This window comes from Solanum dulcamara, chromosome 8 (genome assembly GCF_947179165.1).
Source record: "Solanum dulcamara chromosome 8, daSolDulc1.2, whole genome shotgun sequence".
In the NCBI taxonomy this organism is placed as follows: Eukaryota; Viridiplantae; Streptophyta; class Magnoliopsida; order Solanales; family Solanaceae; genus Solanum; species Solanum dulcamara.
In genome coordinates this window covers 57,037,531-57,109,619 of record NC_077244.1, presented here as the reverse complement: position 1 = coordinate 57,109,619, position 72,089 = coordinate 57,037,531, and the positions used below count along the sequence as shown (strand labels likewise).

Here is a 72,089-nt window from a genome sequence, read left to right as displayed (position 1 = left end):
CTATAGAGGTATCAAGCTGCTAAGTCACACTATGAAAGTGTGGGAAAGGGTGATGGAAATGAGGGTGAGGAGAAGTGTGTCTATTTTAGAGAACCAGTTTAGATTCATGCTGGGGCGTTTGACTACAGAAGCCATTCATATTGTAAGGAGATTGGTGGAGCAGTATAGGGAGCGAAAGAGGGACTTACACATGATATTCATTGACCTAGAAAAGGCCTATGACAAAGTGCCAAGAGAGGTCCTATGGAGATGCTTGGAGGCAAAATGTATACCTGTGGCGTACATTAGAGCGATTAAAGACATGTATGATGAAGCTAAGACCAAGGTAAGGATGGTAGGAGGGGATTCGAAGCACTTTCCTATTACGATTGGGTTGCACTAGGGATCGGCTCTTAGCCCGTTTCTATTCGTCCTGGTGATGGATCAATTGACAAGACAAATACAAGGTGAGGTGCCTTGGTGTATGTTGTTCGCGGATGATATAGTCCTGATTGACGAGACTCACAACGGAGTTAACGACAAGCTAGAGGGCTAGAGACAGACGTTGGAGTCTAAAGGATTTAAATTGAGTAGGATCAAGACAGAATACTTGGAGTGCAGGTTCAGTGGCCTGCCGCGTGAGGCTGACGGGGAAGTGAAGCTTGGTACCCAGGCCATTCAAAAGAAAAGAAGCTTCAAGTATCTTGGGTCTATTATACAGGAAGATGGGGATATCGACGACGATGTATCACACCGTATTGGTGCAGGGTGGATGAAATGGAGGCTCGCCTCCGGAGTGCTGTGTGACAAGAAAGTGCCATCAAAACTCAAAGGCAAGTTCTACAAAGTGGTGGTTAGACCGACGCTATTGTACGGGGCGGGGTGTTGGCCAATCAAGAAACTTCATGTTCAGAAGATGAAAGTCGCGGAAATGCGAATGCTAAGGTGGATGTGTGGGCACACTAGGATGGATAGAATTAGGAATGAAGATATCCGAGACAAGGTGGGAGTGACATCGGTGGAGGACAAGATGCGAGAAGCGAGACTGAGATGGTTTGGGCATGTGAAGAGTAGAGACACAGATGCTCCAGTGCGGAGGTGCGAGAGGTTGGCTATGGACGGTTTCAGGAGGGGCAAAGGGAGGCCGAAGAAGTATTGGGAAGAGGTGATTAGACATGATATGGCACAGCTGCAGCTCACCGAGGACATGACCTTAGATAGGAGGCTGTGGAGGACTCAGACTAAGATAGTGGGCTAGGTGACTTATCTTTTCCCCATAGTAGTCGTAGTTTTGTTCATTTGTTTATTAACATTTGATTTCTGCATTTGATTACTGCTTATATTTGTTGGTCCGGTTTAATTTGGGTATCCTATTTATCTATAGTAGTTAATGCTCCTTTCTTTCCGGTCTTTCCTACCCTGACTTTCTCGCTCTCATTATTCATATTTTTATATTATTTTCGATATGCTTGGCTCTACTGACCTATGTCTTGTTTTCCTTGTTTCTCCTCTCTTGTTCTTCTTTCTTAAGCCGAGGGTCTTTCGGAAACAGCCGCCCTACCTCTCAAGGTGGAGGTTAGGTCTGCGTACACTCTACCCTCCCCAGACCCCACATGGTGGGATTATACTGGGCTTGTTGTTGTTGTTGTAGTTGAAACTTTAAGAACTTCGGAGCTCACTTATTCACGCCAAAATGAAAATCTTTATTTGTAGCTTGCAGTTCAACACATAGTCCTTGTTTTACTTGGTACTGTAGTTGAGCTGAGGATATTCTTTGTTCTCATCCCAAAGAAAAGGTTGGGGAATTCATGGTTACATTCGATGTTTTGTCATCTTTTTTCTTTGTCATTGAGCTTTAAAAACCTATTTTTTGCCATAAGTGATTGCTTGTTATGTGCTTCACAATTGGTTTTCCATTCTCCTGATTTAAGAGTCTTCAACTATGTTTCTTGTCCGCATTTTCCATGCTTGATTTTCTTGAATGTCCACATTAGAGTCGAGCCATCTCTTACTGTGGAATGGCATTTCAAGTTGTTTGCAGGATTTTAAGAAGTGCATAGTGAAACTTAAGTTTAAACAGACTTCCTAGTAGTTCTTACAACCTTTGGTGTCTTTAATATCACCACATTTGCATTTTGAGGTAGAGCTTTAGTTGCGTTAGAAAGGTTGTCAACATTAGTCTTGATGGAAGTTGTATTTATAGAAGAATTTTCAGAGGAGATGAGTTCATAATATATCTACTATAAGCTTAAGACATGTAAACATATATCCAGTTGTGCAATGCACACTTAAGTTATCCTCAAACTTTCCTGTAAGAACTATCTTACAATTCTTCATCCCAGGCAAAGAGAAACTGAAAGCTATCCTTCAATGCTCTTTCTGCAACAAGTAATGCATGGCTTCGGAGAATTTGCTTGGTGTCTAGATTGTTATGCAATTAATTTAGCAGTTAGTTTCAGCTCCAAGGCAGACTGTAATAATAGCTGATAGTAGTGCTTTCCTTGGTGATACATGTACTAACGCGGCATATACAAGGGGAGATGCCATGGTGTATGTTATTTACGGATGACATAGTATTGATTGACAAGACCCGCGATGGAGTTAACGATAAGCTGGAGGTTTGGAGATAGACCCTAGAGTCTAAAGGATTCAAGTTGAGTAGGACGAAAATAGAGTATTTGGAGTGCAAGTTCAGTGACGTAACTCTTGAGGTAGATTTGGAAATGAGGATTGATACTCAAGTACTTGAAGTGCAAGTTCAGTGACGCAACTCCCGAGGCAGATGTGGAAGTGAGGATTGATACTCAAGTTATCTCTAAGAAAGGAAGTTGCAAGTATGTTAGTTCTATAATCCAATGAAATGGGGAGATTGTTGATGATGTTATACATCTTATTAGAGCAGGGTGAATGAAATGGAGGCTCACATTCAGTGTCTTGTGTGATAAGTAGGTGTCACCAGTACTTAAAGGTAAGTTTTATAAAGTGTTTGTTAGACCAATTATGTTGATGGGGTAGAGTGTTGGCCGCTCAAAAACTCACACGTCTATAAGATGAATATAGTAGAAATGAAGATGTTAAGATGGATGTGTGGGCATGCGAAGAGAGATGGGATTAGGAACTACTATATTTGGGAGAAGTTAGGAATGACCTCGGTGGTGTACAAGATGAGAGAAGTGAGGCTGAGATGGTTCAGGCATGTGAAAATGAGATGCATAAATGCCCCAGTGAAGAGGGTGAGGAGGTGTGAGAGGTTTGCTATGGTAGGTATGAGGAGAGGTAGAGGTAGGCCGAAGAAATATTGGAGAGAGGTGATTAGACAGGACATGACACGACACTCTTTAGCTTACCGAGGACATGACCGTAGACAGGAGGATTTGAGTAAAATATTAGTACGTAGTCAAGGGTTGTTTAGTTTCTTTACCAGTATTATTATTATTACTCCACTATCTTATTCTTTGTTTTTATCATTACATGTTGTTTTCTTTACTTCAGTTAGCATATTATTTGTTGTCAATACTGTTCATTTCTCATTATGGCTTCTTCACTACTGTATTTCCTTTCCAGACCTGCTTTGATATGTCTTACTTGAGCCGATGACCCCAAACCTCACTTGTGCTTGTGGGATTACACTGGGTTTGTTGTTGTTGTAGTAATGCTTTCATTTAGGACCTTTACTTGGTGTGATTGATTACTTATGGATGTTTATGATTCGTCTCTCAAAACAAATATATAAACCTGTGCAAGATCTGTATATTCTTTTGCAGGTGACAAGAAAGTTCTCTTTGCAGACAAAGTTTTGAAGTTCACAAGTACAGGGAAGATGAAGCGGCGGATTCTCCTTATAACTGATTTTGCTGTTTACATTGTGGACCCAGACATTGATGCACTTAAAAGGCGGATTTCCCTGGCAGCCGTTGAAAAGCTCTGTTTGAGTGAACTAAGTGATAATTTCTTAGCAATTATTATCCCGACTGAATATGATCTACTGATAGCCAGTACTCGGAAGACAGAAATTGTATCTGTCTTAGTAGACGCTACAAGGAGTCAATCTGACTACGAACTTGAGGTACTACTCTCTAATAGGTAAGTGCAGTTGACTTTGAACTCCCAATTGTTCTTTCATCTGGCTTATCAGTATTTTAAAAAGTTTTCGGCTGAAAACGGATGCATCTGCAGATATTGTTGAAGTAGCTTAGTGTGTATTGTTGAAGAACTGTGTATGGGACAATGATCAAGGGGCCAAGACTCCAAGTCAGAAAGTTTTTGGCTTGATTTCAGGCCATGCATATATATTAGTGAATACTATGTCTTGCTTTCATACTAAGGATTTCAATTGTTGTAGAGAAAAACACTGATATAATCCTTTATGTCAAAATGAAAGCAAATTAATCTCCATGCCTAGCTAGAATAATGAGTTTTCGATGGACAAGACCTATGCAAACTGTGCACAACCAGAAAATCTTAATCAATGGGGACATGTATGTAGATGATAAGATGGTTGAAATTGCTCCTACCAGAAACAGAAAAAGAAAGAGGGTGTTTGGGGCATCTCAATAGATTTTGCTCTTTTATTGTTTATTCCTTTAATGTCCTATCTGCCTCTTTTGCTGCCCCTCTACCTCGCAAGGTTTGCCTGTTTTCTTCTTCCGAGAAGATTTTATTCCTGGGAAAAATATCTTTTTCTTATTGTTTATTCATTTATACCATCTTCGTCTTGCAGATTTGAGTACAATGCAACTTCCGAACTAGTAAAAGAAATTGACTTTGAGGAAACTGAAGGTATGTGTTAGTTTAAGCTTATGACGTTCTCTCTGTATTCTTCCTGTACCCTCAACTTTTACTAGGTTTTGTTTTAATCATTATTTCTTATGCCCTCATTTTTTCGTGATTCTAAAGTTTTGAGAAATCTTTTGAATCCCAGAGGGTGCGAGAACAAGAATTGTACGAAAGTGATTCCACCTTTACAGTGGCAGTCTGACAACATTGACTGCTAGCGTGCCTGCAACCTCCACCTTGCCATTCCCAAGGAGGAATCAGCTTGTATCATTTCATGTATAAAGGTGATTATCTTTCTATTAAGAATTGGACCGATTATATTGACTTTTTCATCACGTTCTTTTGATTGCTCTTGTTTATGCCAGCCTATTCATTTACGTGGCTCATTGCCTTCATGTTAATTTTCAAACTCTTCTTTTATTTCTTTTTGTTTAAGTGCAATTTTCCTGATATTGTTAGCATGAGATGCTTGGTGGCATATATCATAAAAAACTTTGGCATCCACAGGCTTAGGAAGTTTCTGCCCTTTTGCCTTCTCATTGTTTTCCAAAATTGACTTCTACTCCTACTCTATCTGTTAGCTTAGAGTTGATTAATTTTTCTTCTCTAGCATTTAGGGATGTCAATGGAGCGGGGCGGGTACGGGGCGGGTTTAGAGCTATGCAAAGCGAGGCGGATTTAAAGGTATGCGGGTGGGGCGGGTTGAAGTAATTGTTTTTAAAATTAATGCGGGGCGAGGCGGGGCGGGTTGCAGGTTTATGTGGGTTGCGGGTTTAAGGTACTAAATAATAACCTAAAGAAAATTAAATCTTCGTAATTACTAAAAATCAAAGATATAAAGTTTTTATAGTAAACTTTGACTTTAGTTTTAATTTTTTAAAAAATAAAATTAAACTAGACGTGTCCAATGAATTGTTAGTTGTTGAAATGTTAATTAGAAACAGTTAATCAGTGATTAAGAAATAATTGTTGAAATGTTAACTAGAAACAGTTAATTATTGTTGATGTTGATTAGCGAAAAATGGGAAAAAATTATGAATGTTATTTTTCATATTAACCTCAATTAAAAAAGAATAAAAAAACTAAAAAATTTATGTGGGGCGAAGCGGTTTAAAATTTTTGCGGGTTGAGCTCAACCCACCCCGCACCCGCCCCATTGCCATCCCTAATAGTATTCAAGCTGTAGAGGTCATTGACACCTATTGTAATGTCGCTACTATCTCTTTCTCTATGCAAGGAAACCTCCAAAAGTTTCACATTGGAAACTTCCGAAGTCCACTCCTCACGAACTATAGAGGACACCCACCTCGCTAAGTAGACAGCCTTATCCGTACCTTTAGCTGTATAGGTGAGTAAACAGTGAGAAGTTGAAGCAATAGCAGTGGATATCAGATGCTTGGGACACTTCCGTTGTATCCCTGCAACCTGCAACCTGCAACTTCTGGGGCTTGATATCCTGTATTCCGGTTGACTGCCTTTTTCCTAGAGGGAATAAGTTGAACATAAACAATAGGACGACTTAGTGTCAAGTTGAGTGAGACAATCAATCCCTTGTAGATAAAAATGTTTGCGGAATTTATCTTTTCATGGACAAGTTTTCGCCAGACTGTCCACGGACGTGGGGAATGTCTCCAGCTATAGCAGTTGCAATACTTAACTCTTCTTTGCCTGAAGTTGATTAGTTTTTCACAACAGACCTCATAACACCAAAATACTGGAGCACTTGAGTGAACACTGAAGATGATGCATCTTAAGGTGCTATTCTCCCTCTTAATAATGCAATCGCAAGTGACATTACTGCTAAAATCAGCCAGCCCGCATATGGAGATACTGAAAGTTAAAAAGGCCTGCATGAAGCACATACTGCTAGAATTGATGTGGCACTAAACTTTAGTATAAGCTTAATGGATTGCAAAAGCAACTTTTAGTAGAGGTTACCTACATTACAACTTCAACGACGAGCTCCCTTGGTTGAAGAAATCACAGACCATGAACGACGACCCTCCTTTTCACCTTCTTTGAATAGCATAATAATCAGCAGTACGATCAATCGCATCAAATGCTAGAACACACCATCCAAAGTTCTGCATTAAACAATCGATTCCTCTTTTTTGTCTTGCCCCTTTTCATTCTATGACAATAGCTTCAAGATCCCTGGCTAGGTCCATACCATTCGAACATTTTTAATTTTTACGGCACAAGTTTTTTGAGCTTAATATTGGACCTGTAAATTAAAATGGTGAACAATAATAACGGTGGAAATGATTTTTCTTTTTCTTGAAAAAAAAGAATATATCATAAAGGAAAAATTAGTTAAATCACAATTTTTTATGTTAACAATAATGAAGTTAAAAAATTATTAATAAGAATAAGATAAGAGAAACGAGCATAAACACAAAGGTAAAAAGTCAAACTTGAGGGGAGGTTTATGTATTATCCCTTCTTTTTTTTTTTTTGCTTATAATGACTTTATTTTTCTATTATGGATGTTATTTTCCAAGTGGGCCCCACTTAAAAGAGGGCAAGTTGCCCACTTGGTTTTTACTCATTTTATGGCTATAAATATAGCCTCTTTCTTGTGCAATGATAGAAAAAAAAACACTGAGATACGTACGTTTCTCTCATCTTACTCTCCTCTCTTTCTCTTATTTTCTCCTTCTTAAATTGCTAAGTTAGTTTATTTTATAACATGTTATCAGCACGAGGCTCCATCACTTTGAGCTATTTTTAGAAGGTAACAAAAAGGGTAATAATTTTATTTTCTTAAAATGCCTAATATTTTTAAACTTGAATTTGTTGCTCTTGACATATCTGGAAAATGTTACTCATCATGGGCACTAGATGTCGAAATACATCTAGAATCGATGGGTCTAACAGACACCATCAAAGATGACAATACGACATCTAGTTAAGACCGTGCCAAAGTCATGATATTTCTCCGCCACCATCTTGACGAGGGATTAAAATTACAGTACCTTACATTAAAGGACCTCCTTAAATTGTTGAAGAATTTAAAAGAAAGATATGACCTCCTGAAGTTGGTCATCCTTCCACAGACACGTCATGATTGGCTAAATTTGAGATTAATGGATTTTAAAAATATAACTGAATATAATTCTGTTTTGTTTAAAATTATAGCTCAATTAAATTTATGCAGAGAAGAAATCACTGAGCAAGATAAACTTGAAAAAACATACTCCACATTTCCACCTGTAAATATGCTCCTGCAATAGCAATATCGCGAAAAGGGTTTTAAAAAATATTCTAAATTACTTTTTCACCTTCTGATTGCTGAACGCCACAACGAACTGCTAATGAAAAATCATGATAGTCGGCCCGTTGATTCTTTGTCACTCCTTGAAGTGAATCAGACAAATTATAACCAACGAGAAAGAGGTCATGGCCCCAGTCGTGGCCGTGGTCGTGGTCAAAGAAGAAATTATAATCATGATGCTCGACTGACACCGAGAAATGATCAGCAGTACAAAAAGAAGAGTGAAAAGCCAGAAGCTTTACCAAAAAAAATTCAGAAAGTATATGTCATAGATGTGGAGGTATGGGGCACTGGTCACGGACATGCCGGTCATCAAAATGCCCGGTTAAGCTATATCAGACATCCTTGAAGAGAGTAGAAAATAATTCAAAAACAAGTTTTATCTCTAAAGATAATATTGAGCTTATGCATTGGATGTAGTTGATTTCTTTAACTTACCAGAAGACAATATGAATATTGATAAGCCTAATAATATTTAAATAATTTTCTTTTTATTTGAGTGTACTAAATGATATATTTAGTCCATGTAAATAAAAAAATTGTGTAATGAGCCACGTATTAATTATAATGTTTATTTTATTTCTTTTTGAAGAAAAATATGGATATGCCTCAAATTTTATTTGGATCAATAAACAATTATGAGGATATTTGTGTAATTGTTAGTGGAACGACTCATGTCATTTTAAAGACGAGAAATATTTTTTCTACTTGCTTAGAAGAAAAGTAAATGTTACTACAATTTCGGATAATTCAAAAATTATTGAAGGCTCCGAAAGAGCTATTATATTTCTGCCTAAGGGGACAAAAATTGTTATAGAGGATGCACTATTCTCTTCTAAATCTCTAAGAAACTTGTTAAGTTTGAAAGATATCCGCAGAAATGAATATCATGTTGAGACACTAAATGAAATAAATACTGAATACCTTGGTATAATCAAGAGTGTCTCAGGTTAGAAATATATTTTGAAAAAATTACCAACTTTGACGTTAGGCCTATATTATGCAAAAATTAGTGCAATTGAAGCACATTTGATCATAAAGTAGAAATTTACTAATCTAAATACATTTGTGCTATGACATGATCGAATAGGTCATCCCGGATCAATAATGACGAGACGAATTTTTGAAATTTCAATTGGACATCCGTTAAAGAACCAGAAAATTCTTATGAATGATGAATTTTCATGTGCTCCTTGTTATCAAGGCAAATTAATTGTCAGACCATCGACCCTGAAGGTTGGCATAGAATATCCTATCTTTTTAGAGCGTATACATGGAGATATATATGGACGTATTCATCCACCTAGTGGATTGTTTTTGATATTTTATGGTCCTAATAGATACATCGTCTAGATGGTCTCAATGTGCTTTTTATCATCTCACAACCTGGCGTTTGCAAAGTTGTTAGCACAAATAATAAGATTAAGGGCGCAATTCTCAGATTCTCCAATTAAGTCCATTCGCCTTGATAATACTGGAGAATTTACATCCCAAGCTTTTGATGATTATTGCTTATCAATTGGGATAAAAATTGAACATCTTGTTGCTCATGTTCATACTCAAAATGGCCTTGCAGAGTCATTTATTAAGCGCCTACAATTGATAGCCAAGCCTCTACTAATGAAAATAAAATTGTCAATTACTGTTTGGGGTCATGTTATCTTACATGCAGCAGCACTTGTACGTCTCAGACCGACACATTATAATAAATATTCTCCGTCACAATTAGTATTTAGTCATGAGCCAAATATAGCCCATCTATGAATTTTTGATTGTGCGGTATACGTGCCTGTAGCACCACCACAACGTACAAAGATGGACCTTCAACAAAGGTTCGGCATATATGTTGAGTTTGATTTACCCTCCATAATTCGCTACTTTGAACCGTTGATAGGAGATTTATTCACTGCTCGATTTGCAGATTATCGGTTTGATGAAACAATTTTCCCGCCATTAGAGGGAGAGAAAAAGGAACCCGCAAGAGAAATTGACTGAAAAGTTTCATCACTATCTCATTTTGATCTAGTTACTCGTACATGTGAGCAGGAGGTCCAGAAGATCATTCACTTACATAAAATAGCAAATCAAATGCCAGATGCATTTACTGATTTGAAACAGATAACTAAGTCACATATCCCTGCAGTGAATGTGCCTATCTGGATTGATGTCCCAAAAGGACCATCTACTAGTATCATAGCTTCTAAATCTTAAACACGCCTGAAGCGTGGTAGACCATTGAGTTCAAAGGATAAAAATCCTAGAAAGAGAAGCGTGACGAATAATAAAGATGATACTACACAAGAACCTCCTGAAGAAGGTCAAGATTTTAGTAATCCTGATATTCTTGAAGAAATCAGTGAACCCGAGATTCAAGTGAATGAAGAACTTTCAATAAGTTCTACCGATAATGAGATAAATTTAGATCGATCGAAAATTACAGTGGATAATGTTTTTGCGTATATTGTTGCAATTAACCTCATGCAAGATAGTGAAAGTCTTGAGCCTAAATCCGTCGAAGAATGTCAACATAGATGTGATTGGCCAGAATAACAAAAAGTAATTCAATTAGAATTAGACTCACTTGCTAAACGCGAGGTTTTTGGACCTGTAGTCCAAGCCCTGAAAGTGTAAAACCAGTTGGATATAAATGGATTTTTGTTCGAAAACAAAATAAGAGAAATGAAATTGTAAGATACAAGACACGCCTTGTTGCACAAGGATTCTCTCAAAGACCCGGGGTCAACTATGAAGAAACATATACACCGATCATGGATGAAATAACTTTTCGATATCTCAACAGTTTAGCTGTACATAAAAATCTTGAAATACATCTAATGGATGTAGTTACAACTTACCTTTACGGTTCACTTGATAATGAAATTTACATGAAAATCTCAAAAGGATTAAAATTGCCTGAAGCATGTAATAATTCTCGGGAGATGTACTCAATGAAATTACAAAAATCATTATATGGTCTGAAACAGTCAGGGCGTATGTGATATAATCGCTTTAGTGAGTACTTAATGAATGAATGTTATATAAATGATGTCCTTTGTCCATGTGTTTTTATTAAGAAAACGGAATCAGAGTTTGTTATACTCGCCGTTTATGTTGATGACATAAATCTCATTGGAACCCCTGAAGAGATCTTAAAGACGATTGAATATCTAAAGAAAGAATTTGAGATGAAAGACATTGGAAAGATAAAACTTTGTCTAGGTCTGCAAATTGAACATTTAGCAGATGGGATCTTTGTCCACCAATCTGCCTACACTGAGAAAATCTTAAAATGATTTTACATGGACAAAGCACATCCATTAAGTATTCCAATGATTGTTCGATCACTTAAATTGGAAAAATATCCATTTCGACCTCTAGAAGAGGATAAAGAATTTCTTGGTCCTAAAGTACCATATCTCAGTGCAATTGGTGCACTTATGTATCTTGCTAACGCAACCAGGCCTGATATAATATTTTCTGTTAATTTGCTGGCAAGGTATAGTTCATCCACAACGCGAAGGCATTGGAATGGTATCAAACATATCTTGCGATACCTAAAAGGTACCATTGATATGAGTTTGTTTTATACTAACAAATATTGTGCAGACCTTATTGGTTATGCAGATGCAGGTTATTTATCAGACCCATATAAAGCTCGATTTCAGACAGGCTATCTATTTACACACGGAGGAACTACGATATCATGGCGATCTACAAAGTAGTCTATTGTTGCTACTTCTTCAAATCATGCTGAAATAATAGCAATTTATGAAGCAAGTAGAGAATGTGTGTGGTTGAGATCGATGATACAGTTCATTAAAGAAAGATGCAGCCTAGAAAATGATGTCAAAGTACCCATAATTATATTCGAAGACAATGTCACGTGCATAGCTCAATTGAAAGGTGACTTCATAAAAGGAGACAGAACGAAACATATTTCATCAAAATTATTCTTTACACATGATCTCCAAAAGAATGATGATATTGATGTACAACAAGTTCGTTCAAGTGATAATCTTGCAGATTTATTCACAAAGGCATTACCAATATTAACTTTTGAGAAACTAAGGTATAAGATGGGAATATGTCGTCTTCAAAATATCAAATGAAGCTTTCATCAGGGGGCGTAAAATACGTGTTGCACTCTTTTTTCCTTAATCAAGGTTTTGTCCCACTGGATTTTCCTGGTAAGGTTTTTAATGAGGAAACACTCAAGACGTATTATCAGATGTATGTACTCTTTTTCCTTCACTAAGTTTTTTCCCACTGGATTTTTTCTAGTAAGGTTTTAACGAGGCACAACATCTATGGATATTGAAAATAACTATATATATATATATATATATATATATATATATATATTCTTTCACTAGAATTTTTCTTTTATATAGACATCCAATGGGGAGTTTTATATTATGGATGTTATTTTCCAAGTTGGCCCCACTTAAAAGTGGGCAAGTTGCCCACTTGGTTTTTACTCATTTTATGGCTATAAATATAGCCTCTTTCTTGTGCATTGATAGAAAAAAAAAACACAGATACATACGTTTCTCTCATCTTCTTCTCTTCTCTCTTTATCTTATTTTCTCCTTCTTAAATTGTTAAGTTAGTTTATTTTATAACATTTATAGATAAATTAGCGAATAGGTTGAGTGGCACTGTTGATACAAAATAAATATACGCAATTTCAGTGAGGAATTTGCTGAAGTTGAATGTCCATTTTAAGTTATTCACTCATACTTACAAACTAGGTGGAAACATAGACTTGATATAACTGAGTCCTCTTGAAGGAATTCAAAATCTTTATAGACATAGTCAAATTAATATTTTTCTACCGTGGGATGGATGGGCTATCTCTAAGCAAGTACTCGGACAACTTTTTAACTAGCTGTTTTATACACCAAACTGAGTATATCCAAAGTTATTTTACTACAAACCGGGATATCAGAACATGGGTCTCTCTCTAACTGCAAGTTTGAATAAGCATTATCAAAACAAAGTATAACAAATTTACAATAGCAGTATTGCTGTGGTTTATAATAGCATCACAACTCCTGGCATTAGTAAGATGGATTGTTTAGCAAATATGGGATTGCCTTGTTTGTGTCATTGTCATTCATTAGCAAGGCATCTGCAGCACTATTTGATGAGAATCCCATTTCTTTCAAGCGAGTATAACCGTCAGCAAATTCTTTGACCTGAAAAAAGTTTATGAACATCATCTTTCCTCATTCGAAAATGGCAATAATGTTTGAAAAAATTGCATAGGTGAATTGTTCTATTTACTAGACAGAGGCACTGTCTTAATGCTATAACACAAATAATAAGTAACAATGTTTGTTACAGCTCCTTCCATCCCAAATAAACTAGATAATGTACTTTTCGAGTATCAAAGTTAAATATAGCTTCAATAAAATAATTTCTACTGAAAGGCTGCAACTTGACTTATTGTTCTTCTTATATAATTTCAATATGTTAGGACAGAATGAGATGAATAGAAATCATCATTCATGATGTAGGAGGGATTTCTTTAGATCAGCTAATTGACGAAGCTCATAGTCCCTCTTAATAGTAGTCCAAAAGCATAGCTCAAAAATAATTGATTACTACAACCCAAACTGAATAACATGCAAAGAATTAAAATACAAGAATCAAGTAACATGAAAAAGAATACCTTGGTTGGATTGTCTCCATAATTTGCAACTGCAAGAGGCACAGCCTCTCTGTTGAGACCCAATGCAATGTATTTGTTCATAACAGGATCTCCAGAGGATGCCTACATTCAAATTAAATAAAACAATAAGCAAATCTCTGCCAAATCAGCATTTGCAAAGAAACTGAAATCACATCAGTTTCTTTATGGCATAACACACTATAATCTGATACCTAGAGGGGAAGTATCAGCAAAAGCAAGTTTCAAAAGAAGCACAAGATGTACCCTTTGACAACAGGCTATTGGCCACGAAAACATATCATTCATGTGTCCTGATCAGCATATCCTAAGCACGTCAAAGGATGGACACATTTTGAAGTACCCTTTTTTTTATTATTCAAAAGCAGTATTAGGATTTGAAAACTTCTAAGGGAGGAATGAGATTGAACATTCTCCCCATGCACGGGTCATAGAAAGGAAGGCGCGAAACTTGAAGTAAGACATGCATTATCTGATCTTCTCTACCTCTATTGAGAGGAGTATAAAATGACCCTATAGGGTATAAAATGATGTTAAATAGATATACTACCTCAATGTTTTGAGCTACTTTAACAGTAAGGTGTTAGCACCTCCATCTGTTTGCTAAACACAAAGTACAAACAGCTCCACTTCATTCAACCATTAAGATGGAAACGAAGAGACCATGTACAAGTGGGATATTCAATTACGACCCAACTATATACTCTTTCTCAGAAGCAGCAAATTAGAGGTCACACGTATACAGGTTCACATGAAAATGCACCTGTTTAACTTAAACTAATAGTAAGATTAACACAATCATCAAATGGAACACTCACCATAGAAGCTTGGTCTGACCTTCTGGATGGAAGATTGTCCAGACCTAGCCTGCTCCAGTTTTGGGTTTCCTTTTCTGCTTCAACTAAAATCTTCTTCTCAAGGTCAAAATCAAAGTGAATTGTGCATCGAGGAATGTCTCCTACTTGTGGGACCAATGGAGGCTATAAGAACCAAAATTGGAAAAAACTATGTAATGTCAGGTCCAAATATGTTCTTTAAATTCTGCATTAATCTAACAATCGAGATCACAAATTACTAATTGCAAGGAAAATACTTTTGCACACTAAAATCAATATGTGCATGACGCGTGTCTTCTACATAATGAAATACTGAAAAGGTCGATCTGTGAGAATAATATACAAGGGAATCGATCACATGTTTCATACCGGAGGCGTAATCCGATATTCTGGTTTTATAGCAACTCTGATGCCGATTCCGGCTGCAAAATTATACATCAACAAGTCAATAATAACATCCCCAGTATGATTAGCCATCGAAACAGAACTTGGCTCTCAAGTACACATATTTTATTTACATATACTTATAGTGAGTGACCCATGTCATCAAAGAGGGAAAAAGACATACAAGTGGACGATGGTGAAGAGGTGGGATGAAAACGCCCGGGGAGGTTTACGACGGAGTGTTGGCCGACCCGAGGGTAAAGGCTGGAAGGTTGACCGTACATCGGATGATGATGGCTGGGAGGAGGAGGAGCAGTGGTTGCCGACCGGCCGTAAGGCGGTTCCGTTCTTTTCCTGAGATCATATGCCATTAAAGACCCAAACAAGAAATTTGGGAAACTGAATTTGAGAGCAGCTTCTTTGAATTACAAGGGGGGACTCCGTCCATTACTTAACACTACTTTTGGAAGGTGGTTTTCAATAGTTTCATAATGAACGGAGTTGTATGATATGATACTATATGTATCGTATAATATTATGTTTGGATATATTGTATGATTTGGTATTGTTTAATAATAATTTTTTTGTTTGATTTGACTGTACGATAGTGTAACGTAACTGATAAATTTATGAAAATGCCCTTAATTATTATACGAAAATTCCTAAAAGCTTCAAAAATTATTGCGGAGGAGAATAAGTAATACATCGGTGAAACCAGTAAATATATTAGGATAACGTTTAATAAAGTATAAATGGTAAATTAGAATTATTTAAAATTAAGGATATAATTGGGGGAAAAAATAGTAAACAATGGGATACCACCAAATTGATGGTTTTAAAAAGCGAGGGTTTTCATGATTATAAAATCATGAAACCAAACCATATCATATCATGTAATTAAAGAAATAATCAAAACAAACGTGGTTTTCTTACTAATCATATTATACCATACCACGGAACACCATCATCCAAACCTGCTGTAAATAGCACGCATGCAATGTTGAGGAAAAATACCTTGACTTTAGATCATAAACCTAAATAACAAAAACTTCAAACATAATTAGTTTCTGTTTGCCTAATTACCTTTTATAGTTATGTCAATTTTTGTTTGTATATCATACAAATTGAATTTTTAAAGAGATTTTATATATAAATATAAATTTGTTTTAGTGATTTGTATATAAGCCCCTAAATTCATTTTGTATACAAATACAAATCTTTAGATATTTAAATATGAGCCTTGAAATATAAAAATACAAAATAAAATACGAATTTGCTTTAGAGTTTTATATATAAGCCCTTAAATTCGCTTTCAAATTTGTATATATGCCCTCAAATTTGTACAATAACAAATTTTATTAAATTGTAGCCGTGATTCGTAATTATGTGAAATTATAGCTATATTAAATAATAAATTAGTAATGTTTATCGATTCGTGTAATTTTTTCAAAATTTATTATCAGTTACATGCGTATCCAATAAGTAGCAATGTTAATTAATATCTAAGTTGTATCCCTCAAATAATCGAATATCTGAACATGTATATATATCTGCCATTAAATTTCAGATACACGATTTGTAACAATACAGTGATATTCGTCATTGTTAAAAGTTCAAAATTATTGGAGAAAAATTTCAGAGAATAAGAAGAGTAAAGTTTGTTGATTCTCTAAGAAAATTGAAAGGATTTTGAATGTTTTAACATTTTTAGGAGTTATGATACCGTGAAATACTCCAAAGTTGATGCATGCGTGATTTACTCCCTAAATCATACCTTTCAGTTACATTTTTTATTTAAATATTTAATTATAGGTATATGACTAATCTATATGTGTCATATACATGTATCCAAAGTCGTAGAATTAAGGGAAAAAAAAACTTTGGTGAATCGTCAAATTTTTAATTGCGATTGTTTTGATTTATTTTAGGAGTTGTGATATGCAATATCCTCAAAGTTGTTAAGCGATTTTATTCTTAATTAATGGCTTTCAATTATAATCCCTTAATTACACACTAAATGATATATATTTGCTTAATATGTATTTCGGATATATGTATTAAGCCGCGATAGATATATGTATTCGAGGTTCAATTTATGATAAGATTCGTAATAATGAAAAATGAAGCGAAGGAAGGTAATTAAAAACTAAATTAGTGGAATTTCTCTTGTTTACCCTATATTTATTACATATGTATATTTTTTATTATTTTTGCGTATTATATAAATTTCAAATACATCTCTGCTTCAGTTACATCTGTTGGATTATAGAACTTCAAAAAAATCAAAGTTATGTTCCTTTCATCTATAAGACGGGGAAATTATATTAAAATTAAATAGAAAAAGAGTATTTGAATGTTGAAACTGTATTTAAACGTAATTTCAGAAGAAAATTGAGCTGTGTGAGTGAAAAAAAATATCATTTCAATATATATATATATATAATAAGATAATTCAATGATAAATGATTACAATGTTAAGGGATGTTTCAATGTCTCAATATTTCAGAAAAATGACAGTCTGATAGTTTATATCTTATTCCCCCCCCCCCCAATTTTTTCTTTTTTTTCTTTCTTTTTTATTTTTTAATTTTATTTTACCTTGTTCATCTCTTCTTCTTTACTTATGTTCTTAACAACTTCATCTTGAACCTCACCCCGGATATAAATCTGGCCATACATTCGTCCTTTGTTTATGCGGACTTTCAAGGCCTCAGATCCTAAGAATTTTTAGGTTAATCCATAGTTATTGTTAAGATATAAAGAAGCTAACTATATACTAGGAGTAAAGCAATTGTTTCAAGAGCATGTATTCCTTTTTGAAAATTATAGAAATCGATTTCTATATTTATTAAGGTAATAGTCCTTTTCTATAACTTCTAAGTATGATTGTTTTAAATACTCTTCATCCTTTTCATGTATGTTTTGTAATGTACAGCTACTTTTAGTGCTGCAGTCTGTACAACAAATGACTGTATCTTCTTTAGGAATTGCCGTTAATTGAGACCTCCCTTTTGAAGGTTTGTTTATAATTTGTACTGGGGTATATGTTGTATTTCTAAATAATATTATTTCATCTCTAGAAAACAAACAGCTTCCATTATTTTGTATAAGGAAGTGCAATCCTATTACCAGATCTGTTTTGATATCTAGGTCTTTTGTTAGAATTTATTATATGTAGGTTTGTAGAATTTATTACATGTATTGATAAAACTTATTTGGGATTTTTCTATGTAATGATTATAAAAATTATAAGTTCCATCCATTTGTAGTGTTGATATAGGTTCTTTAAATGTTTTTAGTATTTTTGCTGGCAGTATCCTTTTATTTATAAGACAACTTGTACATCCTGTATCTACTAATGCTAGAGTTTCTACTTCTATATCTTTAATTTTAATTTTAGCTAAAACTTTTACTGTTCCAAATTGTTTGTCTTCGTTACATATAAACCTAGTATTGTTTTCTTCTATATTCATGAGTTCAGATTCTATATTGTCTAGGTGTATTGTTCCTTGTGCAGTGTCTTCTATATCTACCTTTTGTTTTCCTCTTTCAAGGTAAACTAATCTTTGTTCGAATTTATTTAATCTGGTTTCTAGAGTTAGTAGCCTTAAATTAGTAATCGAGTCTTTTATTGGTAAGCTTTTTTGTTGTTTTTCTATTTTTACTTCTAATTTGGCTTCTATGTAAGTTTTGCATGCTTCCATGTAACAGTTTTGGCACTTGGCCCTATTTGTTCTACTTAGGTACCACTTACAGATACTACATTGGTTACTATCTATTCTCTTATGTCTTTCAAAATTATGACTACATTCTTTTTCTATATTCATCATGATACTTAATTGTAAGTCTTCTAAATTTAATATTTCTCTTTCTAGTCCTAGTTCATTTATGAGATTTTCTTCTTCAGAGTCTGAAGATTCAAACTGAGTTTTTTCTGCTACCTCAATACTTACTATAGAGTATATGTTCTCAGTATCGGACATATATTTATCTACATTTAATAGTGTTTCTTGTAGTTCTTCCACTAATTGAGAGTTTCTTGTCTTACTATTATTTCTTTTAGGACATATATTAGCTAGATGTTCTATACTACCACATGTATAACATTCTAATTTGTTTTTATAATTTTTATCATTCTTGTATTTTCTAACATGCCTTTCTCTATTTAAATAAAGCTTTCTAGCCGAAGATCTTTTTAGGTAGTATTTTTTACGTTTGTTTGACTGGTTGTTATAATAAGGTCATTTTTTGTATTTTCTTTGCTTGTGTGGTTTTTTATCATAACTCTGAATTGTGTATATTACAGATTTACAGAAATTCATTTCATTCTGTTTGAGTTGCTTCTGGATTTGTATGTTAGTACACTTTTCTTGTTGTATTTCCATTACATGTTGTATTTTTTTGTCCTATTGACCATAAAGCAGTAGAATTTTATTCTACCCCTGCTCTTTTGTACCATCTTTCTTCTATTTCTCTTCCTAAAGCTCCTGGTAATTTATGAAATAATTTTTTACCTAGTTCATCGTCAAAGGTATTACCACTAACTGTGCAATAATAAAAATAATCTTTAAGAAAGTCTTTAATATGCATTCAATTTGTAATGCTTAATTGTTCTAATTTTATTACTGCATTACTTTGTAATGCTAATAGTCCACTATTTGAATCTTCTCCTGTTAGTAATACATGTATTTTATTGGCAAAGTTATATGGGTTTGGTCCTAACTCTATTAAACTTTGAAATTCCTAAGGATAAGTTTGTTTATAGGCTTCCCATACAGCTTTACATGATTCTCCTAAAAATATTTCTAAGTACCTATATATTGTTTCTGCATCTATTTCTTGATAGTTTTTTTTATAAAATTTGCTACGACTATTCCTTTCCAGACATCTATAACTATATTCCACATTTGTGGATCATGAGCAGCTATGTTGAGTATTTTTTTTATTTCCTCCTTCTTATAGTTTAATGGGTTCTTCTAACGGCATACTTCTTCCAGCCGGTTTAATATTTTCTTTTATTTTTGTATCTGACATATGCCATGCTTTTCTTGGTAAATTGCCTATACTATGTACTACATTGGGTGCTGCACTAGTTCGTTGGAAAGGACTAGCATTATGAGCGCTTGTTGCTTCATTCATTAATTCTTTGTAGCTTATTAGAGATTCTATATCACTAAACGATTCCAAGTTTTCTATATTAGGAGTTTCTTTTTTCATATATCCTATGTATTCTATCCGATATGCTATGTTATCATCTCTTTCTGGACATAGTCTAAAATGTTCTACGATTTTCATGATATCCATTTGATTTTTTTTACCATCTTTGCATTTAAACACACTATACTTATTTTCTTTGTATATTCTTTTTGCTATTTCAATAACTTTGTCTACTTCACATTCTTCTTGGATTAGTTCTATGTTCATTAATGTTTTTTGTTCTGTTGCTACTGTACTATCAGTGTCTATATCATCTATTTGATTTTGGCTTGTATAACTATAATCTGTAAACCGTATAGAAGTCTCGCCTTTTGAACTGGTATACATTAGGTGATTTTATGGTATAAATACTTTAGGTTTACTTAACTTGTCTAGATTCCATTCTAGCCCCGCGTATTCTTCTGGATTAATTTTAATGGGTTCTATTAGTTTTATCCCTTTATTACCCATTACTTCCACAACATCATTAACTTGAAGTCTGAATTTGGTATTACTACTCAAGGTCATTTTACCTATAAAACCTATACACATTAACATATTATTTTCATGATTCATTTCTTCGTATCCTTTAGTTTGTATTCCTATTTTAATGTGTTTACCGAATTCTTTGAGTTTTATTAAAAAGTCTGGACTAATATAAAATATTCCTCCATTATTAGTCACGTCTACTTCAGTTAGTCCAATTATGGATTTCTTTAAATCTGACCACCTATCATCATATACTACTACTAATACTTTAGAACCTAAATTTTTTCTAGTTAGTCCTTTTATCCCTATGACTATTAGTTCCATATGTATTAGCATTATGGAAGGGGACTTTATAATTTTTAAGAAATTCGAAGTTACTAAATTTAATACTGAAAATTTCTCTCCTATAACAGATATTTGTTCTTCTCTGTAATGTCTATATAACTGATTATTTTGAGAAAAATATGAAACTTTTTATAAAGTCTTGGGATTTAGTAATTTTAATTGATTTTGTTGGAATATTTGTAAGTCTCTGTCTACATCTACTATTTCATTAAGTTCTTGATTTTGTTCTTCACTAAGGTGTCTTCGGCGGGATAAAATCCTAGATATAAGATTATTTTCTATCATGTTGTCTGAAAAACTTATCCTTTGGTTGTTTTCGTCGCCTATCCGTCTTGATTTATGTGAAAAAAGATCTATGGTTTAGGTTTTTTGATTATGTGTTGTCTTTCTCTTTCTTTTTGTGGAGTTATTTCTATTCTCTTTAATTGATCAATTAATTCGTCTATTTCGGTGTTCTTTGGAGCCTGAATTTCTGATTGTTTTTCTTTAATTAGCTTATCTATTTTGATATTTATTTCTATTAACAAAACTATTATTGTATTATTTTATTTTAGTATGATTTTATCACTTATGCTAGTTGGAATATGTGCTGAATATCCTACTAGATCTTGGTGATATTTGATTACTACTTCTAATGCCTTTTTATAATTTATGTCTTCTTCACTCATGAAAGAGAAATTTGCTCTAGTCTTTGAATTATTATTGCTAAATTTCTAATCTCTGTATCTATATGTTCTATTTGCTCGGTAATCTTGGTCACTACTTGAGTATTTCTTACTTCTAATTCCTTAGATTTTTCAATAATAGTTTTTACTAATCTTTCTATTTCTGTTTTTGTAGGTATTTTTTCAACGTTGAATTTTGTATTTAAAAATTGAATCTTTCGATCTACTTCTAGTTGTTGAGATTTGAGGAAATTAAAGTTCTGTTCTAATCTAGTTAGTATCTTAGCTTGTTTGTTTATTATTGTTTCTATGATTTCTAGGGTTCTTATTACTCCTTTGTATTTTAGTTGGGTAGTTTCACTAAGGTTTATAATTAAGTCCATCAATGTGTTATGATGTTTATCTTCAGAGTGTAATATATGATCTCCTTGTGCGAAATTACACCTAATAGTATTTGTCTTGTGTAAAGCTCTGTATTTCTTTTCAGGATGTATTCATAAATTTAAGTATTCGAGGTGTTTTAACGAATCTATTTTGTTTATCCTAATGAATTAACTTTCCAGAGTACTTCGTATAATTCTACTCTATAGGTACTAAATCTAATATCGTTTTGTACCTCAGAAATTTCTCTAAGTAGCTCTGCTCTCAATTCAGTTTGTTCTTTGTATAGAGCTTCTGTTGTATAAGGTTGTATTTGAAATACTGATTTCTCTAACTGTTCTTGTAACCAAGCAAGGTTCTTTTTAAGTTCTGCTCTAAACTTTCGTTCTTGGTGTATCCAATTCTGTCTTAATTTAATTCATTTTACGTATTCTAATGGCATGAATATTTATCCTAACGGAATAGAGATAAGTATTTCTTTATAACGTCTTATCCGGATGTTAGAATAGCTTATTTGTATTTCTAAGGCTTCTAATTGTCTTTGTAAATATATAGTATGTTTATCTGGATGTTATAACTTGTATTGGTTTATAATTGTCTTTAACTCAGTTTCTGACTTTGTTACTTCTGAATTATGACGTAGTTCGTCGATAAACCACTTATGTACCTTTTTATATCTTTGAAATACCGATTGATTTTGCATGGACAGTTTTATCCAAGTTGGTAGGCCTGATCACTTATGCGCATATTACACCATCTAATTCTATTATTGCTATATCTTATATCAGTTTTCTGACTTTGGATTTTCCACTTCAAGACACTTATAAGGTCTCCTCTAACTAATCTTTCCTTTTTAAACCAATAATTTGTATTATCTATGCTATCTATAGTTTCTACTATTTTTAGATAGTCTTCTAAAGCCTTTTTTAATTGTTCGACTTTCTGTTTAATCTTGTATTCACGATATAATAACCAATATCTAGATCTTATATTGCGATATGGTGGATGTCTTTTCATAAATGATAGTTTGCTCTAGCTTTAAGCTGTGTCACAAATTTATATTCTACTCTAGATATTATGTCTATTAACTCGTCTAGTCTAAGGTTATCTTCCTTGGTCTTATTCAATCATTTGTATTCCCAATATAAACTTTTTAGCTTTCTTTTTGTTTCTTTAAAGACTTGAATATTCTTTAGAGGTCGCCGCATTTAAAGGTCTACAGAAACTTCTCGCTCTGATACCAAATCTCAACAACTAGAAGTAGATCGAAAGATTCAATTTTTAAATATAAAATTCAACCTTGAAAACATACCTACAAAAACAGAAATAGAAAGGTTAGTAAAAATTATTATTGAAAAACCTAAGGAATTAGAAGTAAGAAATACTCAAGTAGTGACCAAGATTACTGAGCAAATTGAACATATAGATACATAGATTAGAAATTTAGCAATAATAATTCAAAGACTAGAACAAATTTCTCTTTCATGAGTGAAGAAGACATAAATTATAAGAAATGGAGGAAAATGTTTGTCAATTTTCTTATGTTTGGAAAATATTTTTCCTAGAAAACAAACTCCTTAAAAATGAGAACAATGACTTTCTTAATGAAGGTAGGAAAAACAAGTTGCGCAAGTGTCGTTTCAAGTTTATTGTCTTCTCCCCACCCACCAAACCCTCACCCATTGACCATTTTACCCCTACCATCCTGAGCACCCACTCTCCATCTCTCCCTGCCTCCATAACATTTTTCTAGATAGCATATAAATGCTCTTACGATAATATGTTCTTACTTAATTACTAAACACTAGAAAAGAAGTAGAAGATTCATTTATTTTTTTCAAGAAAACATTTTTTAGGAAATAATTTTTCGTGGAAAACATTTTCCTTCGTATCAATCCCAAAAATTTTACTATTATCTTTTTGATTATTCTCAAACTATTTTCCTAAAAAATATAAAGTATTTAAAAACCTCCAAGCGTAAATATGAAAAAAATTCTAATATCCTCTTAAACTTTGAACAATTCACTTATTTTGAACTATAAACTATAAAACTAGGAGTATATAATAATCTTGGGACCTCAAAATTTTCGGAACCTCTTTATTAGTCTTATAAGCTGGCACTGTTTTTATATATTCATGAAATTGATTAGGTTTAAAGCAATACATACTCAGGAAGTAGTAGAGAAGACTTTTTATTTTTCTTGAAAGATTAGGGATTGATAGATATTCACGGATTAATTATAATGAAGGAAAATTTCTTTATTTATGAGGTAAACTGACTTGCTTTTAAAATAAAATTTCTAATTTTTCTCCAAAAAAATCCACATAATAAACATTTTACTATAATCTAACTATGTTTATAACAGAATTGTATTTAACGTAACTTGAGATGGAAAAGTATTGAGCTTTTTGGACTGAAAAAGGTTTTTGTAGTTTATTATAAGGCGACGAGTTAGGAAATTGCTTAGACTTAACACAATACATAACTGTTTAGTCACCGACTCAGCTTTAATATCAATTTCCAGCTGTACATTCACTGTTCAAATCCCAGACGTTTTTCTTTTTTCCTTTTTTATTCGCACAAGTCCCATTGGCTTTCTTCACAATTTTATTATACTTACCATCTCCAACAAATTAGAGAAACAAATGGCAAAGTACAGATCAATGAAGAATACTAGACAACAGATACACATCGGCAAATCAAAGGCAAAATACTGTATGATGATCTGCAAGAAACACCCGAAACATCGACAGTCCTCTGGAGGAGTTTGCTCTGTTTGCTTAACCGAAAAACTCTCTCAAATTTCAACAAGTAATACATCGTCATTAACTACTCTTACTTGTTGGATTCATCATAGAATGACTTCTCTCTTCAAGTGTCTTAGGTCCCTCGCCGGGTTTTTGTATACGTTGCTGCATCCAAGAAGAAGAAACAAGAAAGATTTTGTGAATCACAAATCCGCTTTTCCCCTTTTCAAATTTGAATCACTGTACGATGAAATATGAAATTCCCTTTTAAATACAATTACTCTATTCTTTTATTTGATTGTTGATTTCTTACTTATTGAAAGGAGGACAAATATGTATATTGTGTACAAGAGTTTGATGAATCATTTTAATAGCATTGGGTCGGGTTGTACTAGTTTGCTTGTAATCCTTCTAAATCCTACCTATAATAATTATACAATACGAATTTAGAAAAAATACCTACTTAAGATCCGTATTTGGTGGTTATGAATGACAAGAAAACAAGCAAGGAGGGGGGAAATAGGAAGACATAAGAGGACGACTAACAGAAAAGAGAATATTCGTCCGGGATAGTAGCAATGACACTATGCTACTTCTCTGTTACCCTCTAATTAACCACAATAGTAACTACCCCCACCCCATACACAACACACCAAACATATCATTCTACCATTTTCATCAATTTGTCAATCATCAAAACACAATGAAATGATGAATAACAATATAATATATTCGCAGGAGTAGATAGATTGTTTTTGTTTGACAATATTTTTGGAGACTCCATCGGCTGGTTTTTGTTTCCCCCAGGTTAGTCCTTTTCTTTATTCACTCTGTAATTACGTCCTTGCATGGTATCCTATCCTATTTAATTAATTAAGACACTTGCATATGCCTGGATTTACTTTTATTTCCTACCTCCATATTGTAATAAATTGTCTTCAACTTATTCATTTCTTTTTTTGTCTAATGCTCCAGAATGTTTTGGTTTGCTGTTTATTGGTTGCATTTTGGATTTTAATTTATTCTTCCCGGTTGAATATCTATCATTCTATATATAAGATAGTGAAGGAACCAAGATTTTCATGAGTCAAACTATTTAAAAAAAATAAAAAACACAAAGAAGTGAAAAGGGGATACAACATATATTTCATATATATAAAAATGGTTTTTCTTTACCTATTTACATAGTGTAATTTTTTTGGCAAAGACACCCTTTGGACAAGAGTGGCTCCGCTACTGTATGCCAAGTACCTTATGACCAAGGTTAATACATTCATGCATAAGCCCGTAAACTAATTAACCACTTATTTAACTTATACACACCAGGTATATAAATAATTTATACACCATTAGTGGATGTTATAACCAAGTGTTGCAGGTCAGTTATCTTATTTTCAGGTATCTAATTCACACTTATAGGGATCAGTTACCTGCAATTATCTCTAATATGACTTGACATTGCAATAATATCTGTCAGTGTATAAAAGTTAAACTCATTAAACACTCCCCGTGAATCTTTCTCGTCTTTATCGTACATACTTATAGTAGCAGCGTCGGAGGTAGAATGGTCCAATTTCACAGTGATGAGCTTTATCCACACATATAAAAGATAAACAGTAATCCTCTGAAGTACTGTTCACACATTCTTTTTTGTATAATTGATTCTTGAGTTGTTTAGGGATTTTTTTCAATTCGAGACATAGTTGTCTCCCCTTTACCAGTTCAAATCCAGTACAGAAGGTTCATCTTCTCTCCTTCCTACTTTTAAATCTTTATTTATATATTACTGGTTATTGTGTTATACTAGAGCGTTCAGAAGATGCAACTATGATGATGTTGAAATGGATGTGTGGGCTTATTAGGAGAGATATGATTAGAATAAGGATATTTGAGACAAGGTAGGAGGGACCGCGGTGGAGGACGGGATGCGGGAAGCGAGATTGAGCTGGTTTGTGCAAGTGAAGAGGAGATGCACGGATGTCCCAAGCGGTTGGCTATGGATGTTTCAGGAGAGGTAGAGGTAGGCTGAAGAAGTATTGGATATAGGTGATTAGAAAAGACATGTTGCAACTTCAGCTTACCAAGGAAATGACCTAAGATAGGAGGCTAAGGAGGACACAAATTAAGGTAGCAGGCTAGTAGATGGTTGAAAGTTGTCTCTCACTAATCCTTTCATACTAGTAATCGTAGTATTACTCTTGTAGTTGCTTGTTCTTCGATTTCTGTTACTATCTATTGTTTCTTGTACTTCAATTATAGTGTTATTATATTGTAGTTATTGTTCCCTTTGTTTTCTTTTCAAAATGCTTTGTCTTGCTGCTATCTTTAGTATTTTTTTGTGGCTTCTTCACTTTTGTTGGGTTTTTCCCGAACTGCTTTGATATACGTTTCCTTGAGCCGAGGGTTTATCAGAAACAACCTCTCTACTCCCAAGTTAGGGGTAAGGTTTGCATACACATTATCCTCCCCATACCCTACTTGTGGGATTACACTGGGTATGTTGTTGTTATTGTGTTATACTAGAGTGCCTCTTCATTATTTTATATGATCTTGGTAGACATACTTGGCATCATGAGTGAATTGCCTTTTCACTTGAATCTATACAAATGAAAGAAAAATTTGCAGGGAGAAAGAATTGGACAAGGAAATGAAGGACCTCTGGACTGTGTTTTGTGGAGCACCTGCTTGTTCGGACGATAATGGAAAGCTTTGCCATGCTGATTTTGGGTCAATGACAGATCCTTCATCCTGTATCAATCATGTGTTGATAATTTGTTTTGATGTTATACTTCTGCTCATCTTCTTATTCAATCTGTTTTCTAAGGCATCCTTAAGAGCTACCAATATTCCTGCTCGCTTTCGTAGGTTTTCGCGTTTGCAGTTGTTTTCTGCTATTTTTAATGGCTTCCTAGGATTGTTATATTTGGCATTTGGCATTTGGATTTTAGAAGATAAGGTGATGAAAAGACACAGTTCATTACCTCTACACTGGTGGATATTAATCATGTTTCACGGAACGACATGGTTATCAGTAAGTTGTACCACAAGTCTTCGAGGAAAATATTTCTCAAAAACCCCTCTGAGGCTTTTGTCAATTCTTGCTTTTATCTTTGCTGGGGTTTCTTGCGGTTTCTCTCTTTTTGCTGCCGTTCTTGTCAAAAGGGCATCATTGAAGATAGCTTTAGATATATTGTCTTCCTTAGGAGCATGTTTATTGTTATTATGCACATATAAAGGGCTAAAGGAGGAAGATGTCATTGGAAATGACCTTTATGCTCCCTTAAATGGAATCAGTAAAAGTAATTCTGTTAGCTCCGTCACTCCATTTGCTAAGGCTGGAATCTTGAGCAAAATGTCTTTTTGGTGGTTGAATCCGCTGATGAAGAAGGGGAAGAAGAAAACTCTTCAAGATGAGGACATACCTAGCTTGCGTGAGGCAGATCGTGCAGAATCATGTTACTTAATATTTGAGGAGCTAATGAACAAACAGAAACAAGTTGATCCCACTTCCCAGCCATCAGTTTTGAAGACAATTTTCATATGTCACCAGAAAGAGATTATTGTTTCAGGATTCTTTGCACTGCTGAAAGTAGTCACTGTTTCAGCAGGTCCTTTGCTTCTTAATGCCTTTATTAAGGTTGCTGAAGGAAATGCAAGTTTCAGAAATGAGGGACTTTTCTTGGCCATTCTGCTTTTCACTTCAAAGAGCTTGGAGTCCTTAGCACAAAGACAATGGTATTTCAGGTGCAGATTAATTGGTCTAAAAGTGAGGTCTTTACTTACAGCAGTTATTTATAAGAAGCAAATTAGATTATCTAATGCCGCCAAGCTGATGCATTCCAGTGGTGAGATTATGAACTATGTTACTGTGGATGCTTATCGGATTGGAGAGTTTCCATTTTGGCTGCATCAAACCTGGACAACAATTGTCCAGCTCTGCCTCGTACTTATAATTCTCTTTCGCACTGTTGGTCTTGCAACTATTGCATCCTTTGTAGTGATTATACTCACTGTGCTGTGCAATACTCCCCTTGCAAGGTTACAGCATAAGTTCCAGACCAAGTTAATGGTTGCACAAGATGATAGGCTAAAAGCTATTTCGGAGGCTCTTGTTAGTATGAAGGTTCTAAGATTATATGCTTGGGAAGCCCATTTCAAAAATGTTATCCAGATTTTGAGGGAAGTAGAAGAAAAGTGGTTATCAGCTGTTCAGTTGCGTAGATCATATAATAGCTTCCTTTTCTGGTCATCTCCCGTTTTGGTCTCTGCTGCTACTTTTGGAACTTGTTATTTCCTTGGTATTCCACTAAATGCTAGCAACATTTTTACCTTTGTAGCAACTTTACGCCTGGTTCAGGATCCTGTTAGAGCAATTCCGGATGTTATTGGTGTGGTAATTCAAGCAAAGGTCTCCTTTGAGAGGATTGTCAAGTTCCTTGAGGCATCTGAGCTGGAAATGAGACGGGAACACATCAGAAGCACAGATCATGCTGTACTCATCAAATCAGCTACTCTCTCATGGGAAGAGAATCCATCGCAACCAACACTCAGAAACATTAATTTGGAGGTTAAATCTGGTGAGAAGGTTGCTATATGTGGGGAAGTTGGCTCAGGAAAGTCATCTCTTCTGTCAGCAATTCTGGGAGAGGTTCCAAGTATACAAGGAACAGTAAGTTGTAATGGCTGGTTCCTTCTTTCCTAGTGGGTTAGGTAATAAGAAGCAGGATTAAGGTTTTCAATCTCAAGCATAAAGATAATATGGTTTACAAAAGTTTGAGAAAAAAAAAATCAGTATCTATGACTATCCTTTATATTATCTGTTATCTGCAGGTTCAAGTATATGGAACAACTGCCTACGTCTCTCAATCAGCATGGATTCAGACTGGGACAATACGAGAGAATATTTTGTTTGGTTCTCCATTCGATAGCCAGAGATACCAGCAAACCTTGGAGAAGTGTTCACTGTTAAAAGATCTCGAGTTACTACCTTATGGTGATCTCACTGAAATAGGAGAAAGAGGAGTCAATCTTAGTGGTGGACAAAAGCAGAGAATTCAACTTGCTCGTGCACTGTATCATGATGCTGATATATATCTCTTGGATGATCCCTTCAGTGCTGTAGATGCCCATACCTCGACAAGCCTATTCAATGTGAGCATTTCTTTAGTGATGTGATTGTTATCATTTCTTGCCATTTGCAAGCTCAATTGATCGTATGCAGGAATACATTATGGGAGCTCTTTCCGGGAAGACTATCTTACTTGTGACCCATCAAGTTGATTTTCTTCCTGCATTCGATATGGTTCTGGTTAGTTTTCACCATGCAGTTCTACATTTGACTCTTGTCATTTCCTCTCTTTGTTATATTAGTGTGTCTCCTCTGGTTGAATTGATCTTCTGAAATTATGTGTACAATGATCATGCTTGTAAAAAATAGAAAACAAAGTCTTTTTATATGTTCATATGAAATTGTTGCATATAATATATATACATACATATATATATATATATATATGTATATCTACTTTGATTTGCAGTTAATGTCAGATGGAGAAATTTTAGTATCAGCTTCATATGATCAGTTGTTGGGCTCGAGCAAAGAATTTCAAGACTTGGTTAATGCACACAAAGAGACTGCTGGTTCAGAAAGGGTTTCGGAGGCTTTTTATTCGCCTAGAATTGATACTTATTCAAGAGAAATTCAAAATACGGATAGTAGTAAACAACCGAAAACCTCTGGAGGAGATGATCAGTTGATCAAGCAAGAGGAGAGGGAAGTTGGAGACACTGGATTTAAGCCTTATGCTCAGTATTTAAATCAAAATAAAGGATACTTGTTCTTTTCCATAGCTGTTCTCTCGCAATTTTCATTTGTGGTCAGTCAGATATTACAGAACTCCTGGATGGCTGCAAATGTTGAAAATCGTGAAGTTAGCACTTTGCGACTGATTTCAGTTTACTTGCTAATTGGATTTGTATCCACACTGTTTTTGCTCTCTAGATCTCTATCAACGGTTCTTTTGGGTTTGCAATCGTCAAAGTCCTTGTTCTCACAGCTACTAAATTCTCTCTTCCGTGCACCTATGTCATTTTATGACTCCACACCTTTGGGAAGGATACTGAGCAGGGTAATTATCTCAAACTTGAGAATTGAGAGAAAAATGATACTTATTAAGGATTTTCATGTACCAAACCATTTTTTCTACCTTTTCACTTTCCCGCTCCATTATTGCAGGTCTCATCAGATTTGAGTATAGTTGATCTCGATGTCCCATTCTACTTGATTTTTGCTGTTGCATCTACAACAAACTTTTATTCTAATCTTACAGTACTAGGTGTTGTTACTTGGCAAGTTTTGTTTGTCTCCATCCCAATGGTTTATGTGGCCATTCTCTTACAGGTACTAGTTATATTAGGGGGAATAAGGAAGTTTGATTCTGTGCTTTTAGCTGATGAACTGATAAATCATGAATTAATATTTTTTTGGTTCCTTATTTTTTCCACAGAGATACTACTTTGCATCTGCCAAAGAGTTGATGCGGATCAATGGAACTACCAAATCATTTGTGGCCAACCATCTTGCTGAGTCTGTTGCTGGAGCTGTGACAATAAGGGCATTCAAAGAGGAAGAGAGATTTTTCATGAGAACTTTTGAACTAATTGATATAAATGCCAGTCCTTTCTTCCACAATTTTGCCGCAAATGAGTGGCTGATTCAACGGCTGGAAACTATTAGTGCAACTGTTCTTGCTTCCTCAGCACTTTGCATGGTTTTACTTCCTCCTGGGACTTTCAGCTCTGGCACGTTACTCAATTCATATTATGCTTGGAATTGGATAGAAAAAAGCGTACTTCTGGTTTTTCATTACCTTTAATCATTATGAAAAACAAAATTTATTTTCTAAGACCTGTTAAAATGTTATTGCAGGATTTATTGGGATGGCTTTATCTTATGGTCTTTCCCTAAACATAACCCTTGTTTCTTCCATTCAATATCAGTGCACTTTGGTGAACTATATCATTTCTGTGGAAAGACTTAACCAGTATCTGCATATACCAAGTGAAGCTCCTGAAATTTTAAAAGAGAACCGTCCCCCAGTCAATTGGCCTTTGAGGGGTAAAGTCGAAATTCAAGATTTGCAGGTAAACTACATCATCTGCGATAATTTTCAATCTTTATTTTGGATGTTAAACATAATAATGAGCATGCCTCAAAGCAGATAAGATACAGGAAGGATTCCGCACTTGTTCTTAGAGGGATCAGCTGTACATTTGAAGGAGGTCATAAAGTTGGTATTGTTGGACGAACTGCCAGTGGAAAGAGTACACTCATTAGTGCACTATTTCGACTAGTGGAGCCTGCAGATGGAAGGATTGTGGTTGATGGTGTAGACATTTGTAAAATTGGTCTTCATGATTTGAGGTCCCGTTTCGGGGTAATACCTCAGGATCCTACTCTTTTCAATGGAACAGTGAGATGCAATTTAGATCCCCTATGTCAGCATACTGACCAGGAAATTTGGGAGGTAATGTACTTAGCCACAATTTTTAGCATCAGTTGATAAATAGCATAGCTTTTATTTGACTACTTATTATCATTTTTATCGTCATTGTCAAAGGTTCTTGGGAAATGTCAGCTACACGAGGCAGTTAAGGAAAAAGAGAAAGGGCTTGATTCCTTGGGTAATCTTCTGAACCTGTCTGGTTGTTTTATGCCAGTGGTTTCTTATTGATCATGGTCTCGTTTCAGTTGTGGAAGACGGGTCAAACTGGAGCATGGGGCAGCGACAACTGTTCTGTTTGGGCCGTGCTCTTTTGAGGAAAAGCAAGATTTTGGTGCTTGATGAAGCAACAGCATCAATTGACAATGCCACCGATATGATATTGCAGAAAACTATCAGGACGGAATTTGCCAACTGTACTGTGATTACAGTTGCTCATAGAATACCCACAGTAATGGATTGTACAATGGTTCTGGCCATTAGTGATGGTAGGATCTATCTGTTTACTTTTGAATACTTGCATACTTGTTAGTAGTTCGGAGAATATGTTAATCCCAAATGTTATCCCATTATTTTTGGTTGCTATAATACAGGAAAACTAGTGGAGTATGATGAACCTATGAAGCTGATGAAGAATGAAGGTTCGCTCTTTGGGAAGCTCGTGAAGGAGTACTGGTCCCATTATCACTCAGCGAAATCACATTGAACCAAACTGCAGATCTGTAAAACTTTCTGTGGCGCATCAAACTTCACATATGTTGCCTAATTGCAACCCCAATCAGCCCATTGAGGGAAGCACTACAAGGTTGGTCTATTTATGGCATGGGAATGTGACATGGATCAAGATTAGGAATCGCTTACCTCAACTATTTCACTGGGTAGGTGAAAGAGCTCGGATCTTTCGCTAAATGTTAGTGCATAACTTACTGTAGGCTGTTGACACCAGGAAGGTTCAGTATGCAGTGAGGTAAACTAACTGCAGCTTACTAGCTTAGCCTACCAATTTTCTTGATTTTGTAAATATTTTAATTTAGGCATGCTAGCAAAGTCTTTTTTCAGGATCCCAATTGTACAATCTTCCAGTGGTATTAATGAAATTCTTTACACCTCCCAATCTTCAATTTAGCTGTTAAAACACAAAAACCTCTAATCCCTTTCTTTTACATTGCTCTCCAAACACACTCATTTTGCTAATCCTCCATAGTACGTTATGAAATCTTCAATAGTGAATCAAATTTAATCTTTCTCCTATATTTGATTAGGATTCAACTATTTTACACAATTTGCCTGTGATCCATATACCATATTTAAAGGAACTTCTTAACAAGATGTCCCTGAACAAATTCATGACAAATGTATGGTCTCAATTAAAAGATTACTAATGAAATCAAATCCAAAGTTGGGGATTCAAATGTTAGAATTTTTTTGTTTCGTGGCTTCTTTTTCGTCTCACAAAGTTTGTGAATCCCACATTGGGAGTAAAGCCCTATCTAAGAAAGGCAACTTTGTGCCAAGCAGGGCTTGAATGCGAGACCTCTAGTTAAATATAATCACTACTTACTAGCTGTCGTTGGATAGTTTGGTAGTGGATATGATCTTATTACGGTTGTTTTCATATACTACTATAAAAGAAACCGAAAAAGATAAAGAAATGATTAATACAGAGGAAATGGTGGAGATATCTGAGAGACCAGAGGAATTGAGTGAAATTAACAATATAACAAGACAAGAGGTCTTGCAATGTGTATGGTGTTGTAGCAACACATGATATAAAAGTGGTTGTGTTCCTTTCTTTCTTTTTTGGCAGACTTCTATTGGGAGAAGGGGAATGAATAATCAATGATGATACGATTGTGTAATCCTAGGAAAAACTGTGTTCGATGTCACCTTCAGGCTTCAACTATCTAGGTGACATAGTGGAGTGACTGCATGTAGCATAAGATGATGGATGAGTAGCAATAGAGAAGGAACTGTACTGATTGAGTTCCCTCTTCATTGCCTTGTATACTTGATCCAAGCCTTCCTCTATTAACTCCAAAACTGTCTGTGGCATTGGTGGCATATTCATGTCAACTGATCCTTCCAACATCTTCACCACTTCCCCCATGGAAGGCCTGTTTGACACTTCATCCTGAATACACCAGAAGGCGACCATCAGTGCTCTCATTACCTCCTTTTCTTCTATTGCTCCTCTAAGTCGCCTATCTACAACTTTTACGGGTGTTCCACTAGTCATCTCCTGAAAAAAGAAGAGAAGAATAGTGAAGACTACATATACCAGAAAGGAGGGAACACTATGAATCAAATTAGAGGATTGTGTGTTTTTTGAATGTCAAAATCAAGTGTGTACGTACCTTGTAAGCCCATCCAGGATAAAAGAAGTCGTCTGCATCACAAGTCATATCAAGATTTCTCCGACCACCAATGATCTCTAGAAGAAGCATGCCATAGCTGTAAACATCAGCTTTAACAGTGATAGGTCGATTGCTGACCCACTCGGGGGCTAAATAACCTCTTGTTCCTCGGATCATTGTGACAACATGAGAGTGCTCTCTTCCCATTAACTTAGCTAGTCCAAAATCAGATACTTTAGGGCAGAAATTCTCATCCAGAAGTATGTTTTCTGGCTTGATGTCACAATGTATTATTCTGTTCCTACATTGCTCATGAAAATAGGCTATCCCTTGTGCAGTGCCAACTGCTATGCGAAAACGTGACGCCCAATCCAGTAGTCTATTTCTTGTACTAAATGAATAAAATATCCACTTGTCTAATGAACCATTTTTCATGTACTCGTAAACTAGTAGCCTGCCAAAGTGTGAAAAGTTTAGTGAAAGTTGTGCTAGTCCCTGACTGTGATGCTACACTTCTACATACTTCCCAATCTATACATCACAAATTACAATGAAAAAAAGTTAACTTACCGTTGGGTTCCCTCAGAACAGTATCCGCATAGACGAACCAAGTTCAGATGATGCATAGAGCCAATGGTTTTGACCTCAGTTATAAATTCCTTCTCCCCATGAGGTGAAACTTTATCAAGTTTCTTTACTGCAATCAATGTTGCATCCCTTAAGCTTCCCTTGTACACACTGCCAAATCCACCTGTCAAAGCAGCTATGTTACTGATCATATTCTTACCTTATCGGAAAGAGAACAGTTTTCTGTGCTTGGATTTCTATGGTTGAGAGGTTAGTAAAAAGTTTATATCTTTACCTGTTCCAAGCAACTCGGAAAAATTGTTAGTCCAACATTGCAGGTCGCGATAGCTGAAACTAATTGGAGCTCCTGACAGCAGCAAAGAGCCCTCAAGTGCCCTTTTAATAGATCTTCTCCTATGGATATTGATATACAATAAGCAACAGAGAAGCAAAATGAGAACAGTCATACTCAGGACTATAGGAAGTATCAAAACCTTATCGTGCCCACTCTCCAACCCATCTGATGAATTCCCACGTTTTCTGTTACCACTTGCTCCAGATACTGAGGCATTGGCCTCAACCTTCACAAATAAGGTCGAAACAGGATCCTCAAATCCACCAAATTCCAAGCTCCTGATTAACCAACAATAAGCCTTTTCCTCACTAAGGCCATAAACAGAAGCAACACAATCACAGTTTGATAAGCAAGCATCACCACATTTGGATAGTGACCCTCTATCACTATAATTTCCTATGACAGATGATTCTGAGAAATAATAATTAGTTTTCTGAACTGTAGAAATCTTGAACTGGGACATCAAATTTTCATGCTGAGGTCCACATTTCCTCGACACTGAAGGATTTCCTGTACATGAGACAGCATTTCCCACCTTAGAAGTCCCTGGCAAACATGTGCAAGAAGCATTTGTTTTGCTTCTGTCTAAATTACATATCCCATTGCCACAAACTCCAGAAATATCACATGGATTAGACACAGCAGCCCACTCTGGAACCCATTGCCTTGATCCATTCACATCATTATCCCATCGACACAAACGTAAATTTCCATTAACCTCGAGGGTTAATCGACGAAGAATAGATGGAACATTGGAATTCGTTTGATTTACAACCGATGATAGTCCTCCATAATCTCCATCATTTTTATATACATAAACTGATCCATCTGAAGATGAACCATAAACTATACCAAAGCTTCCTGCTGTATCCAATACTGCAGTAACATCTCCAGTCACATTTGATATTTCAGGTCCTGACCAATAAGAAAAATTGCTGTAAAATTCAGGCGACGAATCATAGGAGTTGGGGATATTATAGGTCAATGCAAGGCTTAGTGAAGTAGGCTGCTGCAACATTTTTAACGTGTAGTAACCACCATGAGAAGGTGATTTTGATGATGTTAATTCTAGTGACACTGTTAAGGATTGACCAGTCAAGAGAGTATCAGATGGATGTGAAAAGCTTTGCCATGCAATACTTAGGTTGTTGCTGTAGAGAATGAAGTTGCCATTTTCAGACATGACAGCCAACTCAACGCCTGCTTGAGAGGTGTTTGATGCCCACACTGTGGTGTCTCCATCCATCAACAAGAGATTTCCTGTGGTGTCAAACTCCAAGATTGCATCTTTGCTGACTGGGGAATTTCTATTTAGAGGATTGAGACAAAATGGCCAAAAAGTTATATTACCTGCAAAAGCTTTATTAAAAACTAGAGGTGGAGGTATATTTTCTTCTTTGTTCCTTGTCTGAAATCAGACTTAACATTTCTAATCTACAACTCCACACTTACATCTGCGCGCTGAGCATTTTCAAGAACTTGTTATTCACCATAAAATCTCAAATCTTGCACTTTGAAAGAAAAAGCAATCCCTAAAGCTGGAATGGACTTTGTGTGTGTCGAAAATTTAATGAAGAGAAGCTACAGTTTGATCATGCAACTTTCGTCCTACTAACATAGGTGGATCTAGAATTTCACGTTTATATCTATGTTCTGCATCGAAAATATTGGATTCAATTGCACCTATTGATTATAAGCTGCCTCTGCCTCTGGCTACTAATAAGTAACTAATGTTTTAAGTCACATACTATAATAGTGTAAAAACTACCATGATACTGTGATAAGTTAGAACCATTTTTAAACCGTTGCCTGTTAAAGTTTATATTAATAAAGATATACCTAATAAAACCTTATAAGCAAGCACGGAGCTAGGAGGACACAAGGAGGTTCATGCAAACCACCTTCGATAGTAAATTACACAACATATACAAGGTCAAAATTAGTTTTCAGTATATATAGTAGATTTGGATCGCTTTAACTGCTTTGTGTGTATTTATTTCTTTATATTTTGAATTTCCTTGGTGAAAAATCAGACTCCACCGCTACTTATAAGTGATCTGAATATGTAAATACTTTTTAGTGTTGGTGCATACAACTTAAAACACCTAAGTATATATTGAGAAGGGGTTTTAAACTTACATATTAGGAGACCAAACAAATGTTGTGTCTCCTGGTAATTGTGCAAACCAAATTGCCAACTGATATTGATCATTAGAGTCCACTGCTGGGGAGAAACCAAAAGCAAAAGTTCCATTGTCAGAAAACCATGCTTGGTTCTCTTTAGCTAACAATCTTGAACCCAAAATAACACGACCAGACACTATAGAGCCATGAAGCTCTGCTACAAACAGTAATAGCAAAGCCAAAGCAGAGGAAAGGAAACAGGGAGCCATATGTGCAAAATTGGAAATGGGATTATGTTTCAAGAAAATCAACTTGGTAATTTAATAATAGTCTTTGGGGTCTTTATTAAAGAAGAAAATTTTATGAAGATTTTCAACATTTTGAAGTAAAGAGGAGATTACAATTCAGAACAAGTGTACAAAGGTGGTTGGTGAGTCAAGGTGAACTACAACGTTGACAAATGACCAAATTATTGAAATAGTCGGTTCTGGCATTTGGGGGCACGTGGCTTGTTCAATTTCTTGGTTGCTTTCAAACTATAAAAAGGATTGAAAATCACTGAACTTGTCAAGCTGGATTCATGTTAATTCTTGATTTCACACTGCCATTAGTAACAGATAGGTATTCTGAGTATCCTCATGCTACAAGGAAAAAAGAAGGCATAATACATTTAAATTTGGCCTTTTAACTAATGAGTAAATACTTTAACGACCCCTTAATTCGTCTTCATGGTATCAATTGAACACTTCAACTTACAAAATGATCATCTAGATATTCTAAAATTTATATGCTAAGATAACATCAGAAGTTCACAAGACACAGTAAGAACAAATTGGAGTATTTAATTGTCAGTTGATATCAAGTTAAAGTGTCTAGCACTTTGTTTGGATAATTGTTACGTATTGTTTCATAATGTATAGTATTGTATCGTACTGTATTGTTTTAATGAATACAGTGTTTGGATAGATTGTATCGTTCTCCGTCGTTACATAATGTCACACATCCATGATTCGAATGATAAAACTTACAAGAAAAGTAGGGTACGAAGTAGAATTACTATAAAAAGGTAGGGTAAAATATGAAATATAATTATTAAATAATAAATAAAGACAAAATGAGAAGAAAATATTAAGGTAACGATGCGAACACACTAATCGGTCGTTACATAAAATGAGTCTTTTCGTCGTCACCTAACGATGGATTTAAATGATATAATACAATAGAATTTAAGTATCAATTAAAACAAACATTATATTTAAACTAACAATCATCCAAATAAGGTGTAGATGTGCACACTCATAATTCAATTACTTGTCAAAGATCAAGTTTGAATGTATGTTTATATATTATGCCAAAATTAAAAAAAGAATTTTTATGGCACTTGACTTTGAACTCTGCGTCCAGAAGTTATATTGCTTGGACTCTTTAAAAATACAGTTGCACTCGTGTTAAATTCTTCAAAAATACACTATTTTTGAAGGATTTGACAAGCACAAAATGACATTTTTAATGAATCCGAGCAATACTCCAGAAGTGGTTATTTGTGAATTATTTGGTGTTCTTTTTGTGAAAAAACTAAAGTTAATTTCTTAGGAACCACAAAAAATTCCTAGATTTTTAGAAAAGCTTTTAAAATGACTCATTGTAGTATCTTAGATACGTATCTTAAAAATATGTCTAGAAATTTCAAATTTTTTTAGCTAGGTAATAGAAAAAGTTTTCTAGATTATTCTTGTAAATGCATATATAATAGTATCTAGAATCATCCCTCCTCAAGTATAAATAGGGGTGACATTAGTCATTTATAATCAACCAAAATCAACCCAATTCAAAAGTCTTCTTGCATAACCAAGTTTTCCTTTCCAAAATCCTCCTTTTCATTTCTACGTTCCTCTTCTTTAATTGAATATTTTAATCCTAATTAATGATTGAAAGAACCACGAAGTCATAAAAGAAGCAAACACATTGAGAGAAAACATCACTTGATTCGGAGCGTGACTCAAAGGGGTGATGTGAGAGTTTTGAAGATTGACTCGAAGAATAATTTGGCGGACCCACTTACAAAAAGCTTAACACAGAAAACATTTTATAAACATGTGGAAGGAATGAGCGTTAGAGTTGTGAATGCATGGTTATAAGTTCAAGTGAGAGATTGTTAGAATATACTATTAACCATGTGGTTTAAGCCATAGCATTATATTTTCATCCTATGTAAAGACTGATTATTTTATTTACTCAATTTAATAAAATTTTATTTGAAAAGATCATTGTGCCAACATGTGTGTCCTTTACTTATATAGTAAATGATTTAGTGTATGAAATTAATTAATTCATACACAAACGATTAAAATTATCGGTCCTTATAAATTATAAATTTATGTTCACAATCATAGATGAAGTTATACAAACATCTTGATGATAGTAGCACAAGATTAATAGAATTTGATCTTGGTTATGGGAGTGGCTCCATTCCAACTTCTTGTGCTAGTATATTTTTCATGTGTATTGAACAGATCAAGTAGAGATGCTCGTTTATATTCTGAATATTTGTAAAATAACTTTTTTAGATCATTAAATATACTTATACTCTTAATCTTGATGTAATTGTATGATCAATGTAATTTATTTTTGGAAAATTTTCATAAATAGCTTAGATTGATTAGTGAATGATGAATATGATTATAAAGATGTTTTTTATGGAAATATATAGTTATTTAATGGTTAAATGTGTTTGTCAATAATTTGTAATATTACTTTGTTTTTCATTTTTAATTAAATAACGATGTCAGTGATAGCAATTATGGTAATGCATTTAGGAAAGTGGAATGATAAAAATTGTTATGTGGATTACAATATGGAGGGAGTTGTGTTTAAGGAGCACGCATCGTATGAAGAATTTTATATTCTAATTGGAAATCAAGTTGGTGTTGATTTGAATGCCAAGGTAATTACAATGGAATACAAGGTTGAAGAAAATAAAAAATCAATGATGATACACAATGACATGGGAGTTAGAGTGTATGTGATGCTCAAGAAATCTGTAAACGATTTTAACAAGCATCCCATATGCATTAGTGTTTGTGATAAGTCAATTGGAAACAATGAAATTTGTAAAAGTTCAAGTCAGGCGCTGGAGGGAAACTTTGGGGCTATTTGTGCAGCAGGATTTGAAGATATTGATACAAGACATCTGAATATTGAAGAATTGATTGAACCACTTGATGCATTTGATTCGGAAGAAATCAACGGGATTATTATTGATCCATGTCATAAATATGTATATTAGGATCAGGTCTATAGGGACAAAGCTACTTTGAAGGTTGTGATGGATATATATGTCATAACACATAGGTTTCAATTTAGGACTAAGATATCAGGTGAGCTTATATGTATATCACTATACAACTCTACATATAATATTGTATAATAATGAATTATTTATATGAACTAATTGTATGATTTTTTTTTGCCTTACAGTTATACTCTTGTGTGTGTCTCTGATGAGTGCGGTTGGATGATGAGGGCATCAGATATTAACAAATTCGAAATGTTCACGATTCGAGAATTCAAGAATGAATATTCATGTCCTTTGAAGGACAAAGTTTATTCACAAAGGCAAGCGACCAGCAATTTATCGGAGAAATTGTTCAGCCGAAGTTAGTGGACCATAAAAGAAAATATACACCTACCGACATTAAAAATGATATGAAAATGAAACTTAGCATAGATGTTACGTACATGAAAGTATGGAGGGCTAAAAAAAGACATTGATTTCTCTGAGGAGGACTTCTTCTGGATCATATGGAAAATTGCCATCATATTTATATTTGCTTGATACTACATACCTAGGGTCACATATTTGTATGAAGAAGACCGATGAGAATGAATTTCTTTATCTGTTTGTAGCTTTATATCCTTTTATAAAAGAATTTGATCACTGTAGACCTGTAGTTATTGTAGATGGAAGTCATCTTAGATGACTGTATAATGGGACCTTCGTTGTAGTGAGTACTACAGATGGTGCAGGTATGGCATACATATACTATTATCTATGATAAGAGCCAGTGCTTCCTCTCGAATAGAGCTCCTCGCAGAAATTTCAGATCATTGAATTGGAATCGAAAATTCCGATCAAGTATGTCCCTCAAGAGAATAAACGTATTTACTATATAGTATATACATATATAATTATTTTGTTTAAAAAATTTGTATAACTATACATATCTTATATAGTGTTTTGGTTGTATAATTCTTTAATGTAAGACATATATTTTCATTAGCGTATGGTTTTCTCGACTCAGAAAATGACGCCTCATGGACTTGGTTCTTTAAGAAATTGAAAGAAGCCTATGGAAAGGCTGTTACTAGAGTATATAATAACGTGCCATATTACGCTTGTATGTGGCACTTGTGGAATAATGTTCATAAGAGGTATAGAAAGTCTCATAAAAAGCTATCAACAGTATTCTATACTATGGCCAAAATATATAAAATATCTGATTTTGATATGCTCATGGCTACAGCAGGAAAGGTTGATATAAGGGTAAATGAATACTTAGAGCTAGCTGGATATGATATGGGGTCTAGGGTTTATGCACCTGTTCATAGGGGGTGTGCTATGACCTCTAATATTGCAGAAAGTATAAATGTTTTACTAGTTTCAACGAGAGAGCTGTCAATTTTTAATTTCCTAGAACAGGTTCGGCTGATGTTTGGAAGATGGAATCTAGATCATAATAAAGAAGCAAGCTATACATTTACACCGCTTTTTTTGGTATGAATCAGAAGACACTGAAGATCAATGAAGCAATGAGTACAAGAATAAGAGTATGTTTCTATATTTTATTTTAATCTATGTATTTATAATTTATTTTTGAAAATATTTAAAATTGTATATGAGTGCTTATTTTGAATATGTCTATATAATTTATAGGTGGTGGAGACAACATCATATGTTCATAATGTAAACGAAGAAGAAAATAATTTCATTGTTTGTCTTGAGAATAAGACATGTTCTTGTGGTAGTTTTCAGTATGAAGGAATACCATCTCAACATGCTTGGGCTGTGTTAAAGTTTAAAAACTTTGAACCAGATGAATATTGCTCAGATTTATACAAGCCAAGTACTGTGTTGAAGACATATGAGTTGTCAATATGCCCATTTTCAGATAAATCAAGATGGGTGATATCCATACACATATTGAATGATGATGTGCTTCTTCCAAGATTTAAAAGACCACCAGGAAGGCCAAAAAAAAATCTCGTGATAAATCAGCAAGAGAATTTTTTGGCAATAAGGGGAGAAATACATGTAGTACATGCGGTGTTGCAGGTCATAACAGACGTTCTTGCAGAAACAAGCCTCAACTTGCTTGAGATGAATTACAACTACAGTTTTAGTTGTATTTAAAGGATCTTACGGTTTTATTTATTTTCATTGATATGGTTGTAATCAAATAATGTTAACTGAAGATTTATTGTTGAATAAATACAGTTTTTTTAGTTTTATACAATTGTCATATTGAATCTGTGTATTTTCTTCTATCCCTGTATTTGTATAATAGTGATACAATTGTATATATATCTATATATATAACTAATTACTTAAGTATAATTGTGATTATATCTTACAGATTATTGTAAGATGTTGACATATATTATTATATATTATATTATATTTTATACCTATAAGTTTACTTATTGTATAATAAGTAATGTTTTTTGAGTTTTATACATTCGTGAAAATTTAGTTGTATATTATTATCCAAGCTTCGATTGTTATAAATTTATAACACTTATGTATAAGTATATTTGTATTCATATAGTTTTAGCAAGAGTTCATTGTATGTATATTTTATTAAGCATAATTTTTAAAGGTCACATAAATGATTTATTTTGTTGTATAAACTAATAGACATAAGTGTAAAGATATCTACAAATGATTGGTATTGATGTATATAGTTTAATATACTTCTATGCTTAAATGCAACTGAGTATTTATATATATAATGTAATGACCCTTCAAGTCATTTTTGGATTTTAGGCTCGTTTCCCTATTTCGGAGCTTTTATAACTTGAAAAGTTGACTTCGGTCATAACTTCAGGAAAACGATCTCAGAACAGAATTCTGATGGTTCCATCAGCACTGAAATGGACAAATTAGGCTAGTAGAATGGTCGGCACGAGTATCGAGGTAATCAATATGAGTTTGGGGCCATTTGATGCTTTTCCCTTTGAAATTTGACCCATGGTTGACTTTGCTCAACATTCTTAAAAAATGCACTCGAATGAAAATTCTGACATCGCGGTTAGCTCTAAAATATCGATTTTAGTCTAGAACGATCCTTCGTTCACTTCCCAAAGCTTTCGGTCTAATCCCAAGGGTCGTTGTGGAATTTGGCTCAAAATAAAACTTGGGTGTGGGACCCACTTTTAGTTGTAACAACCTTGTATGGAAATTTCGACTGCGCCATTAAATTCATAACGTCGAATTTGATGGGGTAGCATATCTCATTTGCACGCACAGATTTTTGAATGAATCCCGAGCACTCCGTCGGAGAATTTGGCACGCTAAGCTCATTTCTACACCAGCTGGGTATGGTGCCATCTCTAAAGCGAGTGTCTCTAAAGAGGTTAGGAGGTCTCTAAAGTGACCAGCCCTCTTGGACGGACGTCGGTTAAGCAACAGACCTGTCACTTAAGCGATCGGTCACTTAAGCGACCTGGTGTCGCTAAAGCGATGCCCTTCTCTTTGAGGTGGTCTCTTAAGCGACCAGCGGGTGTTCTCTTTTGCGACACCTGAGGCCCGTTTTAAGTCCAAATTTCCAGTTTTTGATCTCTGACTTAGAACTATGAATTCTCCTTTAATTCTTGGGCGATTTAGACGATTCAAAAGGCTAAGTTGCGTGGATTTTCGAGGGGATCTTAGTGGTGTGTTCAGAATTAAGATTTGAGGCTTTCCTTGAGGTAAATTTCCCTTTTTCCCTGCGCTTCTAGTGTTCTTGGGCTATGATGTTGATCATGAATGCATATTTGGTTTGGGTCTGTTTTGGTGTATGAATTGTGCCGCTTTTTGGAACATGAGCTGGGGATAGTAATTGGAGCCTATTCTAGGAGTCAATTCCGTGAGTTACAGAGTGGATCCCATAATTCTTGATTTTTGACTCCAAAATTGACCTGTCTCTAAATTCGATGATTTTAGTTTCATGACGATCGTATTAACGTTATGATTTTATTGTTATAGCATGGCATCGCTCGGAGGCCGTTTGGAAGGGAAAAACTCTGATTCCGTGAGTTGGGGCGTGCGTAGTCGGCCTACTGCTAGGCTACAGTTTTCTTCCTTTAGACTGAGCATGTTTAGGCACTTGTATATTGAATTGTATGAGCTTGGAGGGGTTTGGGCGTCGAGCATGCTAAATTGTTGGACTGTTAAAGCATGTCTCCTGTTGTTGTGGTTATCCCTACTTTGTGGTGTGTGATGTACCATTGGGTGATATATTTAGAAGTATGTTTGGACTTAGTCTAGGCTTAGACTAGTATTGCCTTAGACTCACACGATTTTGGTGCCGTTGGGCCTTAGAACTTCTTTGATGTCATTTCAGACAGCTTAGCTCCTTGTAGACTGATATAGAGACTTGAGTCTAATAGTCTGAGCTTTAGCTAGGCAAGAACACAACTTTGGGACCTTACCTCCATAAAGCCCTCTTCTCATATCGGTCCTGTATCGCTTGGTTCTTGATTCTGAAAGTCTTTTCGACGATTCTAGTTAGATGTGGTTCAAACTGGAGTGATTCATTGATGGCGCTCGGTATGGGGGTACTTCTCGTGACGCTCGATTATCCATTGATTCTAATTTGGACCGAATCATCTCTGTTCGTGGTTCGAGTCCCCATTTCACTCCACTGGGCAGGGTTCAAGCCCCTGCATGATTATTGTAGCCTCGATTCAAGTTCTTCGCTCTTCACTTAGCCGTGGTTTGAGCCCACTACCTTTATACAGCCTTGTTCAAGTCCGTTGCTCCTTACTCACTTTGGTTCGACTTCTTAGCTACTATTACCGATTCAAGTCTGTGGTTTAGCTTACACGTGGCTCAAATCCATGATTATCTATCACTTGGTTCAAGTCTGTGGTTGCTTTTAAATCTTGGTTCGGGTCCCTGATCCTCCGATGAATCATCGGTTCAAGTCCTTATCTACTCTCAGCTTTGGATTAAAGTTCAAGCTTTCGGGATGGCTCGGTTTAAGTCCGGGAGATTGGTGGCGTTGTTGGAACTTTATCAGATTTGCTTTTTTTACTTCAACTATCTTTACTCCTGTCGGGCTTATGGGGGTCCATTCAGGTTATTACCTTCAGAATTATGCACAAGCGTACCCATTGAGTTTATGGGAGCCCGATGGATTTAGCTAGTTCTGTCTCTTGTGTGTCTAATACACTTGTGTACATACCTACATTTACTTTTTGCCCTGTCTTTGGTTGTGATTACTTTCTCGCATTTCTGTTGTTTTAGTACTCATACTACACTATGCATCTGTTTTCATGATCCAGGTCCGAGTACTAGCTACCGACGTTGATTCAAGCCAACTGCTATCTTGGTCGGAGGCGAGGGTGAGCGCATAGCGTTCTAGAGTTACTCATTTCCCTCTGTTCATATATTTTTCCAGTGTTTTACTTTTTGAGACAGTGTTATTTCGGTGGTCCACTCTGTACAGGTGACTTTCAGGTTTTGGGATGGATCTTTTTATTTGTATATATATTTCGCTTAGCTTCCGTCGTTCCCTTATGATCTTGTTATTTCATTGTGGTTTTTTGTTGTATTGTTGGTCTTCTACCCTGACATCCCATTACTCGCAGTTCCGAGATATGAATCGGCTTGCCTATTGGGGGGGGGGGGAGTCATAGTAGGTGCCATCATAACCTGAGAAATCCGATCGTGACATATAATTTGGAATGCTAACTAAATTTTTTTAAAAAAATATTGAAAATAGACAACATTATAATGGATGAAAAACCATCATAGTAAAATATAACTAACATTAAATTATCTGAATAATCAGATATACAAAGTGTGCTTTACGAATAGACGTAAAGCAAGACAAAATATATATATATTAAGGTACTAAAGTTGTGCAACATCAAAATAAAATAGAAGAAAATCTATGCTACGGTATTGTGATTCGATCACTAATGTTGCAAGCAGACTGGTTTTTGATAGGTTTTTGTGGGGACTTACTATCACTAATTGCATTATCCTTATTTTTTTTGTCTCATATTCCCACAGTAGTGCAGCATATCGGATACGCATGAAATCTGAATCAATTAAGAGTATAAGAATTCCATTGTCGTGGCTCAAATACTCAGCATAAGCTCAAATGAAAACATCACAATTCCTATACAATAAAAAAGGTTAATATATGATTCAAAAAAATGATATAAGTTTATAATAAAGTTAGTAGTAACTTACATGCTGCCTTCCAGTTGCTGTGGTATATTTTTCACATGAACAACATCAAAGGAATCAAAGTCTGAGTGGACTTTATACTTTGGATGAACAGATACATCCAAACCTTTCTTTGCATAGAATCTATACTTTGAAAGGTACATTGGTATGAGGTGTGCGTACTTCTTGATCTCATTCAGAACATATGAATCATCCAAAGCGGACCTGATTGAATCGTATATAAATATACACCGATCATTGAAGGATATAACAATCAAAATTCAACGAAATTTCTCCTTCACATTCACATGTATGAAAATGTTATCAACAATGTGCCATGGTACGGCAGCATGCATCCTGTACCCATTTATATATTCAATAATTGACTCTTCTGTATTGGCCTTGGCTGCCGCTCTTTCGGTATCTGATAATGCTTCCCAAATGTTATGTATCACTGTACCAAAATGGCAATCCACAGTGCTGTAGCTGTATGTGGTGATGCTGGAGTACTTCACTTTTTTTCTCAAATAGTAGAGGATCACATCTATACGCTGGAATTAAGTTAAAAAGTCATTTATACCAATAAAATATAAATACAAATATATTATACGATTATAAGTTATATTTATAAAACTAATATAATCTTAATAAATACAGAGTCATCAATCAATTGTCGTTCGTTTGCAAGCTTGTAGAACCAGTTCTTGTTTGTAACGGTAACAACACCACAATGCATACACATAGGTAGGGCAGCTTTGTTTTTCCTGTATCTATCCTCGTTGTGTTTTATGGTATGCATTAAATTATTTATATATAAATTACATGTACATATACAAATAGAAGAAGGTAAATAAATATATAACGTAGGTACTTAATAACAAATTAATCAGATAAAAAGATGTATAGTAAGTAAACGAATGAGTTATACAAAGGTAGAACCTACAATATTAATTTCATATGAATCACTTATACAACTATATACAAAATAAATCAATAAGTTATACAAATATAGGACATAGATTCTTAAGCACAAAATGAATCAAATATATACATATAAATTATATATAAAATATAAGAATAATTTTTATAGATATGGATTGTAGATTTTATAACATAAGAATAAGTTATAAAAATACACAATCAAATGATATTAATCATTAATAAGGATGTATAATGGAAATGAACTTACTTGGCATGATGTTTAGCAAGATATAATGATCTTGAATGTCATTTTCGGAAATTTGCACAAACTTTCTATTTTTACCCTATCATTAGTGCCTTAGAGTATTATTTGTTCCATTGTATGGTTGGATGTGTTAAAATCTTAATAATTAGTGAATTGGATAAATTCTTGAGTTTTATAGAGTTTAGAGGTGAAAAAATGATTTTCGAGACCAATTGAAGCTATGGGTCTCGCAACAGGATTCCGTTAGTCCCATCAATTCCGGAATGTGGAAATTGGTCTAGGAGAATCATCGAAACCATATTTGGGGTTGATATGTGCATTTTAACTTTGGTCAACAAATCGAGTTCGGAGACTCGGATTGAATTTTGGATGATTCCAATAATTTTGGGAATGTTTCTAACACTATAAATGACTTTGTTGTAATTTTTAGAGGTTCCAAGGGTATTTTGGATATTTTAAGTGTCGAAACTAGTTTAGTTACGACTTGTCGAATTTCAGATCAAGAAAACCTCGAATTTGAATTTCGATAGTTCCATTGAATCTGAAATATTGAATTTAGTAGGAGTGCATATATGGTTTGTGTGTATGGGATTCCGAACGAATTTCGAGGGTCCGATCGGAGTTTTGGATGGTGGATTTTGAGCTGGTGCTAGTTGCTGGTGCCACGCCTCGCTAAAGCGAGCCTAGGTTTCTTAAGAAACCATTGCTAAAGTGAACTGGGTTCTCTAAAGTAAAGGTTCGCGAAAGCTACCATTGCTCCGTTAAAGCGAAGCCCGAGTTTTGCAAGAGGTCGCTTTAGCGACACCTGAGAAGTCCAAAAAGGGGATTTGAGTCTTTTCTTTCATATTTGATTTTCAAGAGCTTGGAGGAGCGATTTGTGAAGTATATTTTCAGAGAATTCATTTGGGTAAGTATTTAAAACCTAAATCCTTCGAATTGCTTCCATTATCTTGTGATTTCACCTTGAAATTCATGGTTTTGAACTCAAACCTTGGGGGTTTTCCATGAAACTTTAAATGGTGATTTCTACCTCAAATCTTACTCTCTTTTGATGGGGGGTTTCAACTTTAAATTCCTTATTACTAGCCAAACATGTTTTTGAAAGAAATTTCCATATTTGACATTTCAAATATGATCAATTTTTGGACTATTTTACCCCGATTCTAAAACCTATCAATATGGGTGTCATTGGACTCCTTATGGAGCTTATGTTTCATTCTTGATAGTGAATTATTATATCGGGCATTGAACTCAATGGTCGTTCGTTCGGTAGTACGTTCGAGTGCGATTTCAGCAATTGAGATAAGTTTGGTTATCCTTCTTGGGGCTGAGTTGGGGTGATTAGTCAAATTCTATGTTGTAGACTTTGGAATGGGGTCGTAATGTAGTTTGAGACTGATAATTGAAATTGTAATGCTCGTGTGGGGGCTTATATGTGTTGTGTAGCCCCGTAGGGGTCTTATATGATATTTTATTTGTGATTGAGACTGTGTAACTCATGACTTTACTAAGTTAGAGATGCGAAGAGGTATTTGACTTGTAATGCTTTCCTGAGGGGTTGAATTGGGGGGTTTTGAGCATGACTGAGTATTGAAATATTATTGAGAAATGGGTGGACACTTAATTTGAAGTATTTCCTTCCCATTACTGTCTATTGAGGTTGAAATCATGTTTAAGTTAAGTTTTGAGAACTTTGAACCTTGTACTTTATGTTGAGTTGAATATGACTTGCGTGCCTTACGTGTTGTGAATTCATTCATCCTCATTCATGTTATCATAGATCACTGAGAAGTTGAGACTGTGGAAATCCTTTTTGGAAAAGAAAATATGACATTTTTTATATCCTTGACCACGAGATAGGTGACAAGTGAATGAGACACTAGTATCATGTGTCCTTGGCCACGAGCTGGATGGTGAGGTAGCTGATATATTGAGATTGTGATGAGGTATATAGTCTGCAAAACTTCTTGGTATCACAGCTCGGCAGGTGTATACAACAGGTTGTGCGACAACCTTAATCCCACTGTACAATCGTATCATTCATAATGCATTGCATTGCATTGATACTTATGATAATTTTTCTATATGTTTAGTCGTGATATTGAATTGTAATTATGTGTTTACTTTATTTGCGCCGTTCTATATAAATTGGTGGAAGTGTAGCGGAGTGAGATTTTTTTGCGTGCAGGTGAAAGCGTTCCTTAGTTTATTTCATAGTTTTTGATTAATTCCTTATACCCAGTCGATTAAATCTATTAAGTACATGTAGATTGTACTCACCCCTACTTCTGTGTCCCTTTTGATGTAGATCCTAGTCAGGGTATCCCGTGCGGCAGCTGATATCCTCCTCATGAGGATATTTACTATTCTGATCATTGGTGAGATCTTGGGATCCAGATTGTCGCTAGTCCATCTTTTATTTACAGTCTTTTTTATATTCGAAGGCTTATACCATGTATTCAGATTCAGATTTGTATTTAGATGCTTTTAAACTTATGACACCAGATTTTGGGATAATTTTGTTGTTGTCCTTTATTTTATGTTTATTCGTGGCATGACTTCTCTTTGGGAGTCTCATTTGGTTTTACTTTTTGACTTACACATCGGGGTGGGATTTGAAATGTGTGCCATCATGACCTCGATTTTGAATTGTGACACAAGAAGACCTTCCCTAAGACATTTTCTGAAATCCATATACATAGGTAAGTCGTCCATGGCAATAATTGAATATTTTGAATCAAATGGATGTTTTTGATCAAAAATCATAGGCACTTGTGATGAATTACTTGAAAAGGGAAAACATGATTTAATGTTGTAATTTATAATACTTCAATGTAGATGTATATTTTAAAAATGTATAATAACGTTTTCTAACCAGTTTCTGATCCAAAGGTTGTCAAATAGGGCGATGTATTGTATCGACCTGGATGCCTGGCTCGCTGAATTGGTAGGAGTGTCTGTTCATCGACTACTTTCTGCTGATGAAGGAAAATACTTGTAACAGTATTAAGACTTGGTAAAAGATGATCAGGCAATAAAATCTGAGATTCAATTAAAACAGTATCCAGATTTGAAGACACCTAATTTTTATCTGGAGATGGTTCATGACTTGAAATGGGGTGATTTGCATCAGACGGAGCATCCGTATTAGAAACAGAAACACCGTAGCAGAGTCTTGTTTATGATCAACTTCGTTATCATCGGGTAAACCATTAGACAACCCATTGTAATTATAAGGATCAATATCATCCTGTTAACAACAAATTATAACATACCATACTAATATAATTTAATAAACAATAATATAAAACTGTTCAAGTATATATTATATTATTATTATACCATTGGGTTTCTTTTGGCCTGTGTGCGAACAAATAAGACCTCTGATTCCTTTAGGCATTCAGTATCCACCTTTTTACAAACATCCTTGAGAGCAAATAAAAAAATATTTATGCTTGTATTCAAATATTTAAACAACCAACCAACAGTATAATAATACTATTATACAAAACACATCTATAAATACGTACTAAGAATAAGCAGATATGCATATTATAAAAAATAGTAAATTACCTATTGGACATTTAGGTTACTTGAATGTTCAGAACACTGATGCTTGAATCAATAGCTTGGATATGTATAGGTGAACGGTGAACACTAACATTATGTGGATTAGGTGATGTTGAAAGAAAGTCAAAACTGTATAAGTTAAAAAAGGATAAAGCAAAAGGAAGGAAAAATTATACACGTTTGTCAAAAAGTAAAAGCAAAAGAAAGAAAAAAAAACATACGCGTTTCCTTTGAAAAATAGCAATTTACGCTGTAATTTTTGACAGAAGAAAAGAAAACACGTACCGTACGTGTTTTCTTCTCTTATAAATAGAGGGCATTCTGCCCTCATTTATATCATCCCAGAAAGAGTGAGTAAGTATACAAAGAGAGTTATATACCAAGATAAATTTTGTAGTCTTGAGTGTCCTCTTTAGTAGTTGTTCCTTTTTACAAGAGAGAAGTGTTAATTATTATTTTCTCCTTGTATTTGAGAGCAGTGTACTCCATATTTTAATAGTGAGATCCTTCTACCCCGTGGTTTTTTCCTCTATTAGTTAGAGGAGTTTCCACGTAAAATTCTCGTGTCCAATTTATTTTCATATTAATTATCATATCAAGCTTTAGTTGTGGTGCTTTCTCCTCCCAACAGTGATATCAGAGCCCTCAGTTATTCTGTCTGTTTTATGTGAAGGTATTATTCGTGAATAGTAAAATTTTCATGAATAGTAAATTCGGTGAATAGTACTATTCACGTGAATAGTAAATTTCGGTGATGGTACAGTTTGTCACGATTATTCGCAAAAATATTCAGAAATGATCTAGAAGGGTGTAAAGCAAATAACAATATCGAGTACAATAAATTTTGACGTTGAAAAATTCAATGAGACTAATTTCTCATTATGGAAAATAAAAATAAAAACGATATTGAGAAAGGACAATTGCTTAGCTGCAATTGAAGGCAGACCTACAGATTTTACTGATGACAGCAAGTGAAATGACATAGACAGCAACGCAGTTGCTGATCTACACTTGGCACTAGCTGATCAAGTGTTGTCTAGTGTGGCTGAAAAGCGGACGGCAAAGGAAATATGAGATACTTTTATGGGATTGTATGAGGCCAAGTCTTTGCATAATAAAATCTTCTTAAAAAGAAGATTGTATACTCTTCGAATGACAGAATTCATGTCGATTACTGAACACATCAATACTTTGAATACTCTATTTTCGCAACTTACAATAATGGGTTGCAAAATAGAGGGGACTGAACGTGCGAATCTTTTACTTCAAAGTCTGTCTGACTCGTATGATCAACTCATCATCAACCTGACGAACAATACAGACAGTCTAGTTTTTGATGAAATTGCAGTCGCTGTCTTAGAAGAAGAAAATCGACGCAAAAATAAGGAAGACAGACAAACAAGTTCGCAGCAAGATGGAGCTTTGATGATGGTGAGAGGAAGACCAACGGAACGTGGCCCCAATGGGAGTCACAATCATGGTAGATCTCAATTAAGAAGTAAGAAGAATATCAAGTGCTACAACTGTGGCAAGAAAGGGCACTTCAAGAAAGATTGTCGGTTCAAGAAGAAGAGTGAACACCCTGAGCCATCAAATGCTCAAGGGAATATTGCATGTACCTCGAATGATGGTGATATTTTATGTAATGAAGCAATATCAAATAATGAAGGCAGAAAATGTTTCACTGATGTCTGGATCATGGACACAGGAACAATGTGGCACATGACTTCCTAGAGAGAATGGTTCCATCAATATAATCCTATCTCAAGAGGGTTTGTGTTCATGGGAAACGATCATGCTTTGGATGTTATTGGTATTAGGTCCATCAAAATAAAGATGTATGATGACATGGTACGCACCATTCAGGAGTTACGACATGTAAAAGACTTGAAGAAGAATCTATTGTCTTTAGGACAACTAGATGATAATGGATGTTCATATAAGACTCAGGGTGGAGTCATGAAAATATCCAAAGGAGCGCTTGTAGTGATGAAAGCGGAAAAACTTGCTGCAAACCTATATGTGCTTAAAGGTGAAACACACCAAGAAGGAGAAGCATCAACCGCATCAACAAGTTTATTTGAAGAATCAATGATAATATGGCATCGTAAACTTGGTCATATGTCAGAACGAGGTTTGAAGATTCTTGTTGAGCAAAAGCTTCTTCCAGGGCTCAAAAAGATTTCACTACCCTTTTGTGAGCATTGTATTACCAGTAAGCAAAATAGACTGAAGTTTAGCAGTTCCTCTGCTAAAAGCGAGGAAATACTAGATTTGGTCCACTCTGATATCTGGCAAGCATCGGTGGATTCCCTAGGAGGAGCGAAATATTTCATGTCATTTATCGACAATTACTCTAGGAGAAGTTGGGTGTATCCAATCAAGAGGAAGGCATATGTTTTTTCAATTTTCAAACAGTTCAAAGCGCGGGTGGAACTTGAATCTGAGAAAAAGATCAAGTGTTTGAGGGCAGATAATGAAGGAGAATACAGTGGTAATGAATTTAATAACTTCTGTAAACAAGAAGGTATTAAACGGCAGTTCATGGTGGCATATACTCTACAACGAAATGGAGTAGCAAAGCGGATGAACAGAACCTTGTTAGAATGGACAAGAGCTATGTTGGCAACTACAGGGTTGGAAAAACCATTTTGGGTAGAAGCAGTCAAAACCACCTGTTATGTGATCAATCGGTCACCATCAACAGCAATTAATCTGAAAATGCCAATGGAGATGTGGACAGGAAAATCAGCTGATTATTCTCGCTTACATATATTCGAAAGTCCTGCTTATGTTATGTACAACACCCAAGAAAAATCAAAGTTGGATTCAAAATTCAGGGAATGCATTTTCTTAGGGTATGCTGATGTAGTTAAGGGGTATCGCTTGTGGGATTCCATAGCCCGCAAGGTGGTAATCAGCAGGGATGTTGTATTTGTTGAAATTAAGATACAAGCAAAAAAAGGTAGCACTTCAAAAGAAAAATCAGAGACTACTACAATTGAAGTTGAAGAAATAGAAGAAGTTCCAGTTTCTTCTGAAGCAGCACCAGAGCATGAAGAACAAGAGCAAGTTGAGATCGAAACTCCACAAGTTTGACAGTCAACTAGGGAGAGAAGAGAACCAGCTTGGCACTCAGATTATTCTATGAAGAGTAATATTGCATACTGTCTACTAACAAAAGATGGAGAGCCTTCAACTTTTTACGAGGCTATGAAAGGCCAAAAATCATCTCTGTGGATGGCAACAATGTAAGAAGAAATTGAAGCTCTTCATAAAAATAAAATATGGGATCTTGTTCAATTACCACAAGGAAGGAAGGCCATTGAAAATAAATGGGTCTACAAGATCATATGCAATGGTAATGATCAAGTGGAAAGTATCGTGCAAGATTAGTGGTGAAAGGATTTGCTCAGAAAGAAGGTATAGACTTCAATGAGATATTTTCTCCGATGGTTCGACTCACAATAATTCGAATAGGGAAAAGAAAACTTGGTTTGCAGGTTGAACAAATCTCTATATGGCCTCAAACAGGCGCCGAGGTGTTGGTATAAGAGATTTGATTCCTTTATTATAAGCCTTGGATACAATAGACATAGGTCAGATCCTTTTGTTTATTACAAGATATTTGGTGATGACGATTTTGTTATTTTATTATTGTATGTTGATGACATGTTGGTAGCAGGCCCCAATAAAGATCGTCTTACAAATTTAAAGGCACAATTGGCTAGGGAGTTTGAAATGAAGGACTTGGGACCAGCAAATAAGATTCTAGGAATGCAAATTCACCGAGATAGAAATAATAGGAAGATTTGGCTTTCCCAAAAGAACTACTTGAAGAAAATCTTGAGACGCTTCAAGATGCAAGATTGTAAGTCAATTTCTACCCCACTTCCTATTAATTTGAAGTTATCCTCAAGTATGAGTCCTAGCAATGAAGAAGAAAGGATGGAGATGTCTCGAGTACCATATGCATCAGCAGTGGGAAGTTTAATGTTCGCCATGGTATGTACAAGACCTGACATTACACAAGCAGTGGGAGTGGTTAGTCGATACATGGCTAATCCTGGTAAAGAGCACTGGAATACTATTAAGAGGATCTTGAGATACATCAAGGGTACCTCAGATGTTGCAATGTATTATGGAGGATCAGACTTTACTGTTAAAGGTTATGTTGATTCAGATTATGCAGGTGATCTTGATAAAAGTAAGTCCACCACAGGTTATGTGTTTACTCTTGTTGGAGGAGCAGTAAGTTGGGTTTCAAAACTGCAATCTATCGTGGCTACATCTACGACAGGAGCAGAATTTATAGTAGCTACACAAGCTAGCAAAGAGGCAATATGGATGCAGATGTTACTGGAGGAGCTCGGGCATAAACAAGAGAAGATTGCTCTATTTTGTGACAGTCAGAGTGCTTTGCATCTTGCAAAGAATCCGATATTTCATTCAAGGACAAAGCACATACGAGTTCAGTATCACTTTGTCCGTGAGAAGGTGGAAGAAGGCAGTGTGGATATTCAGAAAATTCACACTAATGACAACCTGGCAGATATGTTTACGAAGCCGATCAACAGTAACAAGTTTATATGGTGTCGATCCTCTATTGGCCTAGCAGAAACATAACATTGCAGTAATTGGATAAAAAGGATGGTGTGAAGACTTAATTGATCCTCAATTAAATCTTCAAGTGGGAGAATGAAAGAAAGTTAAAACTGTATAAGTCAAAAAAGGATAAAGCAAAAAGGAAGGAAAAATTATACACGTTTGTCAAAAAGTAAAAGCAAAAGAAAGAAAAAGAAACATACGCGTTTCCTTTGCAAAGCAACAATTTCGCTACAACTTTTGACAGAAGAAAAGGTAATGCTTACCGTACGCGTTTTCTTCTCTTATAAATAAAGGGCATTCTGCCCTCATTTATATCATCCCAGAAAGAGTAAGTATACAAAGAGAGTTATACACCAAGATAAATTTTGTAGTCTTGAGTGTCCTCTTTAGTAGTTGTTCCTTTTACAAAAGAGAAGTGTTAATTATTGTTTTCTCCTTGTATTTGAGAGCAGTGTACTCCATATTTTAATAGTGAGATCCTTCTACCCCGTGGTTTTTTCCTCTATCAGTTAGAGGGGTTTCCACTTAAAATTCTCGTGTCCAATTTATTTTCATATTAATTGTCATATCAAACTTTAGTTGTGGTGCTTCCTCCTCCCAACATATGTTTCTTGAGCAGTTACCTGAAAAATAAACATTGAATACTTTAGAATCCGATTTTATACCTTTTTTTTTATTAAAACCGACAATTTAGTATATGTCTTTTAACCTTTTCTTTTGTGTTCTTGTTGTTGATGACTTCCAACACAATTTTGAAGTTGTCCTGTAACACCTTTTTTATGTCCTAAAACTCTCCATTTACCTACAATATTTTATGATATTGTCCAATTTTAAAATAAAATAAATTAAACATATTGAAAAAATACATTTAAATAAAAAATTAAACTTACCCAAGTTTTGAATAACTCAAACTCATCACGCAATATGCTCATTTCAGTTGAACTGTTGCTTGAAGCATCATCGGGTTTCTTATGCTCTATTTTTTCATCAATGTTGGCTTATTGAGAGCAGCAGCAGGTTACTTCTTTGAAATATGATCATTAATCAGTGGTGCAATTGTGTCTTGCGTGGTTGCATTCTTTTTGCAGGCTGTTAATTAGGAGGTGTCTTCTTTGACGGATTATGAGCAGCTTGCTTTAACGTCTTCTTGATAGGTGAAGATTCACGAACTTCAACATTTCGTTTGATCCTGAATGATATTGGAGGATCTTGAAAGTCGTCATCCGAATTAACTAATGTGGGAGGAGGAATTGCATCTGGTTTGACATACATACTCCGGAGGTAATTGAATACTTGATAGTTCCATTTTGTAGGACTTATGTTCCTAAATACAATCTGTATAAAAAATACAAAAAATCAGAAAATATGTGAATAAATATTTAAATATTTGTATAAACTGAAAAATATTCAAACTATATAACAAATATGTAACTATATAATTACAATATACATAAAATTTATAGAACTAATTAAATATTTGTATAAAATGAAAAAACATACAACTATATAACTAATATGAAATTGTATAATTTATAATATAATGAATATTTTGCTGAACTTATTATTTATTTGTATAAAACTGAAAAATATACAAACTATTTACTAATGTGAAACTGTATAATTATAATATACAAAATATTGTGCAAAATTAGTTATTATTTTTATTAACTGAAAACATACGAATTATATAACTAATATGAAATAGTATAAATATAATATTTAATTGTATATGCATGATAATTAAAAAGTATAAAAAAAAATTATAATTACAAATGAGAATCCACGTATCGAATTATTTTCCTCCCGAAACATGCCATTCATTAAGAAGTCAAAGCGGGGCCCTTCACTCTTCATCTCCCAATTACGAATTCTTGGGATGTAGTCGAAAACCTTAACAACAATTTTGGGGTCAACTTCTGAACAACATTCATACAATCATATTTGCATAAAAAGCGGGAAGCCATGGAGTTTGTAATACTTTCCTGAATGTGTCATTTTCTTGTGGATATATGTTGTGAGTTCATCAAAGACTTTGTTATCTCAGGGATAATCAATATATCTTCTAGACTCAACCAAATCAAACTCAAATCTTTCTATAGACACAATAGTAAGCTCCTCGAAAAAAAAGAAGGTATGGACAAAATATAAAAAATGCAAATTTGATAGCATCTTCATCGTTGTCGCCCCACACCTTGTCGGTAAAACATTGAACTAGTTCTGATTTGGTGACACAATCTCTTCCTTGAAAATAATGAATGATTAATCTATTCGGTTGTTCAGTATCAAACACAAAATCTGACAAATTCTCATTACACTTCAACCCGGATATAAGTGAAAACTCTCTACAGGAGAAACGTAATGTTGTGTCATTAACATGTATCAAAAACTCATCTTTTGAAATGTCTCCTAACTCTAGTTGCATGAAACACCTAAATATCTGTGCTTGGACAGTACAACGATTCATAACAGTCAAATGGAAAAAGCACTCAATTTCGCAAAATCGTCTGAACTGATCTTCTGACAAATATTAATCAGATTTTTCATTACATCAACGTTTATATAACATTGCATATGTGGTGCCTCCTTAGGACCTTCTTTGATCATGAATTGGACTACCTAATAATCAATCAGCATTAATATAAATTGAATATATTATGCAGATTATACTATACGAGCAAATAACACCTAAAACATAAGGCTTATAACTATAGAACAACAAATAATGATTCAAAAAATAAATAACACTCAAACGAACAGTCATGAAGCAATCTTAGCCAAGACACAAAGTAGAACACTGCCAAATGCAATAGTATGCTTTTAAGATAAAAATGAACAACAATAAATTACTTAGGCTCGACTAACTTTCGAATGTAATTTTAAACAAAAACTAGATCTAGGCAGAATCAAAATATACAAAAAGTGTGGATAGAATCAAAATATAAAAAAAGTTTGGACTGAATCAAATTATGAAGATCAAAATTCAAACAGCCAATCATCTAAATTAAGTATGCCAAGTCTGATTAAAAATTCCAACATATTAGAAAGAATTTAAAATTATATTTATTTGATATATAAAATGAATAATATACAAAATAACTAAAAAAGTCATATGTGGACAACCTATAATAATTAGATATATACTTATACAAATGTTTGATTTGTATATACTAATAATACTATTTTGTATACATTTATTGTTCAAAATGCATTATATACATACAAAAAATAAAAGTAAACTTTACCTAAATCTCATAATGGAAAAGTCTAATTACTATACATCCCTCATTGTACCAAAATTACCCGATTTCCCCTTTTTTTTCAATTTTTCTGATACATTAGTTATGTATCTGATACATCAATTTAGCTGTAGAATAATTAATGAAGATCATCTATTTATGGATAGTATCTTAATATAAGGTATGATTGGTTCTTTAAATCAATTACTGATCTAATTAATGGGATTAATTTGGTTAAAACAAATAACGGTTGTGTACATGAAGATTCAAGCCAAAAAACAGAGTATAAAGTCAAACCAAATTCGATTTCAATTTTTTTTTCCAGTTTTGCTTATACATAAGTTATGTATCTGATACATCAACTTTAGATGTAGAATACTTAATGCATATCAGCTATTTATGGTTAGTATCTTAATGTAAGGTATGATTGGTTCTTTAATTGAATTACTGGTCTAATTATGTGATTAATTTGTTAAAAAAGCAACTGTTATGTTCATGTAGATTCAAGCCAAAAAACAAAGCATCGTCTCGAATGGAAAAAACAGAGCATCAATTCAAACCGAAGTCGATTTCAATTATTTTTTCAGTTTTGCTGATACATAAGTTATGTATCTGATACATCAACTTTAGCTATAGAATAGCTAATGCACATCAGCTATTTATGGATAGTAGATTGAGATAAGGTATGATTGTAAATGAGATTCTGATACATAAACAAGATGTATCAGAATCACTAAATCTTGATACATGAGATGCTGATACATATACAATATCAGAAGCATTCAAGTTTGATAAATTAGAATCTGATACATTAATAGTATGTATCAGAAACAGTCAAGTTTGATAAATTAGAATATGATACATTAACAGTATGTATCAGAAGCAGTCAAGTTTTATACATTAGAATATGATACATTAATAGTATGTATCAGAATCAAGAAGCAGTCAAGTTTGATACATGATAATATGATATATAAACTTTGATCTTATATTAGAGTTTCATACATGAGAAAAACTTAAAAGTTTGGTAATTGTACATTCTTCTAATACAAAATTCAAAAAAAAAAACTACTCGACGTCCATCGATTCTCCTTGACTAGGAGATATGAAATCTCTCTTAGGTTTTTTAGGATCATCGTTATCGCTAACATAACCATCCTTGGCCTTCCAACAACCATAATTCCACAATAGTGTGGCATATCTTGAATGGAAGAATTCGGCATGTAGTCCAGTATTTGGAATAGAAATTCCATCCTAAATAACTTTATACCTTCTTTACTTATTGATGATTCAAAATCATCAAGAAAATTAGCCCTATATGCCGTGCCGAATCTCAATGGGTGTGACGGAATCTTCTTGATGACGTATTTCATTTCCTGCATTGACATGAAAAATAGTTAAATATAACTTGAACTTTATACATAAATACGATGTATCATATGCATTAAAATATTTGATATATGAGATTCTGATACATACAGAAGATGTATCAGAAGCAGTAAGGCTTTATAAATTATAACCTGATACATAAATGTAGATGTATCAGAATCATTAAAATTTGATGCAATAGAAACTGACACTTAAACACGATGTATCAGAAGTGGTAAATCTTCAAAAAAATGGCATTTAAAAAAAACACTATGTATCAGAAGAGTTAGCGTTTGATACATGATAAGCTGATACATAAACGATATGTATCAGAATCAAAGAACCTTCATAAAAACTTCATTAAATTTTTTTTTTAATTGAACTCATACCTTTGGGAGATTAGGGCGTGTTGTAACCCCTTCAATCTTGTTGTCTGGTTCTTTGGGTGCATGTTTAACTGGAGCTTTCGACTTCAATTTCTTACGTAGCTTATCCATTACTGCTGAATCGTTACGATGTTTGGATCTAACCTCGTCGTAATCTTCCCAAGATGAATCAGAACCAGGTGAAACAAGAATTCTTTAATTTTTATTTGATTGTTTGAGACCATGAACGGATTCCATATGTATCATTGAAGATATGAGTTACAAAAACAGAAAAATTTACAGAAGAAACCAAATGATATCAATTTTAGAAGATTTTTCAAAGATTTACAGAAGAAATCAAATTATACAAATTTTAGGAGAAATCAGATTGAATGAGGATGAAGTGAGATTCCATATAAGGAAAAATTAAAATATACCTTAGTTAGAACCTTGAAATTGAGTAACTCATAAATTCAAAATTTCAAAAACTGATGAAGAGGAGCGAATTAGGGCGAGGATTTAGGGAGGAAGAGTGATGTATCAGTGAGGGAGAGAGTGTTAAAGGAAAAAGAGGGATTTTGGAAATTTTTTGGTATAATAGGGAATACAAGTAAATATGGTATTAGAATATGTGTAAAAGGGTAATTTTTTCAAAATAAAAATCACATATACAACTAATTGGAGTTGTAAAACTGTAACTGATATAGCATATATACAAATAAGACATGTTGTAATGACATTAAAATTTACAAACAACCTAAAATATTTAATTGTATAACCAAATAACTGTTTAATTTGTATAACTAAAACTTAATATTTGTATAAATGTTGTTTGACATATATGCATAATCCTTTGAATATATATAATACTATTGAAGGGGAGCCTTGGAGTAACTGGTAAAGTTGCTGCCATGTGACGAGGAGGTCACGGGTTCAAGCCTTGGAAACAGCCTCTGGCAGAAATGCAAGGCAAGGCTGCGTACAATAGACCCATGTGGTCAGGCCCTTCTCCGGACCCCGCGCATAGCGGGCACTTTAGTGCACCGGGCTGCCCTTTTTTTTTTATTATTGAATTAAACTTATACATACACAAAAATAAAAATTAACTAAAAGGCAAATAGAAATACTTTCTTATCACCACAACCACGTTGCTCACTTACATCAACATGATCTTCACCATGGGTTTGAGATTCATCTTTACTCGAAGATGTTTATTTTGCTTTTCTTTTTTTATTGGAAATCATAGATTCCGCTTTAGAATACTGTTTTTACACTTCTCTTTTTTTGTTCGGCACTTGTGATTTCGAATTATGTTTTTTTTCTTCAATGATTTTAATGGTCATTGTAGAATTTAGACCTAATCTCTTGTTATGTTCTATTTTCAGACATAGCTTTAAATTTAGCAATATAGCCTGCGGTTTCTCCAAAAATTTGAATTAGACCCAAGGAAAATGATGGATGTTGAACGGAATTTGGTATATGCAAATGTATACCTCTAGTAATCCACATTGAGGGAGATTGTTCATCCATATTTTTGAATGAAAAACCCTGATTTTATCGAGAGATTGCAAATTTTAAGATGAAAAATATGATGCAAAGGAAAGAAATCAAAAAAATTAAACATAACCCAAAAATAAAAGAGATTGAGATTTTACCTGGAATGGATTCTTCAATATTTGGAGGGAAGAACGATTTTTTTAAAATTTATTTTTACCGTGATGCATGATTTTGGGAGAAGATGAACCGTTTTGCAGAAAAATAAGGAGCTTGAGGGGAGAGAAGGTAGAAAGGTTTTAGGAGAGAGAAGGTAAAGATTTGTATAAAGTTGATAGACTTTTGATTTGATACAATCCGGTTAACTCTTCAGACGTGGAACTCGCTCAATATCTAAAAGGATAAACTATAATCCTTATTTGTAATTAATTTAAATTGTAGTTATATGTCATAATTAATCCTTATAAGTTAGCTTAGTCATTTAATTTGTCACGCCCCGAGAGGGTACCCTAGGCGTGGCCGGCACTCAAAAACCATCTCTGGCCTCTGAGAGAACCACTTGATCTCGTCGCTTATTCATTCATCAGCGGAAGACTTAATAAGAATACTTATGTGGGCTCTCTGTTAACAACATCAAATGAAAGAAGAAAATTGTTTTAGAAGAAGTGGTTTCAAAGAAGAACTACTCCAATTACATCATTAAACTCTTTCTATGAAGCCTTTAATACTCTTAGATGGTGCCAATGACATGTTCATGGCTACCTTAAAAGAAATATAATACTCAACAATAATTAAAGGATAAAGAGTTCCTCCGAATACAAGAAGGACTCACCAAATAGCTGAAATATAATGATCTTCAACGAAGCGCCTGTTGAGGATCTCTAACACCTTTATCTGCATCATAAAACGATGCAGGTCGAATGACGTCAGTACGTGGAATGTACGAGTATGTAAAATGGCAGGAAGGTAAGGACAGATATCAAAAAAACTCCTCTCAAGAAAACTCAGCTCAGAACTCAACATCATCTCAACATCAATATGTAATGCAAGTTTAAAATATAATAAAAATAATAGTAATAAGCAATGCTTACTCAGTTGGGAGTTTCTCTAACCGACAACCATCACTTATGAGCTAGCAATGATACAATGAAGCGATGTCGTTGCCACATCCATCCAATACCTTGCCAGGGTAAAGGGCATCACCATCTTGGATCCACTCATCAAAGTCCTCTTTTGGGGACTTAAGAGGCATAGCCTCTATCCTACGCTGGCTACGTAGTTCTGGGATTTGAGTCAATTAAACTCTTACCCAACTCGGTGTTCAATACTACTCCCAAAATATGTGCTCATATTAATCTTATCATCTAGTCTCATTGGACTTTAATTTAAATCATCAAATTCATCTCATTACCTCTTCATCAATCATTATACTTCAAAAACACTATTTACATCTCATCAAAACATCTTGCTCAAAACATCATTTACTCAAATTCATTTAAACTCAACTATTTTGCCCTTTCAAAACTCAATAAAATACATATATAATATTAATTCATATCACTCTTTTTATCAATAAAAATATTGAAAAAAACCAACATCTTTACTCAAACCATGTGTAAAAATATTCATGAACATCAAATCAATTAGGATTCATGGGAAAGTAGCCATGAACAATAATTCCAATAATATGAGAGATAACAATAATAATAATATTAATGCATAAATATATCTAACTCAATAAAAGAAGAATTAATTCATTTAGAATTCAAGATTTGGGTAAAACTCAACTATAACTCAATTATAATGAATTTAAATATTGGGTGCATGGACAAACTCAATCCAATGCTATGAAAGCCTTACATACCTTAAATTCGAAGCTTTACTCCTAATTGGAATACTCTTGGACCCCTAGCCTTTTCTTCTCGTCGGAGCATTTTGTGTACTACCCGGAGTATAAGAATCAATGGAGTAGTATTTTTATACTAGTAAAACTAAAACTATATTTGAGAATGAGTAAAAAAGTATATAGAGAGAAGAGTTGCTCAAGAAAGCTTGATGAATAAAATGAGGAAATAAGGTGGGTATTTATAGGTGGAAAAGAGGGACCAAACAATAAATAAAATAATTATAAACAAAAATCTGAAAATTTAATGGAATATATTGGTGTCATGGATGATATCAAATGTAGGGCAATTGATGTTATTAGTGATGTCAAATGTATCTAGATCTTTCTATGGTAGGTGAGATGAACTCTCATTTAACAGAATATCCGTTTTTAAAGCTGCGTTTGAACAAGATACATTCCTTATTAGGATTTGGTGTATCATAAGAATTGTAGATATAGAAGTCTAGTTTCATGTCGTTCAAGAATCATCCAATTTGGATCAAACTATAGTGAGATATGAACTTTCTTCTACAAATACTCTATTCCGTCATAGCACTATGTCTTGCAAAGATTAATTTATTTGATCTACTTATACTCTGAATATTAAGATATGGTCTTCATGGAAGTTGTAGGTAATGACGTTGTGGTTACTCAGAAATTTAAATCACCTAATTTGGATAATCCTATGAAATGTTATGCCCGAAATACAGAGGCTGTATCATTTTCATCGAGAATTAAAATACCTACATACAACGTTTTAGGGGGTGTTACATAATTCTTCCTTTACTTTTATCATCTTGATCTATCAAAAGGTGAGACTCTATCATGGGTTAGTACATTCCTGATAGATTGAATGATAATAAAACACATTAGTGAATTAACAATTAGTTGACAGAATCAATGTCTCAACCTTGAGATTGATGGTACCCCTTTATGATTTCTTATAAGTTTTCATGTGAAAAATCTGCATGTGGATTTGTAATGACCTATCCCCATCATTATGGATAAGACAATGAGAAAGGTTTTAGGGCCAGAAAACTTCGGATAGTAACTTCAGAAAAATTTAGCCTAAGCCAGACTTGGATGAATTCTGAGTCAGGTGAGGTCTAGGGTGACCTTGTGAATTATGGGGGATCGAATCTCTAATTTGATTGGACTTGGCATGAAGGATATAATTTAATACGTCTTTGGAAGGGGGGTGTTATGAAATAGGGACTTGAAGCTAAAGTTCATAGGTCACTGTTTTCACATATCCCGCCAGAGCGGGATAGTTGCGAATTTAAGACAGGAAAAGACCCAGAACAATTTATTTCATTCCACTTCATTCTTGAAGAACCATAAATGACCTAGGGCGATTTCCTACTAGTTTCTACCCCAATTAGCGCCAAAGGTAAGTAATTTACTCCCTAAACTTGTAAATTGATTCCTAGAAACCATCATTGATGGTGGGTGATCTTGAAGGAGGGTTTTAGTTTGAAAACTAATGATGGAAAGTAGACCTAGAATGGGGGTTAGGATCATGGGTTGGCCTAGGATGAAAATTGTGTTATTTTTCATGATAGTTAGGCCATTTTGTTGATTCTTTACATGTATTTACTGTTTTTAGACCAAGAACGAGCAGAACAAACCCGAAAAAGAAAAACTCTTACACTTTAGAGTTGTTGAAGCTAGAATTTGAGGTAGGTGATGGTTTCGTTTCCTGTATGTATTTCATATACTTGTTAAATTGCTTTATGGTATGCATATGTGTATAAGAATAGAGAAACATGCTAGATTTTATGTGAAATGATCACTTGCTGGCATGTTTTGTGATGAACTTGTTCTTGGTGAAATAATATTGATTATAGATGTGAAATTCTGATTGCTTGTATGTTGGGATCGGGTGTCACATTCTAACACATAAATTGGATCGGGTATCACATTCCGACATATATTTAGATCGGATGTCACGTTTCGACACTAACCTTGGACTGGGTGTTATATTCCGACACAAGTTAAGTATTTGCAAGTCCCATGAGTGGATTCTTATATGAAGTATGTATGATATTGAGGTTATTGAACTGTGATCTTGTTGAATAATATTTGAAATTAAAATGGTTAAGCTATTCTGTATATATGTGCTTATTGTGTTGAGTTTAATCATCCATGATCCATTTACTAGCTAATTGCGTGATTTTACTAGTACACCATTGATTTTGTGTACTAATACTACACTTGTTCTGTCTTTTGTTGAGTACATGGCATATTCGGTCAGTTGCGGAGAAATCTCACCTAGAAGAGTAGTTGTGTTCGAGTTCAGGGGTAAGCTATTCTTTAAGGCTACTGTGGACTCAGTCTTTATTTCTAGTCCTTATTTTGGGACTTAGATGTTCAAACATTAGTTAACTCTTAATGATTTTCTTTTGGGAATTGTATTTCCTTTTTCTAGACTTGTTTATTGTTTAGAGTTTTGGTACGATTGACTTTCAGTTCCTAGGATATTTTCTGCATGTTAAGTTTGTTGACTAGATTTTTCTGAGTTTATGGGAACTCAGTTATTGCTATTTACTAAGATGCTTCCGCATCTTTCATACTTTTTGCATCTTGTGAATGTGATAGTTGAGTTGTATTAATGGTTCTTCCACCGGAGCATTAATGTGTACAGCGGATTGGTGTCGTGATAAATTTGGTATCAGAGCCCTAGGTTCATTGATCTTGTCATACCAAAATGAGTCTAATAGAGTTTTGCGGAACGGTAAAGAGACGTATGTTCTTTTCTTCGAGAAGCTACAAGACTTTAGGAAAAGTTTTATTATCTTCTTTCCTTCGTGCTATAACTTAATTTCAATTAGTATCTGGTGATCCAAATTGGTATCTAACTTCTTTCACTCTTTTATCCGCAGATGGTTAACACTCGCTACAATGGTGTATGACCCATAGCTCTAGTGGAGCCAGAGAAAGAGCACGCCATTCGAGGGTGAGGCAGAGGTAGAGGCAAGAGAGAGAGACACAACAGGGGCAGAGGAAGAGCAGCACCTGCTAGGATGGAGGTTCCAATTGAAGACGTTCTAGTAGATGAGGCCCCTTCTTCTCCCCAGAATAAGTTAGAGAGAGATGTAGAGGTTGTAGAAGAGGAGAATGTTGAATAGGAGAAATACACCCAAGATGGGGCTGCTAGTCTTCCCCCTCTGGACCCCATACTAGCTCAGCAGATCATGGCTTTTTTGAGTGGATTGGCTGGCACTGGAGTCATCCCCACTATGCCCACAACACCAGCAGATGAGGTGGTAGACACTGATACCTTCTTCAGACTACTTATGGGTCCTATGACGACTGGTACTGAGCATGATATGCTCACCAAGTTCCTAAATATTAAACCTCTAGTCTGTCATGGCACTGAGAATGAGGACACTTAGTTTATCCTTGATTGCTATGAGAGGTTACATAAGCTGGGCATAGTATATCAACATAGGGTGAAGTTTCTGACCTTTTAGTTGCAGGGTGAGTCTAAGCAATAGCGGAGAGCGTATGTGAAGTGTCTCTCGCCAGTGTTGCCCCCACTTACTTGGGTTCAGTTTCATGCTCTGTTATCTGAAAATATGTTACTCGTACCTTGAGGGACTGCATAAAGGACGAGTTCATGGTACTGGAATAGGAAGGTTTGTTAGTGGCTGCTTATAAGGCCAAATTCCATGCGTTGTCCAGGTATGCTACCTAGATGGTCACTACAGAGGAAGAGAAGATCGTGTTATTTGTTAAGAAAAATAATGGTAGTATGAGAATGCACATTGACTACCGACAACTGAATAAGGTTACCATCAGAAATAAATACTTTTTGCCTCGTATTGATGACCCTTTTGACCAGTTATAAGGTGCATCAGTCTTCTCAAAGATTGATATCAGGTTTGGGTACCATTACTTGAAAATTAGGCCTGAGGATGTGCCAAATACTTCTTTTAGAAACAGGTATTGGCACTGTGAATTTTTGGTAATGTCTTTTAGGCTGACCAATGCACCTGTAGCCTTTATGAGTTTGATGAATGGGGTTTTCAAGCTATTTCTGGATTCGTTTGTGATTGTGTTTATAGATGATGTATTGGCATATTCAAAGTGTGAACAGGAACATGCAGATTATCTCTGAATTGTCTTAGGTGTTTTGGGAAGACAAAAGTTGTATGCAAAATTATCTAAGTGTGAGTTCTGGTTGCATTATGTTGCCTTTTTAGGCCATGTTGTTTCAAAATAAAAGGGTAGTGGTATACCCACAGAAGATTGAGGCAGTTAAAAAATGGGCTCGGCCTAGTTCCATGACTGAGGTTAGACGTTTTATGGGACTGGCCAGTTATTATCATCGGTTCGTGAACAACTTTGCTTCTATCGTTACTCACTTGACTAGGCTAACTAAAAAAAGTGTTATTCGAGTAGACTAACAAGTACGAAGAGAGATTCCAAAGGCTTAAGACTCTTCTGACCACAATACCAATTATGACCCAGTCGGTCGAAGATAAAGACTTCATTGTTTATTGTGATGCTTCACATTCAGGTTTGAGTTCTATGTTAATGCAGAATAAGAACGTTGTAGCTTATGCTTCACTGTAGTTGAAGATACATGAGAGGAACTATCTGACTTATGACTTAGAGTTGGCAATGGTAGTGTTTGCACTGAAAATCTAGAGGCATTATCTATATGGTGTCAAATGTGAGGTGCTTATTGATCACCGTAGCTTACAACATGTGTTCACCTAGAAAGACTTGAATTTGAGACAACAAATATGGATGGAGCTGCTCAAAGACTATGATGTCACTATCCTGTATAATCCAGGTAAGGCTAATGTGGTAGTAGATGCATTAAGCTGGAAATTGATTAGCATGGGTAGTCTAGCCTGTTTGGAAGCCCTTAAGCGGCCCCTAGCTAGAGATATTCAGGCTTTAGAGGCCACATTCATAAGGATAGACATCTCAGTCCATGGTTAGCGATACTCTATTCACCCTAGAGTGAATAAGATGAATCAAGACTTGAAGCGCCTATATTAGTGGTCGGGTATGAAGAAAGACATAGTTGAATATGTAGCCAAGTGCTAGAACTGTCAACAGGTGAAGTATGAGCACAAAAGACTTGCAAGTTTGCTTCAAAGAATGCCTATTTTAGAATGGAAGTAGGAGACTTCCCAAGACTTTGGAGAAGTATGACTCCATTTGGTAGTGGTTGACAGATTGACAAAGTTAGCACACTTTATTTTGCTTAGAGTGGACTATAATGCACAACAGTTGGCAAGAATTTATGTGAAAGAGATAGTAAGGCTGCACGGTGCCCCTTTCTATAATTTCAGACTGTGGTACGCAATTCACTTCTAAATTTTGAGGGAAGTTGCATGAAGAGTTGGGCACTCAACTCACTTTCAGCACAACTTTCCATCCACAGACAGATGGGCAGTCTAAAAGGACTATCCAAGTGCTGGAAGATATGTTGAAGGCATGTGTGATTTACTTTGGGGGACATTGGGACAAGTTCTTGCCTTTGTGTGAGTTATCCTACAATAATAGCTACCTCTCTAGCACTGAGATGACACCGTTCGAAGCCTTTTATGGTAAGGGTTGCAGGTCTCCCATAGGGTGGTTTGAAGCTGGAGATGTGGAGCCATTGGGGGTAGACTTAGTGAGGGATATTGTGGATAAGGTAAAAAGCATCCAAGCTAAGCTTTTAGTAGCTCAAAGTCATCAAAAAGAGTATACTGATCGTAAGGTGAGGGAGGCTGGTGAGTGAGTTCTTCTAAAAGTATCACTTATTAAAGGGGTAATAAGGTTTGGTAAGAAAGGCAAACTAAGTCCTCGCTATATTGACCCTTTTGAAATTCTTGACTGTGTAGGGCCAGTGGCATACAAATTGGCCTTACCACCTAGCTTGTATAGGGTACACCCGGTGTTTTATGTGTCAATGATGAAAAAGTACCATGGAGATGGGGACTACATCATTAAATGAGACTCGGTGTTGTTAGACAAGGACCTTTAGTATGAGGAAGAACCAATTGCAATCCTTGATCGTGATGTCCGAAAGTTGAGGACTAAAGAGATCAATATGGTTAAACTGCAATGGAAACATTTTATAATGGAGGAAGCTACTTGGGAGACTGAGAAGGACATGCGAGACAAGTATCCTCAACTGTTCGTCGAAATAGGTACTACTCTATCTCTACTTTAGCCCTGTTTTCCCTAGTTAGTCACTCGGAGACAAATGATAGGTAAATTGGAATCTATTATAAAGACCTGTCCCCATCGTTATGGATAGGACAATGGGGAAGGTTTTTGGGCCAGAAAATTTCAGATAGTAACTTTGAAAATTTTTAGCCTAGGCTAGACTTGGACGAATTCTAAGTCAGGTGAGGTCTAGGGTGACCTTGTGAATAGTGGGGGAGCAAATATCTAATTTGATTAGATAAGAATAACCAAGATGATACAGAGCATTTACGTCTTCGCGAAATTGCATTCGGGTGAGTAAAACTCTCGAAATTAGACTTGGCGTGAAGGGTATAATCTTTGGAAAGGGGTGTGTTATGAAATTGGGGCCTGAAGCTCAAATTCCGAGCTCACTATTTCCAGATATACCGCTAGAGCGGGATTATTCCTACCAGAGCGGGACAATCATAAATTTAAGACGGGAAAATCCCCAAAATAGTTTATTTCATTCCCACTTCATTCTTGAAGAACCAGAAATCACCTAGGGTGATTTCTTACTAGTTTCCACCCCAATTTGTGCCAAAGGTAAGTTATTTACTCCCTAAACTTATAAATTGATTCTTAGAAACCATCATCTATGGTAGATGATCTTGAGGGAGGGTTTTAGTTCGAAAACTAATGGTGAAAAGTAGCCCTAGAATGAGGGTTAGGATCATGGGTTAGCCTAGGATGAGAATTGTGTTATTTTTCATGATAGTTAGGCCATTTGTTGATCCTTTACATGTATTTACTATTTTTAGATCAAGAACGAGCAGAACGAACCCAAAAAGGGAAAGCTCTTGCAGTTTAGAGTTATTGAAGCTCCAATTTGAGGTAGGTGTGGTTTTGTTTCCCGTATGTATTTCATATGCTTGTTAAATTGCTTCATGGTATGCATATGTGTGTAAGAATAGGGAAACATGCTAGACTTTATGTGAAATGATCACTTCCTGGCCTGTTTTGTGATGAACTTGTTCTTGGTGAAATAATGTTGATTATGGATGTGAAATTGTGATTGCTTTTATGTTGAGATTGTGTGTCACGTTCCGACACATAAATTAGATCGGGTGTCATATTTTGAC

At 34.8% G+C, this 72,089-nt stretch overlaps 4 protein-coding genes and 2 pseudogenes across 10 annotated transcripts in view; 4 read left to right on the top strand and 2 right to left on the bottom strand.

Annotated features, from left to right (window-relative positions):
• The window catches only part of LOC129901205 (uncharacterized), an 8,548-nt gene extending 3,289 nt beyond the window's left edge, over positions 1–5,259 (top strand). The window contains exons 2-4 of the mRNA XM_055976331.1: positions 3,744–4,062; positions 4,700–4,758; positions 4,901–5,259. Of these exons, the coding sequence (XP_055832306.1) occupies positions 3,744–4,062; positions 4,700–4,758; positions 4,901–4,932 (410 nt within the window). The 3' untranslated portion in view covers positions 4,933–5,259. The remainder of the gene's footprint in view (positions 1–3,743; positions 4,063–4,699; positions 4,759–4,900) is intronic.
• A 7,676-nt stretch (positions 5,260–12,935) lies between these two features.
• On the bottom strand, positions 12,936–15,427 carry LOC129901550 (uncharacterized). The gene is made up of 5 exons (XM_055976763.1): positions 15,126–15,427; positions 14,927–14,979; positions 14,540–14,701; positions 13,704–13,805; positions 12,936–13,227 (listed from the first exon to the last, which is right to left on the bottom strand). Exons 1-5 carry the CDS (start codon positions 15,310–15,312, stop codon positions 13,090–13,092), a joined length of 642 nt encoding a protein of 213 aa, XP_055832738.1. The 5' UTR covers positions 15,313–15,427; the 3' UTR covers positions 12,936–13,089.
• Positions 15,428–24,515: 9,088 nt separating this feature from the next.
• On the top strand, positions 24,516–33,388 carry LOC129900300 (ABC transporter C family member 10-like). 6 transcript variants are annotated; one of them, XM_055975246.1, is made up of 14 exons: positions 24,516–24,829; positions 24,903–25,007; positions 25,504–25,572; positions 27,391–29,434; positions 29,596–29,916; positions 29,987–30,073; positions 30,303–30,893; positions 31,001–31,165; positions 31,272–31,566; positions 31,694–31,908; positions 31,983–32,291; positions 32,385–32,448; positions 32,516–32,755; positions 32,861–33,388. In XM_055975246.1, the coding sequence occupies exons 4-14, from the start codon at positions 27,413–27,415 to the stop codon at positions 32,971–32,973; spliced, it is 4,422 nt and encodes a 1,473-aa protein (XP_055831221.1). In that variant the 5' UTR covers positions 24,516–24,829; positions 24,903–25,007; positions 25,504–25,572; positions 27,391–27,412; the 3' UTR covers positions 32,974–33,388. The 6 variants fall into 6 exon arrangements, with proteins under 6 accessions (XP_055831221.1, XP_055831220.1, XP_055831219.1 ...); XM_055975245.1 differs by having other exon boundaries at positions 24,895–25,007; XM_055975244.1 differs by lacking the exon at positions 24,903–25,007.
• Positions 33,389–33,966: 578 nt separating this feature from the next.
• On the bottom strand, positions 33,967–38,084 carry LOC129900301 (G-type lectin S-receptor-like serine/threonine-protein kinase At5g24080). Of its 2 annotated transcripts, none has more exons than XM_055975249.1 (5): positions 37,683–38,084; positions 35,484–36,850; positions 35,192–35,372; positions 34,622–35,075; positions 33,967–34,506 (listed from the first exon to the last, which is right to left on the bottom strand). In XM_055975249.1, exons 1-5 carry the CDS (start codon positions 37,934–37,936, stop codon positions 34,168–34,170), a joined length of 2,595 nt encoding a protein of 864 aa, XP_055831224.1. In that variant the 5' UTR covers positions 37,937–38,084; the 3' UTR covers positions 33,967–34,167. The 2 variants fall into 2 exon arrangements, with proteins under 2 accessions (XP_055831224.1, XP_055831225.1); XM_055975250.1 differs by having other exon boundaries at positions 35,484–36,893; positions 37,683–37,915.
• Positions 38,085–41,184: 3,100 nt separating this feature from the next.
• On the top strand, positions 41,185–41,722 carry LOC129899989 (uncharacterized; annotated as a pseudogene).
• A 563-nt stretch (positions 41,723–42,285) lies between these two features.
• On the top strand, positions 42,286–43,043 carry LOC129899988 (uncharacterized; annotated as a pseudogene).
• The last annotated feature ends 29,046 nt before the right edge of the window (positions 43,044–72,089 follow it).

Bases quoted from the DNA above. Each gene is read 5' to 3' on its own strand.
- LOC129900301 (XM_055975249.1), bottom strand. From the start codon at position 37,936: ATGGCTCCCTGTTTCCTTTCCTCTGCTTTGGCTTTGCTATTACTGTTT. The intron at 35,373-35,483 runs GTAAAGATATAA...CTGCTTTGACAG, and splicing joins TTCCGAGTTGCTTGGAACAG to GTGGATTTGGCAGTGTGTAC. The intron at 35,076-35,191 runs GTAAGTTAACTT...ACACTTTGGCAG, and splicing joins TGTTCTGAGGGAACCCAACG to GCTACTAGTTTACGAGTACA.
- LOC129901550 (XM_055976763.1), bottom strand. From the start codon at position 15,312: ATGGCATATGATCTCAGGAAAAGAACGGAACCGCCTTACGGCCGGTCG. The intron at 14,980-15,125 runs GTATGTCTTTTT...ATAATTTTGCAG, and splicing joins CTCTTCACCATCGTCCACTT to CCGGAATCGGCATCAGAGTT. The intron at 13,806-14,539 runs GTGAGTGTTCCA...ATTTGAATGTAG, and splicing joins GGTCAGACCAAGCTTCTATG to GCATCCTCTGGAGATCCTGT.
- LOC129900300 (XM_055975244.1), top strand. From the start codon at position 27,413: ATGAAGGACCTCTGGACTGTGTTTTGTGGAGCACCTGCTTGTTCGGAC. The intron at 29,917-29,986 runs GTGAGCATTTCT...GATCGTATGCAG, and splicing joins CCTCGACAAGCCTATTCAAT to GAATACATTATGGGAGCTCT. The intron at 30,074-30,302 runs GTTAGTTTTCAC...TTTGATTTGCAG, and splicing joins CTGCATTCGATATGGTTCTG to TTAATGTCAGATGGAGAAAT.